The sequence below is a fragment of the Melanerpes formicivorus genome, unplaced genomic scaffold (assembly GCF_026170545.1).
Source record: "Melanerpes formicivorus ecotype bairdi unplaced genomic scaffold, bMelFor1.0.p_v2 SCAF_10, whole genome shotgun sequence".
Lineage (NCBI taxonomy): Eukaryota > Metazoa > Chordata > Aves > Piciformes > Picidae > Melanerpes > Melanerpes formicivorus.
In genome coordinates, this window is record NW_027142362.1 from 11,790,108 (window position 1) to 11,855,699 (window position 65,592).

General features: G+C 39.2%; 1 protein-coding gene across 1 annotated transcript; it reads left to right on the forward strand.

The window, feature by feature from the left end:
- The first annotated feature begins 17,029 nt into the window (after nt 1-17,029).
- Nucleotides 17,030-39,217, forward strand: BNC1 (basonuclin zinc finger protein 1). The gene is made up of 5 exons (XM_068143685.1): nt 17,030-17,259; nt 30,428-30,530; nt 30,706-30,941; nt 32,167-34,091; nt 36,145-39,217. The coding sequence occupies exons 1-5, from the start codon at nt 17,251-17,253 to the stop codon at nt 36,824-36,826; spliced, it is 2,955 nt and encodes a 984-aa protein (XP_067999786.1). The 5' UTR covers nt 17,030-17,250; the 3' UTR covers nt 36,827-39,217.
- Nucleotides 39,218-65,592: the final 26,375 nt, after the last annotated feature.

A 65,592-nucleotide genomic window follows, 5' to 3' on the forward strand; every position in this document is an offset into this window, starting at 1 on the left:
CTTGAAGGCTTTCTTGCTTTTTGCTTTAAAATTAAAAAACATCTTAATTGTATTACATGGGTGTGAGTATTTAGTATTATGAGGAAAACTTCCTAGGCTGTTTGTTGCTTGGGGTTAGTTGTTTGGGTGTATTTTTTAGATTTTGGGTTGGGTTGGTTTTTTTACTATCTGTCACACATTCCCTTGCCATTTTATGGGTGTTCTGCACTGTTATCTCAAGAACAATACACATCATGCTGTATGCATGTAGTTGAGTGCATGTTTATATGATAAAGGAGATTGTTTCTGTCTTGCAATAATCCATGTTTGTACAATTCTTTCAATGTCTTTAATTGTTTTGAACTCTAAAATGAAATGTCTTCTAGATAAAATGAGCTTTCAGCTCTCTCCTTTTGTGACAGATTCCAGAGCATCTCTACCTCAAGGCACGTTTGGTCACCATTTTGCCTTTGTGACCCTTCCTAACCTGTACCACTCAGCAGGCTAGCACTAATGTCAGTACTGTTTACTTGGGCAAGACTGATAGCATCCAGGTGGAATTTCCAGTCCTCTTTTTTTTCCTTTTTTCTTTTTTCTTTTTTTTTTTCCTTTCCCCTCCTGCCCCTCTTTTCTTTATACAGTCATGGAATGCATACCCTAACTGAAAAGTCAAACAGCACACTATTTTGCAGAACTGCCAGGTCTCGATTTTACAAACTAGTTAACACTGTCATTTTGTTTTGCATAAATACAGGACAGAATCTCAAGTCAGTGGGAAATGACATGGTTCAACTGACCTCAGTGATCTTATACCACTCTGAAGTCTACTAAGGATCTGGCTTGCAAATCTGAGTTTCTTCCCAGTATTTGACTTTTTCTTCTTTTTTTCAAATACAGTTTCTTTACACTTTGTGGTTGAGGTTGTAGTCCTCGCTTCTCACTAAAATATTAATACCAGCACATCTTCATTTCATTGATTTAATCACTAGTATGCTGGTTTAGTGATACAAGCTTGCTCAAATGCCCTTTCACTGATTTTCTTTCATTATTTACAGATTTCACCCAGATGAACAAGGTTGTGCAAATTAATATAAATCAGTTCGCTTACAACTTCTAACACTTACCATTTAAATACTGAACTACTGTCCTTGATAGCTGAAAGCTGCACAATTTCTTCCCCTTCTAAATTTAAGACTGGAATGTAACTCTTAGCAATTAATAATAGATCATTAGAAATACTCTGAAAGTATCCACAATTGAACTGTAAAAGTGATGAGACTGATCAGAATCCTACAGAGTACTGCAGCTGTGCATGTCAGAGAGAGAATATTTAACAGCAAGTGCTTGCCTGCCTCTGCTCCATCAGCTCCTTCAGCAGCATAAAAGCAGGGTAGGACAAGTCCCCAGTTATGTCTTTGGGGACAACCTTTGCAAAGAGCTTAAATACCATTAGCGTGGCAAGCTGTGCCGGATACTACTCAGTACAGGAAGTCCAGTATAACCCCACTGCTCAGCTGAGGTTACATTTCTTTAATGCACAGAGAGCAGGAGCCTGCCACTGAAATGCGGTATGAGTCTCCATCCTTTGGCTCCAGCTGTAGAGCTCATGCTCTTACCTCATTTCCAGATAACAGCTAATGTGATAGCTGTTTTCCAAACCTTTAACTGTAGCTTGCTGATGATACCTGTGTAGATTCCTTGAGCAAATGAACAGATGCTACCCATTGAATTTTAGAGAGAGGTAGCTGAATGAATTATTTGCCTGTTCGAAAAAGGTGGATTTCGTCAGCAGGTTAAAATCTCTAGGGATGAGTTTTTAAATATATTTGCTTCTCCCCATTGGTCTTGAAAGTGATTATTTCCTTTTTCCTGATTGTAGGAGTGGTGTGAAGTACTGCATCATTCAGTGCTCACCTGGTTAGTGCTGTGGCATCTTTGCACCTCTGCCACTGAAGATTTGTGCACACATGACCCGATGCTTACTAATTATCAGAGAAGTCAAGAAACTATTTTGCTAAACATCAGTTTACTTAAGTTTCATTCTTTTGAACATATGGTTTTCAACATTTTGCAGGAGGTCAAGTGATGAAACAATGGCCTTAGACTATCTAGCTCTGAAAGGGCCTTTAGCAGTGCAGTCCAAGGTACTCCCTTGCTTCTCTGAATAGGGCAAACCCCATTGCACAGCCAACGGGGAGGAGAGAGAGTTGGAATCACCTGCCTGTAGTTGCACAACTGTCTGGCAGAAAGTTGGGAATACAGTTCAGGTCTTTCAAGTCTGAAGTCAGCATTTAGGCCATTAGGCCAAATTTCCTAGAAAACTGTATAATAAACTTATATAAGTTCAAAGGTATTTGAGCTTAAACTTAGATCCTAAAGTCATACTTTGTTATATGAGGTTCCATTCCAAAACTTTTATTGTTGAATGCTACTGAGTGAATTACCTCTTTACATGTAAGATTGATTCTGACAATGTTTCTGCAAAAGTTAGATGGTTACTTGCAATGCTAAAATGGACATTTTCTCCAAAGATAAGAAATATGTGGCTTCATTGCTACCTCAAGAATTAAAAAAAAACCAACCAAAACCCCAAACAAAACAATAAAAAAACAATAAAAAGGTCTTGCATCATGCCTAAGGTCATTAGCATCTGGCTTTGGGAAGCTGCCAAAGGGAATGAATTTCGAAGGCTGAGACTATTAGTTGAGAGCCTGCCAGTCCCAGGAGATCTTACCTCAGTCTTAGAGCAAGAGCTTCCTGGCAGATCTTAATAGCTGTGACAGTACTCTCAGTGCGAGGATTTAACTTATGATTGAGTCTAGAACTAAACAAGACTTGGAAGAAACTTTCCTAGCACAATGAATGGCTCCAGGAAGTCACCTGAACCCAGTGAACGGCCTGTGTGCAGGTGTTGCCTGCTCACATAGGTTCTCTCTGCTCCAGAGGAAAACAGATGCTTTTCTGCACCTGCTCTACTTTCAGCCCAGCTAAGAAGAATGCACTGCATTAATCTTGTATAGAGGTGACCAAGTCAAGGTGAATTTGCTTGGTCTCTTCCCCAGCCATAAATAAGCAGCTCTGTGGATGAGCGCTGTTGTACATAAACCGTTAAGCCAAGAATAGTCAGTGCATATGTGGAGCCAGGCACTGCTCCTACTCAGTCCTCCAAATACTTCTCCAGCCAAAACCCCCAATCTCTTCTAGCTAATCTGAAATGAGGCAGAATATTTCATAAAGTTCCTTGACTTTTTCAGGCACTGAGAAGTGGATCTATGGCTGAATGTTATCTACCTATTAATGTGACACTGTGGATCAAAATAGGTGCCCTTGCCTTCCAGCAGCCTTTAAAGATGCAGCAGTGAGGACAAAAGAATGCAGACTTTTCTGGGGTACAAACAGCTGCCCAGGGGTGTTGTTTGGAGCACATCCATTAATTTTAGTTGTAGTATATATGTAGTTTAGCACATAAATAAACCCAAAAAGAACTTTGGCTGAGAGGCATTCAGGAAGTGAACTAGTGAAAAACAAAACAAAAAGCAAACCAAACATCAGCTAATAAATAAATAAAGCAAACCTGCAAGTCAAATACATCACTGGTGCAATTCTTTTTCTTCAGTGCTTTGTATCCCTTTTCCAGTGTGCTTTTGTAGTCAGTGTCAGTTATTGTCTCCAGACACTAAAAAGTCTGTGTCCTTGCCTTGGATGGAAATGTGAAATGCAGCAATTACAATGGATAGAGGTCCTTGGTTTATTTTACAGGTGGTAAAATAAGTGAACATAAGTACAAAGGTACTTAATGGTTCACCAAAACCTGCCTTACTTCACTTTCAAGTTCACCCTCCTGTTGTTCTCACCTGTTCTTAACAGATCATTGGTAATCTGGGTGTAATAAAAAGAAGTGCCTAAAATTGCTTTCCTGGCCCTGTAACTAGACAAAGAGACACATTTATTCCAATAGTGCATTGCTATTGCTGTAGATAAAGAGATGAAATAAGTTTTCTACAAATAAATGCCATCATTGCTGCAGAGGGATAAAATGGTGGCATTTAAAACTTACCGTGTGGCTCATCACACTTCTGTGTGGGATCACTGCACATCAGAATGCATTGTACAAAACACAGTTCAGAAAATTTTAAGTCAGGATGGATAACTGCCTTTAACCTCAGTAATCAAGACTATAAACTGTTTCACTATGTAGAAGTGAAAGTTGATAGATCTCAGTTCAGTTCCCATATGGATTCAGTTTAGTTCTCACATGGGAAGGTGCACACATCACTGAAACTGCCATCTTTTTTAATGTTCTTTTGTTTGCTGGAAATGAGATCATATTTAGCAAGATCAGGGAAAGAAAAACTTGAGTGAGCTGTGGCAAGAGAACATGTTTTTGTAAAGTTGGCCTTTTCTGGAGCTAGACTGGGACAGGGCAGGAAAATGTACAGGCTTAGTCACTGTCTGCAGGCCCCTTGAATGTCGGCTTGATGCTTTTCAATAAGACCTAATTTTAAATATCTACTTACACTGTTGTGAGGCCTGTGGATTTTATTGTCTAAAATGCAAGAGAATTTTTTTGCAAGAAGTAGAGAAAACCTTTTCTCATATGGTTGAGGTTTGTTTGTTTGTTTAACTGCACATTCAATGATGTCCTTTGTGCAGTTTCTTCTGCAGGGTGACAATTTAAAAGCAACACACAAGTCACCTAAGTATTTAAAGAACATTAGCAATCTTATTATGCTTTAACTGTAAAGGATCTACACTTGCAATAAAGTTATTTTGACACAGATTAAGCACTTTGACCCAAAATAAAATTATCAAGAGCTGCTCAAGTATATTACTTCCAAATTGTGTTTAGAAAATGCCTTTACAATCTTTATGCTGCTAATATTGACTGAAACTCAGGTTCATTGTTTTTAAAAATGCAGTTATAAATTAAGGAAAAAAAATACTTACAGGCAAGTTAAAAATAGATCAGTGCAAGTGTCACTGCTGTTCTGCAGCTCTGACTGCTTAGTGCAGTACTGGCATTGGTAATTGGGTGTATTTGTGCCTAAAGCATCACAGCAGGATGCTGGACCAGGTATTCTCTCTGTGTTCCTGAAGTCTGTGCTTGGGTGATACTTGTGCTTCCTGGTAAAGAACTGTATGCTGTCAGAAGAGAGGCAAATGCTCTTCAATAAGTGTGTGTATTTTTTTTTTCCCAAGGTTACTGTTATTTTGTCAATTCGTGTATTTGTCAGCCATGTTTCAAAGTTAGCTGAGTGTTTGGAGCTTGGTATAGATGGTGAGGGGCCAGTGGTAATTTCTGGTTGTGGATACTCCCAAGGTTTGAAAACTGGAGGTGTTTGATGAAGACTCATTGTTTCAAATTGTTCTTCATCTCTCTAGTAATAAAGTAGGTATCTGCTGTGCTCTTGACAAAACTGTTGTTTACTTACACTCATTGTGCCAGTTTTTTTTCTTTACTATGACTAGCTAGGTGTGATGCAACACTTGAATTGGTAAGTAAAATAAGCAGCATGTTCCCCTGCTAACAGCTGGGCTGTGCAGAGCAGTTTCTAATTAGATTAAAGAAGCACCAAATACTGGCATTGTCAAAAACTGTTTTTCCAACATCTTATTTACATCACAAAATCTGTGTATAAAAGTAGCTTGCATCCCTGCTCTCTATAAACAGGTGTTTCACATTCAGTAAGGCTGATGCTTCACAATGAATATTGCAAGATAATGTAGTTTGGAGTAGGGAGAAAGCATTCTGATAAACAGAATGCACAGTTTCTATGGCTAGAAATGAGTTTTTTAGAGCTTTCTAAAGAAGCCAATTTTTTTTTAATAGATGTGTTGCAAAGCCTCTGCTATTTCTCTTTACTGGCTAGTATAGTATGATGGTTCTGCACAAAGACATCTTTTTCTAAGTCTATAGAGGAAGAGTTTGTAAAGGCAGGGATTGTACTAACACTCTGCTATTTTACAAACAGCAATTGTCACTCACTTGCTAAAATGGAGGTCAGGAGAAAGTGCTATTCTTGGTAGAAGGATGAAGCCACAAAACTGGCTGAATGACAGTCTGGCTGTGTCTCAGGATTCTTATAATTCTGGGTAAATCACAAATTTACTGGTTTGTAAAAGGGAGATAATGCTAAGCTTACAGTGAGGATTGTGAAGTTTTATTGGTGGTTTGGGTTTTAATAAAATTTGTTAAATCACTTAAAAAGAATAGCCTCAGAGCTATATGGAATTTATTACATATCTGGTATATGTTTAGATCCATTCCTTGGAACCAAACTGATTTATACCATTGAGGATTTGAATTATATTCAGAGTACAGAAAGGCATTTCCTTGTTAATAGTCTCTTTATTAGAGGAGATCATACCAAGTATTTAATTTCTACTTAAAGCTGCAAGTTTTTACTACAGTGTGCTGACAATATCACAGCCTAATTTTAGCATGAATAATTTTGAAAGGAGATACCACTAAATGCTTATGTTGAGTTTAGTAGGGATTCAGATTTTTGTCTAATCAGCTTAGAGTTTAGTACTCCTTTACTAGAGAGTCGCAGAGGCTGGATGCCAGCTGCAGCTCCTGCTTGTAGAGGAGACAGTTCAAAAAGAATATTCTCTTAATAATCTGTTGGGCAAGCTGCGTATGGTGGAGTCATATCTGGGTGAAGAGTTTAATGCAGAAAAATTTATGACAAGCCAGAGGCTTTGGAACAAGACATGTGGCCAGACTAATAAAAATTTCTCACAGATAGAGCTAGAGGACTTGATCCCGCTTCCCTTGAAGCAAGCAACACAAGTCACATTGGCTGTGCAAAAGCAGGATAAAGTCCTTTAGCTTGTGGAGACCCTCAGCAGGAGGGGACACCTGTCCCAGCCATTGAAAAAGGCATCAAAAGTGATCCTGAACTCCCATTAACCCCATGCTGCTCCAATACAGTCTGTTTCTTTACATACTATAGGGCAATGACCATTCAGCTCTTCTCTGTAGGAGCCTCAGGGTCCTTCTTACCACCACTGCATGGTTTATTTTAACATTAGGACAACATGAAAGAAAAAAGGAGGTTTGTGAAAATTCACACAAACCGTGTGTGTGTTTAGTATACCTGAAGGCTCGTTACTTCCTTGTGGTAATCCTGCCAGACCTCCTTCTTCAATCACTTCTGTGTCTCTCTGGCAGTCAGCTTCCTGCAGATATTATACCCCAAACCACTGCTCCATAAGAGACTTCTGTTTTACACCTGCCATCCTTCTTTTAATTGTATGATTTCGCACCTTGTTCTAGGCCTGGCGCTCCTCCAAGCAATTCCCAAGCGTCCACTAAAAAGTGGTTGGTCTTGAAGCACTTTTCTTCTTTTCCACTTCTCATGCTATGCATACTCCCTTATTATTTTAAACCAGGGTATTAACAGAGGGAAAGCCCTGGTAACCAGTCCAGTGCGTCAGAGTTATTAACAAGGCAGTTCTGATCTCACTCTAAAATAGGCTTGTGCTTGTTCAAGTGCATTGCAAGCAGCATGCATGCTAAAATTTGAGGGACTCAGTAGCCACCACAGCACTTGTTCATAGGAACTGTGTGTTTCTTGAATTGCTTCTACCTGTTGCAACATTCAAACATTACCACATGTTATTTAGTTCCCAAAGTTTCTAGATGCCTAAATAACGCATTCCAGCCACTTCAGTCTAGTGTCCACACCATCCAGATAGACATTGCTTGGGCTGACAAGGTATTTAGTTCCAGTCTGAACACATTTAAGCTAATAATTTGTAGTAAAAATGTCTGTTATTAATGATGCCTAAAAAATATCAGCAGAGAGATTTTGTTTTTTCTGTATAAGCAGTCTTCTGTCAGAAAGCTCAGTTATACAGGGAGTGGCAGAAGGAGGAAAGGGGCTGGAAAGCTTGGGTGTCTGTAAGCAGAGAAGGGCTGGCTCTGTGCTGGAAGGCTGCTCTGTATCCTGGGTTCAGAGCAAGGCAAAGTGGTGAGAGAATGAGAGGAGAGGAACTGCGGAGACTGCCTGGGCAATGGGGCAAGGCGGCATCGGAAAATAAATGAGAGCTCACGGCAGATGCAGATTCCTCAGCCAGCTATTCTTGGCAATGAATAAAAAGGTTAAAGCAAGGAAGAGTTATATTTCTTTCTATAAGTGTGTGTGTATGTATAAGCATGCATGTATTTTATTTTTTAAAAGGTCGCTCTTATTTCCAGGCTTTCAATTATTTCAAAGGTTGCCTGTATTGGAGGTGCCACAATAACTCAAAGCTTCACAGAGACAAATCTATTATTGCTTGTATCACAGGAATGCCCAGAGGCCTCTTGTAAGGACAAAGCCCCATTGTGTCAGATGTTATGGAAGCATCATGTATATCTTTGATTCATAGCAGATTTTGAATCACCCTTAATAGTTTGGTGTTTGGGTGTTTTGTTTTGGGTGGGTTTTTTTTCCCCCCCCCATCAGTTAATTTCAGTTTTCAAGCTCTGAAAGGGGCTTTTACACAGCATTTGTAGGTTCTGGCAAAAATTTCTATGTAGATTGCTACAGCCACCTCTGCATACCATTTCTGTACACCACCACTGGCAAACACCAACAGCAGGCAATAAAACTAGAAATAAGTGATTCTGAGAATTTATCACAGTGGCAGATTCAAGTATTAAGGGGGGCAGGGGAGGAGAAAAAATAAAATAAGAAGGAAACCCAGACTTTTTTCTTTCTTGTTTTGTGAGGTGATTTTCTTAGAATTGAAATGTCCCTTTAATAGCAAAGTATTTAGACTTTCTGTGACCAAAACTACCTTTTTTTTGGATAACAGACACTAGGTTGACTCTACAGTGTAAAGTTGTCCTATTGAGCACTAGAGGAGTAGTTGCTCGCACCATTTACCAGCACACTCTGCAAATAATCAATGGAAGCCACTGAGACTATTCATGTATTTCAAACAACTGCTTCTGTAAAGTTCTGGCTTTGCCCAGGAATGGTAATTGTAATCATTATGTGAATGCAGCGACTTTGAATTTGTTCAGTATAATAAAATAGGATCCACTATGAACAAATGTTGGAAGACATAAACTGATAGTTTGTGTTGTTTAGATTGCTGTTAGCCAGAATTCCAGCCTTTTTCTTAATGCTACTCACATCATCAAGGTATATCCAAAGCTACCACCAAGTAGGCAGGCAGCTTTCACTGCAAGTTTTTCACATATTATCCTTCAGCACTCCGTTTCTAAAGTCTTATCTCCCTTGTCCATAGCCAAAAGCTACTAACTTGGAACAAAGTTCAATCAAGACCCAAACATAATGAAGAAGGAGAAATCACAAAAGATGGAGTTAATGGCTGTAGCTACCGCTGTGGATCCTTTTGCCACAGGCTCTGAAAGTCTGGAAAATTAATCAAAGTTCAATCAAGGATGTATGATATTGCGGCTGCTGCAGCAGCAGTGTCTGGTGTCACCTGGGAGCTGTCCATTAAAAACAGCTCACTGCAAACCATCCTGGTATCGATGTGCTATCCCGGTAGAAGGGAGTAGCCAGATGCTACTCCAGGACATTGCTATACCTTCTGCTTTCACTCCTGGGTAAACTTCAAAAGTTCAATGCGTATTTTAGACATAAAAAGAACAGGCACATATCTGGAATAAGTTAGTAAGAGTTGGTTTTAAACTGAGTGGTGGATGAGTGACCCATTCAAGGAAGTTTCCTTGGCGTGTCACTGTAAAATAAGAATTTAAATTTTTTCCTCTCAATAAATAAGAAGGGAATGTAGACAGGAAAAGATTGAGAATAAAAGTCTTGGCTGAAGCATGAAGTTGTAGGAAAAGCCTTCATCAGAGTGAGAGCCGGTAAGTGTGCCTCCATAATGAACATTGATTCTCCCAATAGTAACAGTACTTTAGGCAAATTCAATCTAAATTGTAGCTTTTGAACTTGGAAGAAAACTTCAGATGAACTGTAGTAGGTTTTTTAAGATAATCCTTCATCCAAAAATTCGTTACAAAATATAGAATGTTTTTTGGGGGGGAGGAGGTGGGGGTGGGGAGGGGTGGGGAGAAATCCTGTAACCTGTGTGATGTTTATGATTAAAATTTGACACCACTTGTAGGCAGGGAAAAATTCATCTTTTGTCAGTCTGCCACTGAGACCTGTCCTAGTCATCTAATGCTCTAACACTCCCATGAAACAAAGCAAAATCTCCACCGTGGTTATTACTACTATATTACTCATTGGTTATTCTATGCCATAGTTAGTTAAAATGGTTGAAATCCACCACCTGGTATTAAAGAACAAGAAGACAGAAAAACAAACAAACAAAACCAACCACAAACAAAACCCCAGAAAATCCCTGAATCATTCCCCCCCTCCTCCCCCCCAAAAAACCCAACAAAACAAGCAAACAAACAAACAAAAAAAACATAACCAAAAGGAAAGAAAATGCTGTAGGCTGTGAAAATTGAATACAAAACTTCATAGTGTAGGTGAAGTGTCTCCTGTATTGGTAAAACTGAAATGTCTTTGGGAAAACAGCATTATTGTTTAAGGTATCATACTGGGGACTCTTCGTCTTTAACCATGTAAATACGAGTGGCTACCAGTTTTATGGCAGGTATTTTGTTCTGACTTTGACACACCTCTGGCCCAACATCACACCCTTTGGCCCGAGGGCACAAACGTGGTTCCTGAGTACTCCTCTTATGACAATACAATGTCTCTGGCATTCTGTCTCTGCCCTTTCAATCAGATAGCATAAATACGTCTGTCTCCCCATTGTATTTCTGCAGGGTTCATCAGGATACCTTAACTGAAATTAGTGGTATTCTTTTGATAAACCATCAGTGTTAGGAAGAGGGTTAAGGTTTGTTGTTAATTACTAAATCTTGGTGACAGATAGAATGTGCCTGTTAAAACTTGTGTTGTAATTTGAGGATTAAATGCTGTACCTCTGAGAAACATCAGTATCAAAAACGATTTGCTTGAAGACTTATTGTTAGGAGCTTCAGGTTAACAAAGTAGATTCCTTAATAACAGAAGTAGCAATTAAATGTTTTAAACTCCTCACAGGACCCACCCTCGCAGATGAGAGGGTGGGTGGTAGAATTGTTCAGAAAGGGAAATGTGTAGCCAATACAGCTGCCACTTCAATCCTTGACAGCAAAAATCTTCTGCTCCCATTATTGTTTGGTTATTAGATTTGAAACCTGCATTTCACTTGGTAACATCTTTCTCATTTAGTCCAAAGTTTTGCATGTTCCTAGTCTCTGCTGACACTTTCTTGTGAGTCCACCCCAAACTAGACAGACCACTTAGGCATCTTGTCCTTGCTGCAGCATTCTCATCTCGGTTTTTAGAGGGGAATCTCTAGTTGGGTAGGTATCTCATACGTACAACAGAATTATGCAGTCTTTTGCCATTGATTTAATTAAAAAAAAAAATAACAAAATTAGAAAGGTGGGGAACAGAACCAATGGATAAGCCAGTTTTGTTCCTCTATATTGGAGTAGAGTATTTTATTTATATATATATCTATATATATTTTTATATATAGATATATATAAAAAAAATATAGTATATTGGGCAAAAAAAGGTCATTTAGTGTATGTCTGAAACTTCAGATTCAGGCAAGTGGCTGTAGACATGCTTCCTTTTGATAGCAATGTGTGGTGATTCGTGGTTTTATGACAGATTTTCCAATGTTGCTGTTCACTGCACATATATGTAAAATGTTTCTACTTGTATGTCTTTGAGTAAATACATTTCTAGGGGTTACTCAGCTTCAGACTTGGTGCTTTTTTGGCCTATTTGCAATCTTTAGGTACAAAATACAGTTTGGGATTGTGAAGCCCTCTTTGCCTTGAAATTTGAATTTTGTGGAGGTCAATCTGCTCTACAAAACATTTTCTTCTGCTCTTTGGTTGTACATACTGAAATACAGGTATAGAAAGCTACTAAGCATGAAGGTAGAAGGTAATATATTTAACATTTAAACTGGCAAAAAGGTGGGAAACAAACAATTGCAAAAGCCAATGAGTTTGCAAAGGGATAATAGTTTAACTGGATGCTCCAGGCTCCACATAGTGTTTATTAAAAAGCTGAGGAGGGCAGAGAGAGTACAGAAGGAATGCTGAATGCAGACAAGATAGATGTTTTGGACTCATTAAGACTCTGAATTTGTAAGACTCTCAAGTTCTAATAAACCTATCTAAAAATCAGATAAAACTGTTGAAAAATGCAGAGTAAAGCATGCTGGAAAAAAGTCATTTGGAGTTTCTGTAAATGCTGTCAGGTCTTGGAATGAAATTGTATACCTGCAACAGAAAGGTTCTGTTACCACAAAACTGGTGAACTCATCATTATGGCATTTATTATGGATTGTATGTTAAGTTTATTGATAGGGAAAACGAGAGAGAAAATGGTATATTTATCTGTTTGTCATCAATTATATGCAAAAAGTTGTGTGTCTCTTGCTCAGTGTAAAACAGCATTAAAGGGAGGAAACAAATGCTAGAAAGCCAAAGAGGGGAATCGAGTGCTATTTAAAGTACTTCAGTGCTGTCAAAAAGTCAAGTGGGGCAGCGTATCCCTTGTGGTGATCCTAATAAATCTCCAAAAATATTTAAGCAAAGAATGAAAATTGGAGAATACACAATTACAGCAATCACTGTGAGCAGGGCAATGCTTTGGTAGGAGGATCATCAACAGGACCACCTCAATTAGCAAAGAGATTAATGTGATATGACATGAACAAATGTAGTGATTAGCGCAGAGAAGTCGAACCAAGCACTTTGGTTTATTCCGTTTCATAGTTTAAAACAACAGCTTTTAAACCAGTAAATTCAAAAAGCTTCTTCTGTGCAATGTGCAATTAAGTTGTGGTATATAAATATGATATTATTCATTCTGAGAAATAGAGCTTGAATAAGGGTGTAACTTAAAGAAATCAGACTGTTAGATGGCAGACTTAGACAGAACCAACTTTTTCAAAGGCAAATACATTGTGGCATAAAGCAAGATTTAATAAATGGCAAATAGGAACTTAACATTCAGGCAGGTCTTTTCATAATTGTTAATTGCAGAGTTTCTTGGTCCCAGTGACTGTTTCAGTGAAGAGGCACTAGGTCACAGGGACGATCTGGTATTGATACTGTATTTCTGGATCTGCCATACACACTACTTTAAATATTAGTGTTTTGTAGTCCCTGTTAGTCTGGGCTACAGAAGTAATGCAGTGAAGAGCCAGATGAAAAATTGTGGTGAAGCAGCAGTGCAAATGCAGGGAGTATTAAGTAAACTTATTATTTCCATTGCATCCTTTGCATCTAATTGCACTAAATGGGATGTAAATAGCAAAACAGGGATCAAGCTTTGAGCTATCGTTAAATCGTTACTGTTGTTTGGGGCACTTTATAGCTCAGTATTATCTGGTTGGGCCACCTTACAAAACCAGCCTGCCTGGAAATACTGAACAAGAGCCTATTTATCATTTGACTAGTGCTCAAAATGTATGCTGCAGCACACGAAGTTTAAAATTATTTTCATTTTAAGTTGTAACAGTTCGTTAAATTTTGAAAACCACTGGGCTTGCAACTTGTTTGAAACCCACAACTGTGTTTATGTCTTGCTGGCAGGACCTCAGTTTTCGCTTTCAAGGTACATTTCTGCTTTTCCCCTCCTATTTCTTCAAAATCCTGTGTCTCATCAGGCCTGCACAGCAATTCCTACTCTGGTTGGCTTTTCTCCATGAAAGGTGACTGTGCCCATCCATGGTGCTGTGGGGCTGACCATTACTTCATGCATCTTCAGAGGGGTGAAGTGTTTAATCTACACATCTCTCCAAGGTGATAAGTGAGCAGCGCATTAAATTAGCGTTAAGATCTTTGCCAGTACTGACTTAAGTAAGAGGGACATGGTGTATTATGTGTTTGGAATTCAGGCCAAGCAGGCAGGACATGAAGGTTAATGCTGTTTTGCAGAAGTGTGAAGCAGGCAGTGTGAGGTTGGGGAAGTTACGTGCACATTTGCCTAGAGAACACCTCAGCAAAGACCAAACCTAACATTTTGTCAGTGCTCAATTAGGTGTTTTTAATTATTTTCAGAATTATTTTTTTTTCCAAATTCATGTCATGGTTGAAATTTAAAATGTTTAGAGAAGTCTTTTCCTGGGGAATGTATTGCTGTGTCACACCGTTGCAGTTGTGGTGACTCCCTAGAATTAATACCCATTTTTAAGCATTCTCCATAATAAAACCAGCTTACAGTGGCAGCTTTTTGTTTGTAGTCAGTTCCCTATGTTGGAGCTTTTGTCAAAACTTCAAATGCTTTTGTATTTAGTTAAGGAGTTATAGCACTTCACAATATGCCCTACGTACCTGTTCATGCTGCTGTGAACACACAGGCTGAGACATGGAGAAGAAGAAGAAACAGGCTGGGGCAGGTGGGAGGGGAAAGCAGCTTTCCTTGTGCTGTGTTGTTACACTTATTCTAGGTACTTACATTACGATTTACGTGGACTTCAGACCTGGGGACCCCATTCCTTTGCACTCAGCACTGTCCATGAGAACACGGTAGGCTGCCATGGTTTCTTCAAGGAGCTTACAACTCAGATTTTACAAAAATAAAAAATAATTTTCAAATTTCAGAAGCAAGTAAGGAGATAGAAATCAGAATTGAAACAACTTGCCCAAGGTCAAAAAGCAACTCAGTGGCAGAGCCCCAAATGAAGCCCCAGATCTCATTCTGAAGCCTGGTGCACTGACCTGATGCCCGTTCCTTTCCACAAGTAGCCGATTTACCTTTAGATTTTACTACCGGAAGCAGATTTGTGTAGGAGTCACTCTCTGCTTTCCATTTTGGTCATTCTTCAAGAGTCATCTTGATAACTGTTCTGTAGAAGTGAGCTTGAAGTATTAATCAGCTGAAAATGCTGTTAGTGTGTCAGTATTTCTCTGACAGTTGACCAGTGAATACAAACTGTGCCTTGCACGTGTCACATTGTGCTAGAGATGGCATTTTACTAAAAGGTGCACAGATAGTAGCATTCTGAAAAAATTACTGATCTTTAATAGTGAGTAGTTCAAGAAGAGCAAGGCATGAATAGGTTCCCATAAAATATTCATAGAAAAAGCTTGAATAATGAAAATAATGCTTAAAATGAAGGACTGTTAGCAGATAATTAATTAAGAAAAGAAGTAAATTGGTCTTAAATAGTTTTCTATGGATAGTTAGCCCATTTAATAAGAATTATCATCCTCCAAGCAAATGGCAGATAGCTAGTAAATAGGTTTTTCCTGAGAACTGGCTAGAGGGTAGAGCAGCTCTCCAAACATCTAAGTTTTTAGTCACTTATCATTCTGAAGTCAGTTCAGAGCTCCTGGCAGTTTATGTAATCTTAAGCCACTCCTCTCACTCTTGTTGCAGAATTTTCAATGGAGTAAAGTCCTTTTTAGTTACATCACTGCTTATTTCATTAAGAAGGAAATAAGATTTTTGTAGCGAGGTGTGCCATTGGCTTTGAGTTGTCATCATGAGAGAAGCAGTTAGGTTTTGTCCTCCTCAGAGAACATGTGCTTTAGAATATGCTGTTAAGAATCACCTCAAATGGCATAACATTGCTTGTAATTCCTCAGGCACTTTTTCCTTCAATTTATGACTGCACTGACAATCTGTGTGTAACTGTCCTGTGTACATGAGAGAGAAGTACCCCAACATGTTGCAGGGGGCAGAGGTTGCACTGGAGCCTCCATGCACAGCTGTGCTGGGGAAGGACCAAGCTGCCATTGATGGTCTATTCTTCCCACACTTCAGGTGTTTTGGTAGACTATACCATGAAGCTAAATACCTCTCTCTGTTTTTCAGTGTCATTCAGTAGCTCAGGGGGAGAACTAAGCTATAGGGTGGAGAAACCTAGAGATTTAGGGATAGTATATGCTTCATGTCATGCTCTATGGCTTTATCCTGGCCTGGTTCCAGCTACGGCTGTGGAGTTAACATTAACTGTACAGCAGTGTTTAGTCAAATGTAAATTAGGCTCTCTCCCTAAGCATTGTGCGTATATCTAGCAAATAGTAAATAGGATTAGAAGAAAACAACAAATTAACCCACAATAATAATACCTTAGCTCTCTTCTCCCTACAGCCATCTTATTTCCTGCTGCCTTTCCTATGGGCTAACAGGTATTCATCTGGTCAAATACTGCTGTGCTATGTTCCTACAAGGGTTCCCACTGAGTTCAGTGTGACTTGCTCATGTCTATCTGAGGGCATAGTACAATGTATTACTTGGTTAGGAGAGTACCAGGAAATTACCTACAGAAGGCAAAAGCAGAGAGGAGGGGAGAAGTGTTTTGTTTAGTGTTTTGTTTTCTTTCTTTAAATAGGTGAGAAAAGGCTATGACAAAAATCCTGCTCTAACTCGTGAATGCAACCCAACACCTGAATAACTCAAACCAGATTTTGCCCCAATTACTGGAAATTCTTTTTCTGTCTTTATGACCTGAATTTCTCTTAATAGGAAGCTTCAACTTCATAAAAAGAAATAAAATTCTGCCCTAACTCAAAAGTAAGTTGATAGGGAGAAGTGTTTTAACTTTTAAAAATACACAGCCCACTCAGTGAACCTTTGAGACCTGCAAATGTTTGAAAAGAAAAAGAAAAAACACAGCAGCTGCAATTTGAAAAATAACACTCTGGCACTAAAAAGAAGTAATTTTAATCATAGGAAGCTCATAGCTTATTTGCAGATAGTTGTACACTCTGAGAAGGGGAAGAAAAAAAAAAAAAAAGGAAAAAAAAACTGTAATAGGCCTTGGGTCAGCTGCATTGATTTAATGCATTACTTAGGCTGCCAGAGCAGAGGTAGAATCTCCTCGCACTGCATTAGGAGCGCCTCAAGCCTCCGTGACTCCTTTTGATCAAATCTCTGTGAAAGATGAGTGTCATGCCCTCTTCAAGCCAGCTGTGAGGGGACTGCCCTGCGACTGGAGGAGCACGCTGGAGCACACCACTCCGGGGCAGCGAGGTGAGAGCTGGCTGCAGAGGTGAGAGGCAGACACAACTTCGTACTGTAGGTCTGGAGAACACCAAGGGGGAGGATCTTATTTCACTCCCCTGTGCACAGCCTGAGCATACATCAGACCTTGAGGTGCTCAGAGTCAGACAAGAGTAAAGAGGCGTGTGATGGTTCTGCCTTAGTACTTGTACAGGCAGGAGTGTTTCCAGTACTTCTTTGTACAACTCACTGAGGGAATGGGAAACTGTTTTATAGCTCTGGAAACATAAGCACAGTAAGAATGTCTGAGGTAAGGAAAAGTTCTTTGCAGTTCTGTATGAATGTGTATTTTTACTGTGCAACTTTTACTTGTGATTATGCACTGTGGAGATATAAAAAATCTTGCAATGGTGTTGTTTTGAGTAATGAACAATGGAGATGAGAGCTGTAGGGAGGGAGCTGTACTCTCCATGTCTTAATTAGGAAAAGATACTGTGAAAGCAGAAAACTAGTTTATGTAAAAAATCCTGGTTTTCTTTCTGCTGCGCACTGTAAACAACTGCATGACTTTTCTGTTCTACAGTAACTAATGCAGAATTGCAGGCTGCTAATAATAAGCAGAGCCATCACTTGTGTAATTGTTTTCCAATTGAACTAGTAGCATGTAAATCATAAATACTTGACAATGTTTAATTGTACAAGTCCTCAATATACGTTAATAGCAATAAAATCTGTGATTTGTGACTCAGATGTGTTCTGAGTCAAGTGCTTTAAGCAGATACATTATCATTATCGTGACGTATAAATGCACTGGAGAGCAGACAATGTAATTTCACGACGAAGTTCTTTAGAAATTATTACTAAAGTGGAGTCTAATGTATGCCCTTTATACAGGATTTATTGTTGACTATTTAGCATCCAGAAAATAAGGCCAGTAATTATTTTCTTAGGATCAGCCTGTTTGTATTTCGGGGGGGGGGGGGGGGGGGGGGGGGGGCGGAGAGGAGAATGAGTGTGTATGTACATGGGGTGTGTGTAGGGGGGTGTCTGGTTTTTAAAATGCACTGTGCTCATTAGGAGGTTAAATGCATCAGAACCCAAGATGCTTATTTAATTTATTTTGAAATTTATTTATTTTTTAAAATTTTTATTTCACCATATACAAAAAATAAACACGGTTTAATTGTCAGCTCATACATAATGAGGTTTTGTTAGATGTGTTTAAGATACAGCATTTTACTTTCTGGTTTATTAATTGGCCAAATACTTCTGGGCAACAAATCCTTGGTTTAAAAATGAGGAGAGGGCAGATCACTAACCCAGGGGAGGGCTACTGATACACACAGGCTGTGGTTTATCCTTCTGTAAAATCTTATGGATTAAAAGTGGCACTATTTTTTCCCCCTTTTTCTTGTCTTTCTTTTTTTTTCCCTTTTTTTTTCTTTTTCTTTTTCTTTTTTTTTTTTTTTAATGTTTTTTTCAATTTGAATAATCTGTGAGCCAGGCAAAATTTTGATACTTTGGGAATGTAGGAAAGATAAAATGAAATAAACTAGTTATGTTTTAATTTAAAACAAGCCATTGTTTGAAAGGCATTTAGCAGTCAATTTTCACATCTGATCTGAAGTTGGAGTTTATTGTGCTCATTTAGCTGAGCTTGTTGTTCACGCGATTTCTGTACAAATTTTTGTAATTCATGTAACTACTTGGCTTCTTGAACCTCAGGAGCTGATTGTTTGTCTTATCTTTTGGTGAGCTAACTCTGCGTTATGTTGCAAAACCTTGAGGCATGTTGTGTTTCTTCGCGTTCTTGCAGTCTGCAAGTGAAGTCAGCTTCATTAGTTTCATGATGGCACATCAGTGCATGGCTGGTGTTGCCGCTTCCTTCAAGCTACTCCCGGAGCATGATCTGGGCTGCCTTGGTTTGGATAAGCTTGTAAGGATTTGTCAGCCAGATGTGACAAGATTGTCAAGAGGCAAGTAAAGAAGGAGATCTGATATTAATCAGTGCATAGCTTGGAGCCAAACTTTCTCAAATGCAGTGTAGTAACATGTTCTTCTCATTTACTGCTTCTCTTTGTGGCTATAGAACTGCCACTGTCTGAGTTTGACGGTTAAAAGGGATGCCAGCTAATAGTCTTTAATTGTAAGGATACAATTCTAGGTGGGAAAAGATCATATGCTTCTATTTTTAACCTCTTTTTGGAAAATAGAGTTCTGTATGCTGCAGTTTGCTGAAAAATATGCAAGCGGTACGTTAGTCTGTTTCTGTACTTTGGGTTTTAAAACACTGAGATTGTGGCTCAGCTCTCAGTGCTGGAGGAGTGGGAGGTGGGGAGCCTCACTCCAGGTCATGGTGCGAAGTAGGACTAGCATTATTTTTAACTACTAACAACAGTGTGAGTTGGGTTTCTTTGTTCTGGTGATTGGAACAATGTACACTGAAAAATAACTTTCCAATTGCTTCTTTTTCAGAAAAGGGAAAAAATAAGGGAAAAATAAGGGCTTGCAAAGAACATATCATGTATATTCCATTAGACCTTTTTACCACTATGTGTATAAGGCTAAGAGGTTTTCTTTATATTCGGTATTTCTCTTTGAATCAAACTAGAGTTTTCAGTAGTTTGCGGTTTTAATCTGATTTTTATTTAACAGTAGGTAAACATGTAAAAAGTAACTAATGTTATGGAAAATGCATTTTTGTTGAAGTTAATACATGGATTTTTTGCATGACTGATTTTTTTTTGAAGTAATTGTTCTATTTGTCCTTTGAACTACCAATTCATCTACAGCCTATTTGGAACCCTAAAAGTAAAGTTATCTCCAAACATATCCAAACCTGCAGGAGAGTTAAATCATTACAGAAACAGGAAAAAAATATTGCAAACGTTAAGCCACTTCATGGGCTTTACTATAGGCAAGAGGAAATTCTGCCAACTTAAGCTGCAACAAGGTTTGGCCTTTTGATACCAAATGTCTTGACTTCCAGCTTCCATGCCTGTTCATGATACTGTTAAAAATTCTGTCCATACAACATGGAGCGTGTCATTCCATTTCCAATCAAACAAGCGAGCGATTTATTTTGTTCTCAGTAAGTCTTTATTCTGATATTAACTACACCTCTGATAGGAACAGAAATGTTCTCCTTTTATTTTAGATTACAGTTCTTACTGCATATCCATGGTGTAAAGGCACTTCTCCTATGATTTGGCATTTAGTACAGATTTGGCAGATTTGAGCTAAAAATTAGATTCGGATCTTGAATTCGTTATTTCAGAAAAACATCCACCAAATGCAGGGAAGAAAAACTATTGTTTTGGCCCTCTGGGTCATCTACTGCCCTTCCTGGCTTCAGTGGTGCAGGAACTCTCACACCTCCTATGTGCTGGGCAGCCAGCAGGTTTTTTCCTAGTGGATGCTACAGTAGAGGTTTTACAAGTGTCATCGCCTTCCTTCTCAGGTTTTATTTCATATTATTTTATTGTTGCTAATCGCTTTCTAAAAACTCTATTCCAAATGTAAAATGCAGCTGATTTTCAGTAAGAAATGGGTATTTTTACATTTGGAGGTAGCTGATGCCTGAAAGCCTGTTAGAAATTTCCTCACCTGTGTTCAATAAAAAGGAATGCTAAGTTTTAAATTGTGAAATTGCCAATGGAGCTACACTGTTGCGTAAAATATTGCATAACTGTAGCACCATAGATAGATAGATAGTGTCATGTATATGTTGAGTACTGATTTGGTCTAAAATCTATGGAATTGGGTAATGCTAAGTATTTCAGAAGGCTCTTATTTTTCTTATATTCTTTAATCTATGTCTTCATTCTGTAACAGGGAAAAAAAAGTGTAGCGTGCATATTTTATGGCTTTGAGACTTAAGCAGTGGTATAAGGAGCTAAAAAACTTAGGGTTGTCTTTGAAGTGTGAATGCACCCAGATAGCACAGATGTGAGATTTCATAAAGTAGGTAAAGAGTTAAAGACATATTTTAAAGAACTTTGCAGGTGATTTGTATTGCTGTTCTTCATTTCTCTGATACTTGTTTGTAACACATTTCTCACTGATGTAAAGCTTGGAGTTAAATATTTACACTCCAGTTCATGGATAGGTTTGTAGTTTCAGCATTTAACACGGTGTGCATAGCATGTCCCTACAGAAAGAATTTGTGGTGCACAATTTGTGTGCTAGATAAATAGCGCACGCCAAATTTCACACCAATTCTGTCCAGCAATTTGTCTTTACCCATAAAGCCTGAGCGGTTTTCCCATCAATATGCAACAATCTGTTGCTCATTTTTTAAATTACTGATAAGAAGAATTTTTTTCCCCTGTAAGTTTATTAGAAAGGGAAGTTACTTCATTATCTTCCAACCTTAGTGATACTGAATGCTGAATATCTTGTGTTGGACACTGCTTAATACTCAGGAAAATGTTTCTGACCTGTGCAGGCTAGAGTAGGTATGCCGTGGAAACTGTAGCCCTGTAGTGTGTTTCAGAATCAAAAGTAACTGACAACTGAAATATAACGATACTGTGACTTTTTTCATTCCTCAATTTGTATTTCTTGTTTTCTTTTCCAAACCAAATGGTAAGAGAGGATCTAAATACATTCCAAGTTTGACCGAGCCGTCTGTCAGCACACACCTGTTGTTAACAAGTGAGATTAATTGCAGCATAAGCCAATGTATCCACAAGCACGTTCCTGAACAGCAAAATTGAGTTTTACTGTCCAGTGCTTTTTTGTTTAAAGAGTAGCAATCTGAGTGTGTGTGCTCTCACTCACTCACACTCTCTCTCTCTCTCTCACACACACACACACGCACACACATTCTTTTCTCTATATAATTATTTTGACAGTGCCATTAGCAAGAGTTGCCCTAAGGGGCCCTTTAGGGTAAGTGACATGCATGAGGAGTGATTATCATCCCACAAGTTATGCTGTGATTAAAGTCTGGCCTTGTAGCGTGCTGCCTTTCTCAGAAACAGCTCCTGCTTCCTCACCCAGCTATGTTGCCCGCGACTGCCCAGACCTCCTCGCTGTTAGCCACAATGCTGCCACTGAGCCCAAACTAGCTGTAGACTTGTGAGACTGTATTTAGTTTAGGCCCTTATCTCAGCTCTGTTCTGCTCTCAGGACAGTTCTGTTAGAAAACCTTTTTACCAAAGTGGTGACATGTGAACTCATGGTCCATAATTCAGTAGCCAGTTAAAAATACCTTTTAAGTCCATGAGCATGGTTGATTTGAGGTGGTGCCATCATGTGAATGTATTACCTTATATCAATTCCATCTTAACTGAGCATTTTCACTTCCTCTCCTCTCACCTTTTGGCTGGTTTTGAGGATGTTTTAGTCAATTATTGCAAGGACAATTAAACATTTTCAGTTCCAGGTGCTCAGCTGCACCCACAAGAGAGATTTTGTCAAATTGGCTGTATTCAGCCCCACTGAGGGGGAGAGAGTAAAGGGGTAATGCAGCTTGCTGCAGGATCTGGGTTATAAATGCTCTGTGTATTCTCAGGCTGTGGCTGTTTAAAGGGAGGTCAGGTTTTGGTATCTGACCCCAAATAAACAATATGAATATATACATAAGGATCCAGATAATTAATGGGATGTATTCTGTGGTCTTATCTAGAAAATGTATTCAACTTGTGGCCTTTGTGTTCTTTTAGGAGTAAAAATCATAACGTAATTTCCCCACAGAGAAGGGATAAGTGGGAGTTGAGTGGTATCAGCACCAGCCAAAGTTTTCAGCACAATAGTTAAGTTCAACTCCTCCATCCACATTTGGCCTCTAAAACAAAAGCTTTTTGTCTGGATTTTTCAAAGCTTCTTGCACCTCCTGAGCTTGGTAGGAGCGTACCTGGTCAGTGTGTATGAAAACCAGCCCCGTTATTGAGCTGTCGTGGATTTAGGAACTGAGTTGTGGGTGTAACTTTGTGTTTTAGTGGCACTGTAAGTAAGAGGCAAGTTGTGGCCCATCTCTGTCTTTCTCATCTCTCTCCTGGCTGGTCTGTTAAGAAGGAAACAGGAATTTTGCTAAACTATTCTACTAATAAGTAGTTTGTAGAATAGATCATCTAGGTCCAGCATTTTAAACACATCTGTTAATGGAGAAGGTTGGAGTTCTTTGGTCGGTGCTGTTTACTCTGTCACATCCATCTGCAACTCTTCTCTGCTTTTTTGAAAAAGCTAAAATATGGATAGGACCAGACTTTTCTGGATACACAGGGCTTGTTTGCTTCTCATGAAAGATGTTTGTTATTACTTACTATGTTTATTAAATAACTGTATTAACAGCAGCTGTAACTTTGTAAGACACGTCTTTTGTGAGATGAGATTGTGGAAATGGCGCGTGCAGCCTTTGGTCAGATAGAGTTAGAAATCTTATAAGGACCTTTTCCATCTTTTAATAATTTCATGTAATAGTTTATTTTAATCTTGAGTGTTGTTAAACTTTAGTATAGGAACAACATAACTTACAACAACCAAATGTACTTGAGTAGGCATAAATGTACATGAATGGAAATTCCTTTGTTTGAAGGGCTAAGGTCGTGAAAGGCAGGTGGTGTGTATATGTTGTTGATGGTATGTAACTTGCCAGTACAGCTTTGACCATAACTGAGAATCTTAATCCCATGACAGAAGAAAACACCACAATATTGAACATGTGCAATTTGCAGCATGGGCTTAGTCTAGTTTGTGCAGCGTAACTATCAGTTGAGCTTGCTGTCAGACCTATATGTGTGTAAGTGCATTTCAGAGCCCTATTGCTTCATGAGTCCCTCCCTTTCCCCATTCCCTATGTTTCCTCTCAGCAATACTTACAGTCAACGAAGGGTTTCCATATTCTGTCCGTCCTCCAGGCATCCTGTTTCCTCTTTGAAGTGAGCATGTCAAGAAGAAAATGGCCCAGAGCCTTTCCTTCAAGATGCTGCAGGGGCCCTCCTAATGTTCTTTACAGGCAGATGGAATTCATAGCCTTACTAAACTTAAAGTTTGCTGAGATTTTCAAGGAACAATAGAGTAATAAGATGCTTAGTCTAAACTGTAGCAGATAGAATATCAACATGCAGTTAAGGTTTAATTGTTAGGCTGTGTCTTCAACAACTACTTATACCATCTGGAGCAGCCCAACACCTTTGGTGAGCCTCCTTGGAATGTACTGGAATATATTTTGATTCCAATAAACTGCAGGGAGCTAGCAGAATATCAAAACCTGAAGTCTGTGTTTAGGAAAAACACACACAAGGGCTAAGTATGTACTCTTGAGTGGACAGAGTGAGTACAAATACATATGGGATAGATTAAAAAACCAAATATTATTAGCGTGATACAGATAGGCACAGCTGGGCTGTGGTACAGTGAAAATACGGTGGACAATATGTAAATTGAGAAATTGCTTTAAATCATGACAAAACTGACAGATGTATTATTTATCAGTGGAATATGTCCCCAGGGAAAGTGGCAACAATTGCCTGACAAAAAGTGGACAAAGGAAAACTTTGCTTGTACAGTATGGAAAAGTATGGCATTGAGAGAGATGCTTAAGATAGGTTTGTTGAATTGGTCTCTGCTTTCAGACATTACTCAAAGGATTCAAATACAGAAGTAATCAAATGTAACTGGATGATGAAAAAGGAAGACTTACTTAAACTTTGCAACCACAAGAAACCCAGTGGATCACAGGAGGTTGGCCAGGAAGACAACTTAGCAGTCATGCCCACTGTTCTCCTTACTGAAAGATGCACACAGATTTGGATTCGGCCTTTGATTTAGCTGTGGATTGTACTTTTAAGACTTGGTAAATTTATCCATCCCTTTATTTCCTTTGCAAATCTTTTACAAGGTGCAAGCAAGAAAATGCTTCCTAATAACCAGACACGTCCTATGTTTAATTTTATCTCTACAGACAAAAAGGGAGAGCTTAATTTCTGTGAATTACTCCTAATGTGAGAGGAAAATTGTTACCTGTACTCTGGGAAGTAAGAAAGCTTTCATGTTTCAGCTGATTGGCAGACTTTAAAAGAATCCTAATACTTTACAAATTTATTTTCTTTCCCCATTATAAATCTTGCCTCTTCCTCCACAAGGGTTCTTACTGTGGAGCCACTGCAAGTCTGTTTTGCAGAAATGGGACACATCCCATTTCTTACCTCTAGGATATGTGCTCATGAGAGCACATACCTTCCAGGCTTACCTATATTCAGTGGGATTACTTTTTCTGGGAAATGAAGGTGAGATGGCTGTGGGAGGTATAACTTGTTGCTAGAAGCCCTCAATAATGGACATGTAAAGTGGCATCTGTTTTATCTCATCTAATGAAGATTTCTCTCGCACATCTCTTTCATGTAACTCCAATTTATTCCTCAAACTTGTCTTTAAATTGATAGGATTTTCTACTCCATGCTTGCAGGTGTTCCTGTAACACAGCATCAGTGACACCATTTTGTCTCATGCTCTTCATGTGATAGCAGTTGCTTTAAAAAAACCCCCAAACATTTCTAGAGTGAGGGGTGGCTTTGTGCAAAGAAGACAAGGGGTGTTTTCAGATGCCAGAGACAAATGAGGGTGCTGACCTGTGAATTACTGGCACTAAATATTACCAGGGTAGTCTGAGACTTGCTTTTCCATTTTACTGGTGTCTGCACTTGCATCTCTCTCAGCATGCAGAGAGCCAGAATGGCTTTCTAGCATGAGCAGAGATCTCTCACTTGGTCCTGACAGGGTCTTCGATATTTACTTACTTTTTAATTTATTTCCCAAGCCAAAGTGCTGTCAAACCAGACTCCACTTAACACTGAATGAGCTTTGATACAGTTATATTGCCCTTCTCTTGCTGCTTTTTCTTTTTTTTAAAACCTGCTGTTAGTATGTTTGCAAGAGAGCATAGGTCCCAAAAGACTTCAGGAGAGCACAGATGATCTCAAGCTTGCTTTATGAAATGAAGCCTGATTGTATGCCCAGAATCAGAATGAACTTCTCCCATTAGCTTGTGCTTTTCTTTAACTGTGAAGGCTACAAGTCGATTGCAAAGACATGTTCAGTAACTTTTGAAGCATAATCGAAGCCACATCAATACCTGGCAAAAAAAGATGTCAGCAGTCATGACATTCAGGCAACAAGTTGAGATTTCTTTTTCAGTGATTAGTACTTAGACGTTTTTCAGCGGCCAGTTTAATAGTTGATCTGCTCTCTTATAACAATCATTTGTATTAAAAATCTGATGTTCAGATTCCCACAGTCATGCTGGTAAAACCACAGAAAATTATGATCAGATTTCTCCAGAAAGCCTTGCTGATAATGGATTTGGAAGGATCCATTTGTGTGTGAGAGAGTGATGGGAAAGTAATAAGAAGATCCTTGATGATAGCATAGGATTTTTAATTTATTTTGTTTTTTAAATATCTGCCTTATGTTTCTGGAAAGTTAAGCTAAATAATAGACTTGAATGAAAGGACTGCACTTAAAAAAAATTTCCACTTTAATTTCCATCTACATTTCCAATCCTTTAATTATGATTTTGAAGCTTTACATGTATGTAATATAGAAAGTTATTCCTTTGTTCTGTAGGATGAAATTGTTCCTCTTGTTGGGAAAATAAAGCTCATTAAAAGACTTGATATAATTACGGTACCTTGGAATAGGCGTATTAAGGATGGTAGGATTAACAGGCAGAAGACAAGCGTGTTAATCACATGAAGTTTTGCTAAGTTTCTCTTCGTTAAACTCTGATGTAAGTTAGTTTGGGAGATAATCAAAGTGCACCTTCTACAAGTGCCTCAAATTGAACAACGAATGAAAATCTAAAGTTGGGACTGGTTATTTTAAAAGTTAATTTTGCCATGTTCTATGTGCTCTGTGACTGTTTTAATTCAAATGTTGCTGAGAAAGTTTTAGGAGACACACTCTGACAAGCACAGATGAAGGGATGTGCTACAAACTTGAAAATCATACTAGTTACTTCTTAGGCATTCTTACAAGCAATTTAAGTCAGCCACAGACCCCTGATTTGAGGGTTTGCAGTTGGCAGTATGCAAGTGAAGTACATCTAAGACTGGTGACCAAAAGCAGTAATGTATGGACCTGAGAAGGGATCAATTCCTTATTTAGAGTAGAAGAGGAACTCTGCTCCCTTCGAAGAGCCACTGTCATATATGTAAACCAAAATATCCTTTTTTTTTTTTTCCATGTGCAGTCTTCTACCTCTCTACAGGAAGACAAAATAAATATATGTATCATATAGAAGAAAGATCTTACACAGAACTGTGAAATGCAAAAATGTGTGCAGTGTATCTTTCTTGTCTAAGTATGCAAGTTAAGAAGAAAAAATGATTTTAAAGGTCAGTGGTTCATGGAACATGTCCAAAGAAAAAGGAATGAAAAAATGTTTGAAAACTCAATTAAGTTATTATCATGACAGATTTGTTTCATTGTGCATATTTCTATTCCTTCTTGCGGAAAAAGGAAGTTCTCTTTTGTAATTTTGTCAGGAGGGACTGCAAAAGATGCATTCATGGAATGCTCTGTAGTTTACTGAACTTAGCAGAGTTACCTGTGGAAGGGGTTCAGCCTGTGCAAGTCACAGAATCAGAGTCAGAAGACTTGAACTGCATTATTATTTGGTATCTTGCAACAGAAATTAATCAGTGGCAAACTACACCCTTTTTTCCAAACTTTCCACAGGAAATGTATGTGTTCTTATTGTTACATCAAAGTATTTTAGCATCTAAGTGAAAATACATCCTCCATTAAAGTGAAGCAATTTACACTGCATAGGTTATTGATGTGTATTTTACGACTTTATGGCAAGCACAGAGCTTGTCTCAAGAATTCAGTATTTTGCAATGGCTCCTTTAAAAGATTAAAAGCAAAGTGATTCAGAGATTTCAGTAGCCCTGTTGCCACTTGTTCCAATCCTTCAAATAAAGGTAAATCTCAGCATCAAGTCACTGCAGTTTGGAGATGTGAATGTTAGCTAACTCCTTGGTTAGCCAGCTATGTAGCTCAGATCCAGTCATGTAAAGCACCAGGCACATGCTTGTTTGTAGTAGGGTGTTGAATGTAGCCTCCTCTTCTGCCCTAAGTAGGTCAAATTCTTCAAGCCTAAAAAACTGCCTATGGCAAACCCCATTGAAATAATCTTTCTCTAAAGTCCTTTTCAATTTAAACATTTCCAGTGTCTTTCTTAGCCCGATTGTCCAAAAAAAAAAAAAAAAAGCTTGTTTCTTTGAGTGTTTTCCAAATGTGCCAATGTGAGGATGCCTGCCTTGAAAAGATACTTTTAGTCTTCAAGTCTTGTCTTGCTTTTCTATAGATATTCATAAGTAGTGGAAGTCCCTGTTTTGCATAAGACCCTAGGAGCAGGAGTGGGAGCCAGTAGTGGGCATAACTTTGCCTTAGTTAATGTTTGTTTCTCTGTACTTTAAAACATTCTGTTTTAAGAGCAGAAAAATGCAGACATGTTACAATTGCATAATCTGGCTCTGTCTGTGTGTGTGTGTATTCCAGTGCAGAATTTCAGTGCATCAATTTCTTCACTTTCCCTGCCTTAATAAATACTCCATTTATGCAGAAACCATTCTCAGTATCAGATCTAAGCAATATGGAATCCTTCAAATGTTTTGCTCTGTAGCAATCCCTATGGAGCTCTAACTAGGATCCCTAAGTTGTCTGTCTGCCTTTTGCAGCAGATGAGCACACACAGAAGAATGCATATATTCCAGGAAGCAAGTTTGTATTGTCCTGTTGATTAGGAGTATCTGAATACTAATTTGATTTGCATTATAGATGACATTGGTGAGAGTGAAGTAATGCACAAATTGAACTGTGCAACTGGTTGCTATCTCTGTGCTCTGTTTTGCCTATTATCTTTCAAGCATTGCCCCTGTAAAATATGACTGATGGAGTCTTTGAGGAGCTGGAGTACTTCTAGGTGAGCTTTGTTACCAAGAAGTATTAGTGACCTCCTGTATTTTTGACAGGATGCAGATGTTCTATGTATATGCTGCTGCATGTAAAGGACAACATCTATGCAGTGCTAATGCACTACTCACTAGAACTTCCTCTACTGCAGCATGGAGTTCCAGCAAAACTTGAGGACAGTGGGACTTTAATCTGTAGTACATAGTTTTCAAACCTTCCTTACATGAAGATCATAGCTTAGCTGAATCCACAGGAACACTTCATTATTGTTATCAAGGTATTTCAGCCTAAATAAACCCACAGAAGGGATGCTATGTATACCATTAAATATTTTGCTTCCATAATATTCTAGTGTTGTAGCTGGGGACAGATTCTCTTCAAAGCAGGGGTAGTTTGCACAATTCAGGTTTTGTCTGGATTACTCTTGATGCACATTGCTAGGTATATGCTGGTGTTATACCTCTATGTGGATTTTATGGGTGTATTGTGTATGTATAATCTGCATGTTCTTGGTGATGCTTGAGAAGGCCAACGGTATTCTGGTATGCATTAAGAAGAGTGGGCAGCAGGTTCACCTCCCCATCTACTCTGCCCTGGTGAGGCCACACCTGGAGCATTGTGTCCATTTCTGAGCTCTCCAGTTCAAAAGGGCCAGGAAACTACTGCAGAGTCCAATGGAGGACTACAAGGATAGTTAGGGGACTGGAGCATCTCTTTTATGAGAAGAGGCTGAGAGACCTGGGGGTTTTTAGCCTGGGAAAGAGCAAACTGAGAGGGAATCTTATCAATGTGTATAAATATCTGAAGGTAGGAGGTCATGAGCATGGAATTGGGCTCTCTTCAGTGGTGGCCAGTGATAGGACAAGGGGGCAATGGGTACAAGCTAGAACACAGGAGGTTTTGCATGAACTTAAGGAGAAACTTTTTCACTTTGAGGGTGCCAGAGCACTGGAACAGTCTGTCCAGAGAGGTTATAGAGCCTCCTAGGAAAATTCCAAAGAAAGTGGTATAAATCTAAATAAAATTATCATTGGATGTCAAAGGAACATAATGATAAGGTCTGAATAATTCCATCGGCTTGCTAACTGGGATAAAGTTGGATGCATAAACTATTCTGTCTCTCTTTCCTGCTTCTACATTTTAGTTGCTACCAGCTGGTGTCTTTGCTTGGCTTTGCTGACCTTGGCTGCATTCCTTGTTGTAGCTAAGTACTAGAAAACTGTAATAGTGGCTTTCTCTTCTCCTTTTGCCCTTGTATGGGGGAAGGAGGGGGGCGCTGTTGGTAGCCCCTGGCTTTGTCCAGAGGGAACTTTGTGTTGTTTATAAATTGTACATATGTGTGTGTGTATATATATATATAGTAAATATGCATTGCATTTCATATTTCTAGATTTTAGTTTACTTGTAAATATAGCTTCATTTGCTTCCAAAACCTTCTGTGCTAGTCTGGTGATTTATTTTGGGGGTATTTCTCCAAATTCATGTTGGGGGCAATTTACTAAACAGACCACACTACCATTTTATGTACTACCTGCCGTGCTTTCTCTTATTTCCAGGCTATCCGATGCACTCTTGTGAGCTGCAGTTGTCAATGTTTCAAACCTGGGAAAATAAATCAGCGACAATGTGATCAATGCCGGCATGGATGGGTAGCACATGGTAAGATTTTCTTTTCACTACCTGTATAAAAACCTTTTAGGATCCTTCTCACTACAGCATGCTTTTTTTTTTTTGTGTCACCCCCCACCCCTCTACCTCCCAACATTAGTAACATTCCATTTTATCTGTCTCTTTGTGACTCAAGTTTGTTTGCATTCTGTGATTTTATTTTCAGCTCTGAGCAAATTAAGGATTCCCAATCTCTACCCATCGAGCCAGGTAGAAATAGTTCAATCCAATGTTGTCTTTGACATCAGTAGCCTCATGTTGTACGGAACCCAAGCCATTCCTGTGCGCCTTAAAATTCTGCTAGATCGGCTTTTCAGTGTTCTGAAGCAGGAAGAGGTGATACAGATTCTCCATGCTCTGGATTGGACACTACAGGATTACATACGTGGATATGTGCTACAGGTATTTAGAGGGCCTTTTTAAATATAAATATGATAGCTAAGTAGTATTTCATAATGTTTTCAAGCTTAATTTTGTCAGTGGTTCATGATGCATTAACAATGTGGTACCTCTGAAAGGCAGTAATAGACTTGTACAAGCTTAGCACCAGAAAAGAAAGGGTGCATTTTTTATCATTGCTAGCTTCTTAGTCAAACTTAACTGAAATTGTTCTACTTTGCTCAAATCTATCAAAAAAGGTAAGCCAAAATAGAAAGAAAAAGCAATATACCGGGAATATATCAAAGTAAAGGCTTCAGAATTTGCTCTAGCATTATTTAAACAGTGGTTTTATTCCTATATAGCAAAATAAACTTGCCGTCATTTTAAGCACCAGGAACAACATTAATTTCTGGTATGGTGCTACTGACCTTGCTGCTGCTACATCAAGGATGAATTTGGCCCTATGTGCTTACACTGATGTTAGTCCTTGTGTCTGTGGAAGTTACTTTTTATGTAAAGTAACATTATGATCCTACATTATGACATGAATCAATATTTAATGGTCTTGATAATCTTGCTTTTTAGTGTTAGGATTAAAAATATGGAATCAATTACCTTGAACCTCTACCACATGAAAAATTTATAATGTTACATTCTTCATCATCTTAGAAACTCTTACATGCACTGTGAAAAGTCTCAGTAGGCCATCAAATACATGTTCTGTGATAAAATATTTATTGTAGTTATTGGGAAAAGTTAGGCATAGCTAGAGTTTGAAAGAACTCCAACACTCTAGTGTAATTACAGCTGTGCTCTGTGAACACTGGCAATGGATCAATACAGGTTCATTTGTTCTCTGATCTTAGTTGCTTGGAAGATTATTAAACTTGCAATGAAAGAATACTTGACTTAAATGAGGAGCTAAATCTTGGTCTGATTGCTCCATCACTGCTGTCTGTACTTACATGACACTAACTGTTGTTCAAATGGCTTGTCTTAATTTTTGTAGAAAAAATAAGTTTATTGGAAAGAATGACTGTCAGTGCAGAGAAAGAAATAATACCACTAATGTGGTAAAATTTGGAAGTATCACAAAATTGCATTAATCTCTTAAACAGAAGGATTTTATCATTTCACTAGAGAAGAATATTCAGTCCTTTTAAAAAATTATATATGGGGGGGGTGAGGTGGATGTTGTTCACCTTAACTAATGTCCAACTCATTTAAATGTTTTTTTTTGCTTTAGGATGCTTCAGGAAAAGTGCTGGATCACTGGAGCATAATGACCACTGAGGAAGAACTGGCTACTTTGCAGCAGTTTCTTCGGTTTGGAGAAACTAAATCCATTGTAGAGTTAATGGCAATTCAAGAGAAAGAAGGGCAATCAATTATAATACCACCCACAACTGCCAATTTGGATATTAGAGCGTTCATTGAGAGCTGCAATCAACACAGTCCTAATTTTTCTGCTTCCTTGGACAAAATGAGTCCTACCAACATTCATCCCTTTGAAAATATTGTAAATAACATGGCTTTCATGCTGCCGTTCCAGTTTTTCAGTCCAGTGCCTCCACCTTTGATAGGCTCACCACCAGAAAGACATTTGATTGAGCAAGGTCAAGACCATTGCAATGAAACTAAACAAGATGTTCAGATACCGTTTTCTGAAAGCAACTTCTTAACTTCTAGTTCTGCATCATTTCAAGTCGAAAATGAGAGGAGCATAAATGGTCCAGATGTCACCACTAAAACAGAAGATGATGCCCTTTTAAGTGATTCCAGTTCACATAATACAGCAGCAAAGCTTGAAATGACAGCACTATCTCCAGAAAACAAAATTAAATCTGTCGAAAAAAATGGCGCTGGGCCAAGGAAAGGGCGTGTGTTCTGCACTGCATGTGAAAAGACATTTTATGACAAAGGTACTTTGAAAATACATTACAATGCTGTCCATCTGAAGATAAAGCACAAATGCACAATCGAGGGCTGCAACATGGTGTTCAGCAGTTTGCGTAGTCGAAATCGTCATAGTGCAAATCCTAACCCCAGACTCCATATGCCAATGAATAGAAATAACAGGGATAAAGATCTAAGAAATGGTTTGACCATTGGACCTGGAGATAGTAAAAGGACAGAATTTACAATTTTAACTCCGGATAGCAGAACTATTACCAGCTATGCCAGCTCTTGCACAGATTCAAAGGGTCAGGCTGGATTTCCCAGTATTGGACAGAACGGTGTCCTCTTTCCAAACCTGAAGACAGTACAGCCTGTTCTTCCTTTTTATCGTAGTCCAGTCGCACCAGCTGAGCTGGCTAATACTCCAGGTATTCTTCCTTCTCTGCCTCTTGTTTCTTCCTCAATACCAGAGCAGCTTGTGTCAAATGAATTGCCATTTGACGTGCTACCCAAGAAGAAATCTCGTAAATCAAGTATGCCTATTAAGATAGAGAAAGAAGCTGTTGAAACGCCTAATGAAAGTAGTGATGTTGCCAGTTCTGAAGATGATATACGTCTGCAAGTGGTAAGTGATGGAGAGCTTGAGACCTGTGAGCATAAGATAGAGAAGCGAGTGACCGACAGGGTGGAAAAGCACCCCCATTCAGGTAATTCATGGAAATCTGTCTCTGGGGTAGAGGGCCCAAAGTATTTTGAATCTGTCTTTGCGCCAAATAACAAATACATCAAGGATATCTCTGAGAATGAATTGCATCACTGTGAGAAAGAGGTTAAACCAGAAGAAAACCAACCTTTAAAAATAGTTCCCCATGAGATTATATATGAAGATCCAAAACACCACCACAATGATGTTATAAAACCAATGACTGAACCCCCCATGTATATTAAAGAGCAGTCAAAGCGCAGGATTCCTAAAGATGACTGCCCTGAATTGCAACACCACTTGCTGACCGGGGGCTTTTTCAGCACTTTGTCAAACAGGGGTGCTGCCATTCCTTGTTTTGAAGACTCTAAAGATATGGATCATGTCAGCCAACATGCACTAGGGATTCAGAAGGAAGAAAGCCGCTTTCATTGTGACATCTGTAAGAAGACTTTTAAAAACCCTTACAGTGTAAAAATGCATTTTAAAAATGTACATCTCAAAGAAATGCATATTTGCACAGTTGAGGGCTGTAATGCTGCTTTCCCTTCTCGTAGAAGTCGAGACAGGTAAGAAAATTATAAACAAAATTGTATTTATTTTATCATCACAATGGAGCCTAATTTGAAATTAAAATGAGTGTTTGAGGAATGGAGCCTGCAAAGATTTTTTTTGTGTATCTTCGTATAACAGGTACGATAACTTATCAGAACATTCATGAAATGAAAATCCATTGAAAGAAACATTTCCTTTCCACTAGACTACGAGGTATTAAATAAAGCCATGAAAATTCCATAACCTATAAAGACTGCAGTAGTTGAAAGAATACTTTAGAATATAAAGGGAAAGCCACAAGAATATGAATTCAGCCATTTTCCATTAGATGCATGTGTGGACTTCTATGTTTAATATCTATGTTCATGTGTACTTTATACAGTGTTCTTTAATGACCGCTATGAGATCAATTCAGGAAATGCTCACTTGCCCTTGTCCTTGCTTTACTCAAGGATTTTGAACAAACTAGTGGGGAAAGCCCATAAGAAAAGCAAGATTACTGTGTGGCAGTACAAATTTAACAGTATGTAGTGCTAATTAAACTGACACTGTCTGGTGTGTATCCACATTGGTAGTGCTTTTATGTGAGATTACATACCACATCCTAAACTACATCATGAGCTTATTCATCTTCCTGTTAGCTGCAGTATTTTTCTTGCTGTAAATAATTTTATTTCAGCCTATTTATGCACGTAGGCTGAGAAACGAAAACTGAGACTCTATTGTTGACCATTGGTTATGTATCTGAATTGCTAAGTGATAGGTAACTAACCTGCTAAAGTGTGGCCAAGCATTGCAAGTTTTGTAACCCTCCTGGAACAGTGTTACAGCAGCTTTTGGCTGCTGGAGGCATGCCTGGATAGCAGTTCAAAGTGACACAAGGTTTAGACTGTTTGTAGTCTGCTAGGAGTACTGGAGCTAGCTGATGCAGTCCAGAGAGAGGATAAACCAGTCTCTGAGGACTGGCTGCTGCATCTGAGGTGCACAGATTCATCTGCTGCTGGCGGGTTTCATACTCTGATCTGCTGCCTGCATCTTCCCAGATGTGAATTCCTCTCCTCTGTAAGTGTGATATGGGCCACAGGAAAGAAGGCCAGCAGTAAGATCTGCATTTGCATGCCACAAATTCCTTCCCACAACAATATATGCTGTTAAGTTTTAACATAAGTGCTTTTGGAAGAGGGTTGGTTTTTTGTTTTGTGGCTTGTTGTTGTTGGTTTTGATTTTTTTTATTATTATTTTTGTTAAAGCCAGCTCACAAGACAGTTCACAAACTTTGTGTAAAACAGTAGTTATTTGTAACAATTTTGTAGAAGTTTCCAGACTTTAACATGGAGTGCTGTGACTGCAGGTTTGGATTAAACCGTGATGGCACAGGGGAAAATGAACGTTTTCCTTGTCTTGCAATAAACTGAATCTTCTAACCAGAGGCTGGAAGTTCATAGTGAGCTGATTTTCTATTAGTCAAGGAGGAGGAGGAGCAGCAATTTGAGTACGTTTTGGTGGGTTTTAAACCAAATCCAGAGATGCCCACTTGAAAACTGCAAGTTACTTAAAAAGCTATATTCTTGAAGTATTTTCCTCTCAAGGAAATGCTTTGTACTGATGTGTACAGCTGCATCTTGGCACATGAGTGGTTACAGTACTTGAGATCATCATATTATCCTGCTTTGTTCATTGGGAAAGAATCTTGTTCCTTCCCCCACTCAGTCCATTCTCTGATCTCAGTTCAGTACACAAATTCTGAGTATGTTCCCCAACTCTTTTAGACTCAGCACTAGATCTAGTGGAGCAGAGACCCTTCAACAATGGAGGAGAGAATCTGAAACACTGATTCCTGTAGAGTTATTTCTGATACATGCCAGTGCAAGCCAGTTCAGATACCCAGTCGATTTCTAATTCATCTGTGTGCATTCCCAGTGTGACGGTTGGTGAAACTCTTAAGTCTATAGTTTATGAATGCTATGAAATACTGATTTGTTTATTTTTCTTTGTTAATGATCATTATGAAACAGCTGTTAAGTGAGGTGAAACACTTTCTTGCTAAGCTTGTCTTTGTTCTTCTAGACATAGTTCAAACCTAAACCTTCATCATAAGCTTCTGACTAAAGATACACTGGAATTCAACAACCATTTCAATGCAACATACCTCTTGAAAGACATGGCTAAGGAGTTTTGTCAAGATGTCTCTTTAAAACAACATGTTGGACATACTTCTGTAATCTTCAAAGGAATGAACAGAACAGGCAGCTTGGTTTTTCCAGTGAGCAAAATTAGTGAACCCTGCTCTGAGAGTTATGGATACGATCCATTGAATGATGGAACTGTTCTGGATCTAAGCACTACTTCCAGCGTTAAATCTGAGAGCAGTGCTCATTCTTCTTGGGATTCTGATGGAGGAAGTGAAATATGCACCATGCCCTTGGACGATAGTGATGAAAGCTGTGAAGGACCCAGCCTAATGCCCAATGATGAACTCTACCAAGACTGTACTTTAATTGAGAAAGCTCATCAGAGCTTTACAAATTTACCTTCCAGTTTGCCAATAATTTGTCATATATGTCAAAAAACTTACAGTAATAAAGGAACTTTCAGGGCTCACTACAAAACTGTGCACCTCCGCCAGCTCCACAAATGTAAAATCCCGGGCTGCAACACAATGTTTTCATCTGTTCGCAGTCGGAACAGGCACAGCCAAAACCCTAATCTGCACAAAAGTCTGTCTGAGTCACCAACTAGCCTACAGTAACATCATGCTATCTTCATTTATTTCTGCTAAGAATTAATCATTTCAATTCAAGAATGTGTTAACATTAGTTTTATTTAAACTCATTTCTCTTTTAGCCCACTCAGCAACCACAGTCAAATTCTTTTTTTCCTGTGTGTGCTCTCCAGGAGTTTCATTTAGCAAAGCTTGGTGCTGTAGTTTTTTGTGCAATTGTTTGGTTTGATGTTAAATAGGAAAAGCCTTCTGTAAGGAGAAGAAAGCATCTTAGAAATGGGGAGAATATGGAGACCTAAACTAAAGTATTTTCGATACCTGTGAAGTATTACTTTCTAACAATAGGAGCTTCAAATGAGAACCAACATCATTTGTGTTTACATATTAAGTGAGTTGTTGTAGTGTAAGAAATATCTAGCAACTGGGGTGTTTCCTCTGGTTAGGTTGAGAGTTTTGGGGCTGCCATTTCGTTCCTGAGACCATGGACTGAAGCTGACTTGCAGTATTAATTGAACATGGTATTTGCCATTTACTGTATTTTAAAACAAAATAAAACCAAAATAAAAACTTTGGAAGACTTTGCATACAATCCAAATCTTCTGAAAATGCTGCAGTCCTTAGTTGTTAAGTTGGCATTTCATTTGGAAAAAGAAAAAGGCTGCAGTATTTTGGCTTCCTTAGAATTTAATACCGTTTGCTTTGCAAAAGGAGGGGCCACCTAACTTGGCAGGGTTGCCTGAATAATTCTGAGGTGTTCTGATAAATTGTAGTGATAGAAAGAATTACTAGGTTAAGATAAAATTTCTGAACCACAGCAAATGCATCCATAAAATAAGGAGGGAAAGTAAATCCTTTAATTTGAAATGCACTTTTTGAGTTCCACTCTAAGTGAGTGAGATGTTTTTGTTGAAAATAGTGGTGAGAAAAGGGGAGAGGAAAAACAAACAAACAAACAAAACCCCAAAAAACACATAAAGAAGAAGATGAAAAAGACCCAAAAAACCCAACTAAGTATCCAAACCACTTAGGAGCTCAAAGGTGCAATTTTAAGCCTTTGAGAGAGCAAGACAAAATGGATGCAGTACCTATCTTTCATGATTCAGCAGCTACTGTGTTTCTCTTACTGGTGGAGGGGAAAGTGTGTTGATCTTTGTAACAATAGATGAATGCTTTTTCTCATTCACACCTCTTCTTTTTTTTTTAAATGTTCAATATATGTTAAAAAAAATCAATGTCTTTGTACTTGTCCCTGTAATTAACAGTATTCTGCATTATGTTCTATGCACTTAAGAAGACTGGTCTTGTATTGTATTTAAAAAAACACTTTAATATTTAATTTGTAGTCACATCACACAAATGCTGTGTTTGTACTTCTTTGGCTGAAGCATTTCCAAAAAAAGAAATAAGAAAGCAAGTCTGATAGTTCCTTTTTTTTTTGTTTTTCTTCTTTCACTTCCATTCACCAGTTGAAATCTGTTGATCAATCCTAGTATGCAAGCATGCTATTGCAGCACAATCTGTACATATTAAACCAAAGCGCTCACGGTATTTGTGGTTTCTAGAACTAGTCTAGTTTTCCAGTATAACTGGATCTTATCCTTCATTCATTTTTGTGACTGAATAAAAATAGACTGAATTTCTGGATTTCATATGTATGTAGAAAAAAAAGAAAATAGTACAACGCTATTGCCATATGTCTCGATGTTTAACTTATTCTTAAAAAAAAATACTATGTTATTGTAACCATTTCATATTGTATAAAAGAAACAAAAGTGGACTGGATATTTCACTAATTCTTTTGAAAACTGATTTGTGTGCGAGTATGGGATATGCAAGGAAAAAAAAAAGAAACATGACACAGTTGTAAATGTTTGTGCTCGCTAGAAATGGTTTCCATGCATTGTGTAAAGAAATTTTCTATTTTTTTTAATTTACAGTAGGTTTATGTGATATTTAAAATAATCCAGTTGTGCTTGAAGCTGTCAAGAAAAAAATTTAGTAGCCTGGGGAAAGTTGCGCCATTGCTTTGAGGTTTTGTGTTTCGAGGGGGGGGTTTGGTGTTCTGGGTTTCTAGGGGGGATTTGGATGGTGTTTGTTTGTTTTTTTTTTCAAATGGGCACTCATATCAGTGGATTTTGTTGTTTGAAAGCTAAGGGCAAAATCAGAGGAGACACATTTGCTCCCAGCCTTTTGATTACCTACATCAATTATTTGTTATCCAGCTATTTCAACCTCTTTTTTATATATATATATATATAAACCTATTTGTTTAATCATTTTTTTTTTTCTTTTTGAAACAGTGTGATGTAAACTAATGCTGTAATGCCCATTAATTCAGCTTTCACTGTGTCCAAAAAGGAAACACATTTGTATACCTTAATAATTTTGTATGTGTTAATAAAAACAAATAATAATGCCTCTGGTTGATTCAGAAAAGTAGGCTTTTGTGACTGAAAAAAAAAACCCCAACAACTATTTTTAATTTCTATTAAAAGAAAAAAAAAGTCCTGGAAACACATTCCATCTGTAGAGAGCACTGTTTTGACAGTGGTACTAACTTACTCCATAATAAGGAAGTTTTAATGAGCCATTAGAAATAATGTAATAAATGTTGCCAGATATTTTATTGATTTCTTTATTCCTTTTTTCTTTTTCACTAGCCAAGGGTAGAGATTACTTTAAATGCCAGCAGCGAAACAGAAGTCAAATCTTTCATCATTAAAATCTGTGCTAAAAGATAGATTGGGGGGTGGTGGTGGGGTGCAATTTATATTTTGGAAAGGGTATTTTTGTTGTTCTTTGTCAAAATAGGCAGGATGGGAAAGGCTAAGCCCCTAGTACCTCTACTACAGCATATGTATCTCATGAAGCATTTGTGTAGCTCCCTCCTCCTAACTACCACAATGTGCTTGGACCAAGCCTTAACATCTCCTGTTAGGTTTAAATATGTGTGGTGCTTATAGTGCAGCCTGTATCACATATTCACCACAGATGTTGAAGAGAATAAGCTCACTTCAGAATAGTAGTACCATTATTCTTCTAGCTTCTCAGAGCTGATGTGGAAAGCTGAAGCAGCCTCCACTGACTGAGGCTCAGGTTCAGAGATCTTTACATCTGTGATACCATGAGTCTGTACAGGCTCAAATCTTTGCATGAGACTTGAACTGGGCCTGGATATGCCCACCCTTGCTACCCAGGTATGTTGCTCCATTTTTATTTGTATCTTTTTTTTTTTTTTTTCCCTTAGAAAACAAGAGCCTCAAAAACTAGATCCTGACACCTTTCTGTGACTCCAAAGGAGAAGGCACAGATGCCCACTGCGGGGTAGCCACTCTGTACGTTTGAGCATCCGATTTCTCAGAATACAGGTATTTTCAATAGTTCTTGGTAGCAAGCCTATATTGCTCTGGAGCAATGAATGTCCTAGGGCTTACAGGTGTATTTGCAGAAACGTTTTGAACAGAGTGTAAAGGTTCTGGGTTTATAGCCCCAGTTTTTTAAGTGCATTGAAAAGAACTGTGGCAAAACCAGAGGCTTATTGTTTCTGATAAATCTTTAGTGAAGTTATGTGTTGTAAAACCTAGTGAAGTGGAGAAACGAGTTCTGAAAATACCTGTCTGATGCCCTGCATTGAATAAGAAAGCCTAAAAAACAGCTAAGCTACTTGGACTTAGTCCAGGTATTTTTAAATAGAGTGCCAGGTCCTTCTTGAAAAGAATTCACAAGCAGCTTCTGATTAATCAGCAAGCACAGGTTTAAGAAATACAGCTAAACTAAAAACACCTTTAGAGTTTGAGATACAGCCCATAAGGATTCCATTCAGCTTGCAAGTGAGCATTCATTTCCAAACCAAAATGAGAGTTTGACTCTGAACTGGGAAGGAGACAACAATGCAATAAGAGAAGGAAGGTTGGATCAAAGAGGTTTTGTAGAAAAAGCCAGGCTGCAGGTTTTCTTCAGAGCAGCATTTACTGCCAAGCCCCCCAGTCTCAGGGGAGGGCAAGACAATATGTAAGAGGTAAGGTTTGAAGTTGGATTAAGTAAGCATAGTGGGATCAAGTCAGCTTTGAATTACTTGGAAAACTTTTGGAAAACTCTTTTGAACACTTTGCTGGCTAGTGACATTTCCACATAACTTCAGCAAACATGTTTCTGAAGGTAGACTGGCTTTTAATTTCCCCTTGCCTTCACCCCCCAGCTCCCCGTGCCTTTTAGCATTCCTTGGATTACGTGAGTTGCTAACTTGCAAATGTATTGTTGAAACATCATCCTGTTAAGCTCCAGCCCTGTCAGCTCTGTTCCCTGTGAGCACCCTTCAGCTTTCCCCTGTGTACTGTAAATGGGTAAAGGAAAGGTAATGCTGTGAAGTGAGAGACCCTTGCTGGTGGGCACTTTTAGAGCTTCATAGGAGCACTTGTAGCCCTTGGTGTTGTCTCTGTAGCTCCAATCCTAAACTGGTAAAACTGACCACAAATTACTTGTCATCATTGCCTGCAAATGCACATATTTAATAAGTAGAGAACTTGCTTTTAAATCCTGAGTGCAGCACTAAAAGTTTGTCAAACTTGTGCTTGCCAAAGTCTCTAGCAAAGCTCTGATTAGTTTGAATTGTAAGGAGTACCACATATCAGCATTTTTCTACAAGTTTTGAAACTCTTTATTCTTTTCAATAAATTAAGACAAATCCAAACACATCTGAAGTGCAAGCTGATTTTTTTTTGCTTCACTCTTCTAAATCTTTGGTTACTAATCTTGTTCCATATTTTCCGCTCATTCACTGTAGAGATTTCCGTAATGCGTCCTCTTGTTACGATTAGTTCTTACTGAAGCTTATAAATTTAAGTAGAGGCAATCCTTGAAAACTGTACACTTGGCAAGTATTTGCAAGTTCAAGAAACTGTCATGGTCAGACAGTGAAAATAAGTTACCACCCTCTGGGAAAGCATGTTGTTGTACTGCTTGAAAAGAGATCCTAGAAGCACCATGTACTAGAAAAAACTCGAGCCTTCCCTGTCATATGGTATGAGTGAGAGAATCCAGTACTTTTGAAGCTTCTCTTTCTGAGGTTTTTGAGTCAGACAAAAGTTCATTAAGATGTGTAACACACTTCCTATTCATTCCCTTCCTGCACATCTTCTAGCACAGACTGGCATTTCTCAAGTCCAGAAAACCAGCTTGCCCTTCTTACTGAAGCCTGAAGCTATAAACGCAGCTACCAGTGAGGTGATTGTCAAGGATTAATTGAACCATCCTGGATTTTTTTTTTCACCTTCTCTTCGCATCTGTTCGAATTCAGAAACAGCTAATCGTAACATTTGCTCAGTCACAGTGTTAAACTGCAACAGCTTCCTGAGGCTTTTTTTCTTAAACAAGAAGATCCTTAGGTTGCAACTAACACACTATTGTTAGGCTCTGCACTGAGCAACTTACACTACAGTAAAACTGACGCAGACAAAAAGATTTCAATAGGAGCTTTCATTTTAATTCTAAAATGATTATTTTCTGACTATAGTCATTATGCAAGCCTTTTTCTAGAAAAATATTTATCTTATCTGGATCTGCTGATTTACAAGAAGGCCATACATATGCACTCCATGCATAGGTGATTTATTCACACATATCAATACATAATGCAATAGCATATGCATAGGGCTGCAAATTCACGTTAAACCTAATTCCACTCTCATTTATGCTAATAAGTTGGGAGCAATTTCAATGAATTCAGTAGAAGTGGGCACACAATACTGGAGTCATGTCTCAACAAGGATTGTAAGTTAATGTGTGAATGCATGGACTCAGGTTGGCTGCTTCTACTGCTGTGTAATTGCTGGATTACTGAAGCAGGTCAAAGTATGATACTGTGAAAGAACTAATCAGTTTTACTGATTTCTTTGTCCCCATCTCCACTCTAAATGATTAGTTTTCAGCTCTATTTCTACATGACCAATGTAACAACTGCACTACAAAAAGTGTCACCTTTGCTGGTAAGATAGCATGAGAAAGACCCTGTATAGTTGTGGAAAAAAAAAAAATCAGAATGAGCTCTGCCAGTTTAGGCAAGTTCAAAATCTGGACAGATATAACTTACGACATTCAGACAGTCTCCAGCCAAAAATTCTCAAAGAGAACAAAATGTGTGAGTATATGGTGTGTAGAGATGTGGAAGAACCAGGAGCAGCCAGAGTGACTTCAGAGGAGACGCTAGGAAAACAACATAACTTACCAGAGAGGAGACACATTATTGCTGCTCTGGGAAGCCAACATCTGCACCTCTGTGTGGGATGATATAAACCTTACGTTGGATTCCTGAGCACAGAGAGGCCATGTGCAAGTGAGAGGTATATGCAGGCTTCTCAGGCTGTGAACAGCTTGAATAGAGCGTGGTCCAAATGAACCACTTGCCTTTATCCTATCATACACACAGTAACGCAGGGCTTTTTAATAATGAGGGCTTAGCTCTCTTCAGAAAGTCACTGTGCATTGCTTCCAGCCTTCACTGGTGTCCAACAGACTGTGAACCTTTCTGCCTTCCTGGGCATATATGCAGGAAAAACTCCTGTGAGTGAAATAATTTCCTTTACTTCTTTTTTCTATCGCTCTGCTCCCTCTCTGCTTTAGCAAAACCCCACTTCTTTACCCAAACCCCACTTCTTTACCCTCCATATACAAAAGATGGCATAGCTAGAACTTCTCCTGTGCCCACCTGCAGCTATTTCTTCATCTCCTTCCTTCCAGGGGAAGGGGAGCACCTGGGATGCTCTCACAGCTGCAGAGTTTGACAAAAATCTCCAGACTCCTTTTGCTTTTTCTCAGCCTTGTCTTGCACAAACAGGAATGAAGAAGAGCAGTAGCTGGCAGTGAAACAGGAGGGGAGAGGCCATAAATTGGAACACAACCATAGGATGGTTCCAAAGGGTAAAGGAGTGCATGGAACACATAGTTACCAAAGCAGGTGATAGTTGTCTACTTCTGTACGTTATCATCATCCACAAAGAGAGACTTTTTAATGAAGGTTTCCTTCACTGGTATTATATGTGGCAGAAAAGGGGGAGATCTTTATTTGTTGAAGAAAATAGTAGAAAGTGAATGGAGGAGAACCCATTTTGGAAGATATACAGGCATGAACAGCCACTTCCAGTGAGCAGATAATGATACCGTAGTAGATTAAGCTGAAATGGAGAAATATTTGCATGTTGAACATGAAAGACAATGTTTCTGTATTCTCTGATTCACTTTCTCTGTTCTTACTCTTTTCTCTCTTGCAACTGAGAAGGCTGCTCTCCCTTCTTTTCCCTGTATTCCATCATGACAGAAGAAAAAAGACTTGTAAGGGGACTGCTGGAAAGCAGTCTCAACTTCTCACCCACATATATATATTTGCAACGCTCTATGGTAAGGGGATGGAAATTTTCCTTTCAGACCATGCAGTTCACCTATGAAAAAAAAAAACAGTGCCTACTCTCACACTGAGCTGCCAGCATTACATGACACACTCCTTGCTCTCTTGCTAGTGCCCTTGAGCAGATGTAATATCTGCTACATACTCTGAAGATGCATTCTTCATGCAGAGGAGGGGCAAGGCTATCTACAGGTAACTGAGACGGTTTGGCTCCAGCCATAACTTTCTGTTTAATGTTGAGCAAAGATCTGCGAAGGCATTTTATGCCTCAGTCAGAATAGTAGTTTCCAACCTCAACAGAACTGAGAGAGTAACTGAGATAATAAAGGCTTGGATGTGTGCTGTGATATTGCAAAATATATAAAAATCTGATTCTATAAATTCCTTTTTGTCCCTCTGTGGAAGGTTATTGCAAAGATAGTTTCTGGATGGCATTATACTCCCCCACACTTTAATTCCTTATTTAAAACAAAAGTCTTCAGGATTCATAAGCAATCCCTTCCTCCACCACCACTCTTCTTGTTTACAGGAAAATGCCAATAAAAAGTAAATTGCTCCATTCTGAGAGCTAAAGAGCAATAGCCACTGTTTGATGTCAGCTCCCATCCCTTTTCTGTTACCCTTCTGTGTGACTGAAACAAATCAATTTGTTGTTAAACTGGCATTTATTTTTGTTTTACATGTCAGACTATTATTGCAGGGAGTGGATGATTACTTGTTTTTTTTTGGCCATTTTCTGTGTCTGTCTTGTGAGGACATGTTCAGCACAGGTGTACACTGCTGCACTCTTCTGGATGGAATTAGACCTGGCCAGACCAGCCTTTTCCTTGCTACCAGGAGGTGATTCTGGCTCCAATGCACATTAGATGCTTGTGTAAAAGGTGCATAGGCACGCTTTAGAAAAAAACCTAAATTTTCTTTCCTCTTGTTTCAAGAGGTCCACAGAAATAATACCTCCCAGACAATGCCCAACTTGACACAGGTTCCTTACCACACACTGTATTTTGTCTTACGAGGCCTGTTGGTCATTGTAACAGACCAAGATCATGAGGTGTGCAGCACAAGCCATAACTGCTTCAAACTTCGAGATAATAAATCCACATGATCATGTTAAGTAATGGAAATATATCAAATGTTGCACATCTGGTTTCAAGGATGCATATAACCCAGACAAAAACAATAGTCAAACAGGGAAAGTGGAATAATTTCCAGGTCAGTAATAATAACTGTTCACACAACACTCAGGGGAAATCAAGCATGTGTATTTGCATTCAGATTCGTACTGCAAGCTCAAGAAGTCTGCATACTCTTCTATTAAAGCATGCCAAAGTTTCTTTGAAATGTTGTGGTTTTCATCACGTTAATTACAAGTTGGATTTAGGTAGAAGACCACCATCATGACATTACATCAACAACTTTTTGCTAAAATAAATACCACAAAGAATCCTGCAAGCTAAAGTGAGCACACTATCCCAGAAAGCTGAGCAGAACAGATCAGAAATGTCACCCTACTTGGCACCCTGCTCCTGAAATTTAGAATACCTCATGAAGCAATGATGCTTTTTTAGAAAGGGAGAAAATATCTTTCTGATTTCCAGTTTCTCCTATGGAACTTATAGTTTCTATCTTTGTGTTAAACCACAGCTCTTTGTTAGATGTCTCTCTCCTGTGTTTTAGCATGAATGTAAGTAGAAAACTAATACAGTGCCTTTGAAAATCCCCAAACTGCACAAATTCTGTGAACAGCAAAGAGTGCACCCCTTTCCTAATAACATCAAAGCAGAGTCTCAGGGCATTTCAAATGAAGATAAAAATGTTTAATTATGGGTACAGAAAATACTTTCAAGTGAAACATACATTGAAAAGAGAAGGTTCCCTCCCCTGTGTTCTGGCCTTGCAGCCTCTCTAAAGTCCCAAGACTGAAAGTGAGTCACAAATAGAATTCGAATCCTTTATTTGTTGTTGTTCTTGTCTAAAATAATTATATGCTATGTGGAAGAAATAGCTAGGGGTAGCTGGATGTTCAAGGCAGTTGTATGCTTCATAGAAGCTATGTCTGTGCTTCATAGAAGCTATGTCTAAGCTGAATGATAGTCCAAGTTTCTGGACCTGGGTGCATGACCAGGTGTCCATCTTCCCACAAGAGTCAACTTACAGCCATCTTGTGTTTTAAGTTCTACTGCCCAAAGGCATGCAAGGGCGTGGACCTAGTATGATTTTCATTGCATGGTTTAAAAGGTGTCATAATAGTGTAGTTGGATTGGGTGTGCTTTGAGGTTCTTTTTTGTGTAACAGAATGATCAACTTTCCCATCCTGCTTTTCCAGCCTAGGGTCTCAGCACCATGTGCTATGCTCTACTTTGCAGTTACATGGCTTCTTTGTACTAATGCAAAACTTCAGAAACATATTTGATTAAATGAAGAGGGAAAAAGGAATGTATCTTTAGTTGCAGTCCTAAGAATTTTTTTACAGAATTTAAAGCTAAGTGGGAATGAGCAATGTGAGAAGAAGGACCTTAGTATAGAGAAATTAGTGCCACTGGCATGTTACAGTAAAGGTTATTTGGGAACACTCACATATTCAGCATTGTATTCCTCCATCCATCCACTCAAAACCATAATATAATTCCAAGTGTTAATACTCCATTTTTTGCCCTGTCATTTACAGTGCCAAAACCAAGCCCAATGTTGTATCCTTACTCAAGGACCCTGTTATGAGATCTTTCTTATGTGGACCGTGATGTAAAGAAAGATTATTCACATGATCAAATCATGGCCTCCCTACGTAATTCCCCAGGCCTTTTGCCCCCAAGAGGTGACTCCCATTTTTAAAGAGCTGACGTTGAGTAGCAGTACACAGCAGAAGTATATTATTTTTTAATTTTTAAAAATGAATATTGTTTGTGTGACTTTATCATGCATGAAATTAATGGTGGCTAATGGAATGATACTAAGCCGTTGAAAACCTTGAATTCACACCTGCAGGTCACTGAATTAATAGCACTCAGTTCTGTAGAACAGCTAAATAGTGGCAGCATTTTGCTGAATATCTGACAGGTGGAATACATATGAATCCTCTTCTTCTGCAAGTGTTGAAGTATTGCTGGGATCTTATTATTGGTGGCCCCAAAAACTGAGAGTATAGAATTGTAATCCCATGACTTGCACCTTTCTTCACATTGTTAAGCAATTTCTTTCCTGTGGTTTTCTTGTGCTTTGTTAAAAGCTAGGCCCATTCCTAGTTCAAAAGTGAGGATCTTGTATACTTGTGCACTTCCAATTTTTGTATTTACCAGATTCTACTTTCACATAATAAATTTATACTCCTGCCAAATTCAGTATGTTGGAGGATTTTTTTCAGGCCAATGGTGAGCTCTGTCAACAGAAGGCCACTGGTAAATGTTTTGCTATAGCAGGTGTAAAGAAGAAGGATAGATATTGGGAGAAGATGTGTGGTAAGATGGCTGTGTACCTCTGCTGTAAGTTTTCTGCAAAAAAACATATGCTAAGAAAAAAGACCCACAGACTCCCTGTGACCGGTTATATTATTCATCACCTTCTGCTGGGTTCAAGGTCCATTTTTCTCCTGTTTTCATTTCTTGAAGGTAGCTCTAGCCTACTGAAAGGCCTTAAATTTTGGAGGAGCAAGAGAAGAAGGACAAAATTCGCCTTTAGGGATGTAAACAAGGACAGAAATTTCCGCAATGTCTTTACTTCTTTCACATGAGGTGAATGTGAGCCACTTTAGGACACAAAACAGGCCCAATGCATATTCTCCTTTTTCTTTCACCTATCTTTTCTTGATGCTTTTCTTTTGCATCTTGGTCCCTCGTATGGACCAAAAGCCAGTTAATAGTTGATCTTAACGCAGACTTTTAATATGGGATATTCTAGTGAGCTTTAAATCAAAGAGACTTACTTAGAGCTTCTTCAGGTGCAAAACATGATAAATATACCTTTGAACTTATAGCCTATCTTCCCTTTCCTGGCCATTTGTTTGATTTTCTAATATAAGCTTTTTGGAATGTTTTTGATCTGAAGATACTGAGTTATGGAGACATTTTGGGGCAATGCAGGATGTTTATGGACAACTAAGGAGAGATATGGTTACTTGGACTTCCTGTTCCAGACCACAGTGATACTTGTGTGGTAGCTGCAGAGTTTCAGTGGTGTTCATGAAACAGTCTGTTATTCTTGGGATAAAGGAGATTATTGCTATTCTCAGCTTTAGTGAAAGGGGAGGATTGTCCTCTTGGATGTAACCTCTGATATTGTTATGACTTATAGGTAATTTTCAAAGGTTCTGAACACCCATAACTGCAAACTAAATTTTTGTGTTGTTCCCAGACAATCCTGCCTTCCATTGTAGCTTCTTCCAGGGTCTTTCCATTATAAGGTTATAAGGCAGTGCAGAAAAGGGAAGGAGTTTTGCTTACAATATCATCCAGATTTACAGCAGCTATGTGGGAGGCAAGCATCTAACTGCAAAGTATCAGAACTGGAATTGAACACTGATATCCAGAGGTTAAGCAGGTCTGCCTCTCATCTCTTTTTCATAATCACAGGACATTTTCTCAGCTAAATGCAAGGTTGCAGGACAGTTTGGATTATAGTCAGTGTTCGTTCCCCCCCCCCAAAAAAAAAGTCAAGATACCAACCTAAATCAGAGACAATACTAACAAAACAAGGATCAGCTTTAGCTGAAATGCAGGTATTTGCTAGTAAAAAAAGGAATGAAACATGAACCAAATTCTACTCAGACTTTGCAAATCAAAGGACTGCTGAGTTGCAAGTAAGTTTTTACAAAGGACTGCCAGAGCACTAGGGACTACTAGAGTACCAAGGGACTTTCTGTCTCGTGTTGAATTATAAGTAGTGAATAGGTGCAGCCATTGACTTGACTAAAACATTCAGTTTAAGACACAGTAGAACTTTTTGCTGTTTGATTAAAATTCTTTGTATTAAACCACAAGCAATTTCTGTCTTTCACTCTGTCCCGAAGGGCTTGCAATAGTGCTGGACACTGAGCAAGTGTGCACGTTATCAGTCTGTTCCTTCAATACGTGCACCTTCTGCTAGCTGTGCATGAATAGAACAGATTGAGTCAAAGCTGAACAAAGAATTATGGTGCTGTTGGAATTTGGCCTGCAATCCCGTCCACATAATGCCACCTTAACTCCAGTATGATTACATCAGTGTAGGTCAGAGTAAATTATGCGCCTGTGCTAAATTGTAGGTCTTGTGCTATGTGAATTTGTTTACAGTATTGTTCCCAGTGCTATACATGCAGCTTCCAGTACTACCTTGATGCCCCAACTTGTAATATTTTGTGGAAATGGAGTGAGTGAGAGCATGTATGTATGTATAGCTACCATCTAATAATAATGCTAGATTTCATGACATGAGTAAGTGCTATTAAGAAACTAGCTTGTAATTCTTCAGGCATTCCCCACAAAACCTGCTGCTATGAGTCACTCCACTGAGACCAGTAAGAACAGACCTTGCATATGTTCCAGTGGCATTTGTCCTGTGGTCTTCTCTGTAGGGAAGCTGGTGGTGGTGACATGGATGTGCTGGACTTGCCATGTCTCAATCTGAAATATGGAACTGTGGTTTTGGGAAGGCTGGAGATGACAGGAGTATGCACCTTCCACAACACAATTGAAAGACTATGCCAGGGTACGTTCCTTGAGAAGTTTTCAGGATGAACAGCCATTAGCAGTATTTTGTTGTTGTACCACAGTTACTGTAATACTCTCACAGAAGAAGGTGTAAATCATGGTGATTCTCCTGCAAGACTCTCACATCACACTATTCTGTGCCATAACATAATGTGTGTATCAGCAGATGACCTGGCACAGAGGAGGGTAAAGCTCTTTCCTGAAGTGAGGTGTTTGAGCTTCTAAAGAGCCTCAGTTTGAGACTTCTTAAAGTTTCCTGGTAAGTTGAGATGCTGCACAGAGCGATTTGAGACCAGACCAAAGGTAAATATGTTTAATCCTTATTTTAGCACCTTGCATTTTACCTGTGCATCCCACGCAGTGAAACAGATTAGAAATAAAGACAGGGAAATGGAAAGGGTGGGAGGCGAGGGGGAATTTCATAAGCAGACAGTACACTTGTGTTAGAGGCAGATGAGAAGCAAAGAGATTATAGCCTGAAAGCTAAATGTCTCTTGGAGCAGTTCCTCTTGACTGTAGTTAGATCTTAATTTAGAGATCACAATAGACTCTGAGGAAAAAAAACAAAAAAAGAAGTTTCTTTTCTTTGCCTGAAATTAACTTATCTGGATTTTCATCCAGAAGTGTAATATTTACAGTTTAATAATTCTCTGATATATTTAATAATGCATGGCTTGTAATTCTTTCATTCTTTGAAACATGTTGTATAGGTAGATAGGCCACATGTGCAGTGCAACCCTGGGAGAGTTATTTAAAATATCTTGCATAAGGAAACCTTTCTCAAGAATCTCTGTGCATGTAATAGATGAGCATTACTGCCTTGTGAAGGAGATGATGATATCTCAGGTACTCAGTGAAGTATTGGGTTTGTTTCTTAATCCTATGAAGGAACAAATGATTTTTGAACCCTATCAGCCAGACAAATTTTAATTATTAGTAGGCAGAGACCTCTGCTGGAAATTGTTCAGTACTTCAAGGGAAATACAAATTTGTATTAGCAGAATAAAGCTTGGAAAACCCTCCTGGTGAGAAAGGTCAGAGACCTGGGAAGGACAACAGTAATAGCAGCACAGATAAGCCTTATGTGGCTTTTCTCTCTGTCCTTTCTGTGAGACCTGAATGTGCTTTTTAAAGAAAAAAAAATATCTAACTTAGATCTGATCATAAGTACAATGACAACACTTTCAGAATACCTCTAGATAAAAGCAGCATCTTGGCAGACAGCAGTATGCTCATGGGATTAGCAATAGCCATGCAAGAGATGCACCTTTGGCTAATTCAGAGGACAAGAAGAAGACGAGAAAGCCCAGCTGGACAAGTCCTTCTGGCCAGTACACAATGGCAGTACCACCAGCATGTGCTAAACAACTTCAAAGGTAGCTAGTAACTGTATCAACAATTGATCAGCAAAATGTTGAAGCCACAATCCCTGCGCTAGTCTGTCCTGCAGAAGGTTCCTCATTGATATTTCCTTTTATTAGTAGTGCAGTTGTTTTGGATGCAATGGCACCACCAAACAGCTGCCAGTTTCTTGTCTCAGGGCAAGTTGTATAAAGTTACAGCAGGATTTGACCCACAAGTTTTTCCCAATAGGGTGCAAAATTTGATGGCTATCAGAAGCATTGGCTTCCCATCTCTGAAAAAGAAACCAATTTTGTTCTGGGACAGCACCAGAAAGAGCAAACTGCCAAAGCTCCTGAGATCCAATGAGCGTTCACCAGGCATAATTCTGAAGAGTCTGGAGCTTCTCTCCTGATCACAAGATTACCAAGCTCAAAAATAAAATAACACCTCTCAGGGAAATTGCAACTCATAAGCACATGCTGTTATTTGACCCTCAAATCCATACAAAGTCTCCAAAAAATTCTCTAGAAGCATTTGGATTCTTTGGAATCAATCAGTCAGCCTATTGGTCTAGCATGGTACAGAGTTACAAAAAGGCTAATTAAGGCAATATGGAGTAAATTTTGCTATAAAATAGCCCTCATGCAAACTTATATAGTTAATGGAAAGATTCCTACTGACTTGAAATTTTTGATTGTGCTCGAAGCATCTCCACCAGCTATACAATATATGTATTTTAACATTTTCCCTAGCCTTTGACCCCTACAGTTTTCTCTGCTTTAAGCTAAGCAGAATGTAGCTGGTGGTCGTGTGTTGAAGGATTGGCAGTAAATTTTTCAGTGTGAGTGAGTCTGACAGACTTCTTGGAGGGCCTGGCATATTAACTTCTAAACTAAAGTTTCCCTGTGGACTTCCCCTATTTTCTTAGAAAAAATTGTCAAAGCTTTCTTAGTTTATTCTGAGTCCTAAAGCCCTGTTTAGAAATCCTGGCTTTGTGGTATTTAATGATTCTGTCTGTTAAAATTTCTTTCTGTTAATTTTCACACCAACACATTCCTGCTCCAACTGACCCAAACAGCCAATATTGAATACCTGTGGACTACTTCAGTTCACACACCTCTCTTTATTTGAAACACTATCCAGAGTCACAGTTTATCTGATTAAAGAAATCAGATAATCCTGGCCTAAAGATTTTTCACCCAGCACCCCACCCCAAAGTCCAGCCTCTATATGTAACTGCTTTTCCAAAATTCTTTCTCAGTGAGCTTTCATGTTCTGCCTCCTCTTATTTTCCACCATCTCTTTTCTTTTGACAAAGCACTTCTTACGTGTATCCTGGATATACTTTACAAATTCCTGGGCTGCTTGGGTTTTGATTTTTAGAAGAAACCACGTCTTACTACCTGTGTCGTACACAGACAGCCCATTGACGTAGCCATTTCAGTGATATGTAAGGTGCCTCTTTCCTAACACAGTTTGACTCTTCTTTGATTTATGCTACTAACATCATTTTTCTGTGATAAATATAATATGTGGCCTCAGCATATTTAAAATATACAGAATATATTACCTGGAATTCAGTGTTGCTTTCACACGTATTAGCTTCCCTGACATTCCAGAACAAATCACTCAAATATACTTTACATTACTTTCTACTGATCATAAATAAAATCCATGTGGTGCACTAATGTTTTCTATGATATTGGACCTGCATAGTGTTCATTTCTCCACATGCAGACAGTTTTCATAAGCTGTTTGTACCTAGTTTTCGTGGTGATTTTTTGTCACAGACATAGGCACTAATGGGCTAGGTGGTAAACATGCAGAGCAATGAGAAATTTTCTGATCTTTCTATACACTCCACCATTACATTTCCATGCCTGAACTGGTTTGTGTTGCTTATCCCTGTGAGCATGCCAGTCTGCCAATTTTGGGTTACTTAAGCACTCTGGTGGCTATTTCAGTGTTGAAAGAGAAAAGTTAATACAATTAAGGTGTTCAGCGTGCTTAACTTCCACGTCATCCTCAAAAATATTCTAAAAGCTCTAGTGATCCAAACTGAAAATAATTTGAATAGCTTTTGATAGGAATTGGCAGTACTGCATCCAGCTCTGGTGCCCTCAACACAAGAAGGACATGGACTTGATGGACTGGGTCCAGAGGAGGGCCACAAAAATGATGAAGAGGCTGGAACACTATCCTTGGAGATATTCAAGGTCAGGCTCGACAGGGTTCTGAGAAACCTGATCTAGTGGAAGATGTCTCTGCTCACTGCAGGGGGGGGGTTGGACTAGATGACCTTTGGAGGTCCCTTCTGACCCAAACCATTCTGTGATTCTATGATTCATAAAGAAACACATGGCCAGTTTAGGACAGTCAGTACAAAGCTGCAAATTGACTGTTATTGCACAGAGACTCAAACACTGGGCAAAAGCTCAGCAGCGTTGTTGTGCTGAACTCTCATGAAATCATTGGGATTGCAGCTGCACAGAACATGTAGCCCACAAAATCCTTTAAAATGGCCATTGCTTTTATTACTATTTTTACCTGTTATGCACATCATTAACATTGTAAGGCAAGCAAGAGCCATAATATATTTGTTCCTGAAAGCAAGCTAATTTTGGAGAAAGCCAATGTTATTGTCCTTCTATACTACAAACAAGATGATTAGAAGAACAATGGAAAGCAAGAGTGTTTAGTAAGTCTGCTTTGGAGGCCACTTTAAAAGCATTTGTATGTTATAAATGATCACATAAATTAATATGAAAAACCGCCTAGATTAATTTTGGAATTGTAAAGGTTTTGGCAAGCGAGAAGCTCTTTTCTCATAGTGTCATCTGGTTTTACTTTTACACTAAACCAGCCCTGCAGTATCCTTTTAAATACTGCAGGAGCCCCCAGCTGGGCCTCCCTGACTTCTAGTGCAAAACCCACCAAAATGTAAAAGCAAAGTTTTCCCTCTAAGTAGCAAGAGCCATGTGTCAAGAGCGTGTGTGTGTGTATGCTATAATGCAGAACCAAGTTGTGTGATTTGTGTAGATTTTACAGATTAGAAGTAGAACCAGTTTTGTCACCATATTGACACCTTCTCCTAGATGAAGAACTCAGACCAGGCAGAAAACAAAAGCCCAGCATTGAGATAAATCAGCCTTAAAGCTGGAATAAATTAACATTTCAAAAGCAAATCCATTCCCAGAAGGTTTGCTAGCCAAGGGGAAGGCCCCTCTGAATGCTGTAGATATTCAGACGTTGACATTGCACAGGCATAATCTGGATGCATGGTGACACGGTGTCAAGAGATAACATCTTCAGTCTTTTCAGAAGTCTTTAGTTTGCCTCTGCATGATTTTTGTTAAGGAGGTGTCTCTACTACAACATCATGCTTCTTGGTTGTTTATTCTCAGAGATTTCTGTAGGACATCTGAGTCATTCAGTCAGTATATGGATAGACAATAACAATAAAGGTTCAGGCCTTAGGAGTATCACAAGATAATCCAGATTCCCATCAATTGCAGTAATAACAACTCTACATGCTCTGACTTGGCTTCTGCTCATTACTATAGCAGCATCTCTGAATGCTACTGCCCATTCAGTGGAAGACTGGAACTCAGTAGCCTCCATGGTGGGGCAGCAACCTTTGGATTTAACACATCCAAGTGCTGGGTTCTGCACATTGGCCACAGCAACCCCATGCAGTGCTACAGGCTGGGGTCAGAGTGGCTGGAGAACAGCTGGGCAGAGAGGGACCTGGGGGTACTGGTCGATGGTAGGCTGAACATGAGCCTGCAGTGTGCCCAGCTGGCCAAGAGGGTCAATGGCATCCTGGCCTGCATCAGGAACAGTGTGGCCAGCAGGACCAGGGAGGTCATTCTGCCCCTGCACACTGCACTGGTTAGGCCACACCTTGAGTCCTGTGTCCAGTTCTGGGCCCCTCAGTTTAGGAAGGATGTTGACTTGCTAGAATGTGTCCAGAGAAGGGCAACAAAGGTGGTGAGGGGTTGGGAACACAAGCCCTATAAGGAGAGACTAAGGGAGCTGGGGTTGCTTAGCCTGGAAAAGAGTAGGCTCGGGGAGACCTTATTGCTCTCTACAACTACCTGAAGGGAGGTTGTAGACAGATGGAGGTTGGTCTCTTCTCCCAGGCAACCAGCACCAGAACAAGAGGACAAAGTCTCAAGCTGTGCCAGGGGAGGGTTAGGCTGGAGGTTAGGAAGAAATTCTACAGAGAGAGAGTGATTGCCCATTGGAATGGGCTGCCCAGGGAGGTGGTGGAGTCACCATCACTGGAGGTGTTTGGGAGGAGACTTGATGGGGTGCTTGGTTGCATGGTTTAGTTGAATAGGTGGGTTGGATAATAGGTCGGACACGATGATCTCAAAGGTTTCCCCCAACCTGGTTTATTCTATTCTATTTGATGTGTCTGGCAATGACCTACATGTCATGAATCTGAAGCATTTAGGCGTTCAAACCCCTAGCTTTTAAATGTTTGAAGCAAAAGCTGGAATAAAGCAGCTTGCAGGGGAAATTCACTAAGAAAAAGCAGAGAAATGAAGTATTTGTACAAACAAGAGTGGTTACTGATGGAAGAACGACAGTGAGAAGATCAAAGCTGTTGCCAAAAAAACACCTCTGGTAGTTAAAAGAGAGGGTGCAGCAGTATCCTTATTCCTACAGATACTTCCCTCTCTACAAAATCCTGAAAGAGACTGCACATAAACATTTTTATTATCATGTCACATGATGGTGCTGCACTGATGGTGATAGATTTCCTGACAAATGTTTGTGTAGAAAGGCAAACATGTGGCAGAGTGACCTACTGAGAGATGGCTATTTAGACCTCTACCCAGCCCTCCAGGGATCTTCAGGATCAGTAAGAACCAGTAGGTTCATCACAGTGTGTGTGAGTGTGTATGAGAATTTGTGTGTGAGAAAGAATGAGTTCAAATTCAGTGAAATTCCTGACATTCCTGATAGCTGAAGGTTTCCATAAGCTCTGTGTGGGTATACTTCACTGAATACAATGTGATATATGTATATGGTTTAAGTAACATTTAGTATATATTTAGTCTTCCAGTTTTTCATTAGTAGTCTGTAAGTGTGCAGAACTACATAGTATTTATAAGACTGCAATTCTGTCTGGAGAACTCAAATGCAGAATCTTGCTGGTCATGCAAGTGGGCAGCCAGAGTTGATGGGAGTTTTATACTCAGTAGGCTCGCATGAGGGTGCTTCCTTTCATTGCCTTGTGCAGCACAGGACTAGGTACACCAGGTATACACTGGCCAAATTATTCCTTGCATTGGGCAACTCAGCAACGTTTGGACAAATAGGCACTTGGCCTATTGACTTTTGTTACAGTTACAGTTGTTGTAAACTACATATTTGCTGAGAAATTAATTCCTCACTTTAATTTGTATACCTGTCATCACTAACCCTGTCATCACTTCATTGACTTCAGGAAATGAACACAGAATGGAACCATCTTTTGTCTGTTCATTCAAAGTCTCACAGCTGAAACAAACAGACAAATTACACAAAGTCTACGTCAACAGCCAGTGCTAGGTGTTAAACAGCTTATGGTTTTCACTCACAGAATAGCCTGCTGTTATTCTGTTGTGTTACTGTCCTGAATCTCACTTGTTCATAACCCTTGTTGACGCTGTTTATGTTATGTGCATGTTACTGATATCTTAACAGTTTATATTGATTTGTATCCTTCTATATTGTGTACTGAAGTCTACATGCTATGAGTTTCCTAACCTGCCACTGTAAGGTAAGAACTATCCTGGAATGCTAGTAGTGGATAGAGGAGGACACTCCATGGGAAAGTAAAGTGTCATTGCTGCATGAGAATTCTCCTTCACACAAATGTATGAAAAGTGGATCTTTTCCTATTGGCAGAGTCCAAAATGACACATAGGTCCAGAGCTAAATCTCTAAGGCTTGCAAGGCAGAACAATTCAACTAAAGGTTTGGGGTGCCTGACCAGATGTACCAGTTCTTGCCTTTCTACTACTCCTCTGCTAGCCATGATCACTGGATGACAAAAGGCAGCTGTGAGTGTTCAAATAATTTTTCTTCTTTGGGCATCGTAGGCCACATGGCAATGAAGACTTTTATCTTCATAAGGCCAGCATCTGCCCAGCACTGCAAGCTGTTAGACCACAGGAAATTGCAGAGGGAGGATGTAACAAGTAATTAATACAGGCATTACATGAATGGACAGAAGTTTTGGACATCACTTTTGGTCTGGAAGTCCCTGCTAATCTCTAAACAAGCCATATGCCCTTTGAAAGTTTCAGTAGGAGGGCTGTCTGAGTAAGACAGGAGCATCATGTCTACTGGGAGTGAAAGTCTATAAATACCTGTCCATTATAAGGCTATCATTGCCAATTCTGTTTGGCTGCTTCATCTCATAATATTCTCTTTGACTTTCTTAATACTAACCAGCTTAAATATTTTATACTTGTCTTCCAGTGATATACTAAGCCCCTTGCTGCTACTCAGTGAAGATAGGTATAATTTTTCTGTTTATTCTGAAACATTGTAGTTCTCTGAACTACAGCAGGAAGGTTTGAACTAGTATTTATGTTCTGCAAGATGTAATGGCTAAAGGAGAAAATTAATGAGTAGCCAGGAACAAGCCATTTCCTTACCAAGTCACTAGGTTCTAATTACATAGGCACATTGTCACTTTTCTGGAAATACATACATTTCATGACTTATAGTAATTTCTCTGCAAATCTGTTAGCATGTGTATTGTTTTGTAATATTTATATATTGTCTTTGCATCTTATTGAGATTTTGCATTTTAGCAGCTCAGTTTCTCAGTGATATGAATCAGGAGCAGCTTCACTGTATTAGAAGCAGACAAAATGGCATAAACAGTAGCAGAAACAGACACTTTGACTTCTAAGAGACCCAGTGTATACTGGCTGTTTGCTAACAAGCACAGCAGCCCTGATTTATTATTATCCTATTTATTAACATATAACTTTACAAACTCAGAAGAATAAAAACATGCCTACTTTGAAGAGGCAGTGTTGAGGAAAACAAAGTCAGACTATAGGGAAAAGGATACATTATACAACAAAAGGATCACTGAAACACCAGGCAGGGTAATGTTAATTACAAGTTATAATCTCAGTTGTTATTAAGCACACTAACTTCCTTTCCTCCTCCACATCCTACTCATGACCTTTTCTTCTCATCCTATATACTGTTTTAATTCCAGGCTCTTTACATTCCTAGGCTAATACTCACTCATTAGAGATGTGGTAGACCTAATCGGCTGTCCTGAGTATCTAGGAGGGATAGAGTTTTGGGGAAGGAATTAAAAAGAAATGAGGCTGTGATTCTTGAGAAGCAGGATATGAAGGACATGTCACAAGAAAGTAGTATAGGCTGGCGATCTCTGAGAGACAAATAGGAGAGCAGGATATTAGGTTTGGCATGGCTAATGGGGAAACAATCAACATATGGCTGCCACATGACAAGATGTAAGTAGGAAGGGGCAGTTTTTGCAGACCATCACAAGAAACATGATCTGGAGTAGTGGGTATGTGGAATGTGTGAAGAAATGTGCTTTTAAGAAGGTCTCATGGGAGCCAGCTGGAACCAGTTCTTGCATTCTGCAAGGTGGTGTGCTAATCTTTCAGAGTACACTCAGAAGGCTTAAGTGATAGCGTTTCAGACCAAGTGTGGTGGTAGTGGATTCAGCAGCTTCAATCCCTCCCTTCCAGCTTCCTTTCACTTCTTGGAGAGGAAAGGAAGAGCTACCCAAAGAGCTGAGTCCTTCTTCATTAGGAGTGAGGGAGGAAAAAATAGCTCGCCCCACTTTCTGCCAGTGACAACTGACCTCCCATGCAACTCTTCAGGTGCAGTATCATCCATATTGACTTCCCCAAGCACTCCTCATGGCCATTTTCATCCTAGAACCCATTTTCATCCTAGCACCCACTGTCATCATCACCTTCAGTATCAACATGGCCACGCAGCCTGAAGCCTCCTGTCAATGCCTTCAACCCCAACAATATCTCAGTCCTTACTCCCAAGTCCATTTGAGCACTAATATCCCCCAGGAGTCAGGGGATTTTGCACTTTTCTTGCACATGCAGCTTTTGCTTTCCTCACTAAGCTGTCTTTATGTCAACCCACAAGTTTTCACTTTTCCCCTTACAATTCTCTTCCCCATCCCACTGCTGGAGGGAGTGGGAAAGTGGCTGTGTGATACTTAGCTGCCTACTCCGAATCAGCAGAACACTCAGTCCAGGGAGGCCAGTTCAGAAAACACAGGTTTGGCAAGAGCAAGTAATTTCCAAATGACTCTTGAGCAAAGTAAAGTGATTGTAAAGAGTTACCATACTGCTTCAAGGGCAAGAAAGATGTGTAGTTGTCATATCTGCAGAAAAGTTCCTTCACAGAGAAGAAAATAAGACGTGGTTGTGGCCTAGGATGCTTGAGTCACTGAGAATTTGATGATGCTGACCATGGAAATTGAGAAGGACCAGCTGAAGAAAGTTTCAAAAGTGACATCATGGGAAAAATGCTGAGAGGTTTTCTACTGGTTTCAACAGAGTTGGGATAACATTCCAGTTACTCAGTTTGGATTCTTTTAAACTCTTGTTGTTGCCAAACTCCTGAGTGAATTAATAATTAATTCTTTCTTTTCCCTGTGATAACACCTATGCATCATGCTGCATTACAACAGATGAGATTCAGAGCTTGGGTTTTGGAGCTGTAAATTCTAGGTACATCTCAACATCAAACTGCTGCTCCTGAGAGGAAATACATGGTACAAAATAGCCATAATGTGGCTAGCATGCAACTTCTTGTGATCATTTCTTTCTGTTCTGACTTCTGGTGCTGTCATTTAGATGACACAAAAGTGAAGTTACAATCTCTTTACAGAAATATGTTCTGTTTTCCATGTTGGGATGTAATTATCAGTTAAGTCATTTTGCTTTCCAAAAGGTCCTTCAATGAGTGTACCAGAGGGCATGTGAGGGAAATTCTTTAATCTGGTGTCTATGAGGGGAAATTATTATGGGGTAAGTGTCATGAATCTACCACTAAATCTTTTGTTTCTGTCAACTCTCAACATATTTCTCACCCAATAAATCCGTGAAGCTTCAGATGACACATTTGAAATATTTCTCCAGCTGCCAGTTTTCTTTTGTAGGTATAGAGTTTCTCACCTGACCATTTGAGGAGGCACTTTACAGATTAATTTATCAAATGAAGATCTCTTAAGTTTCATTATAACGAATGATGTCTCTATCAAACATAAAAGATGGGAACAACAAAGCAGACTCTGCAACTTCTACCCGACAAGATAATCTTTGTATCACGTGCAATTTTTGCTGTCTATTAATGGAAGCACTAGATTCTGATGACTGTTTCTCAACAAATGGCTGCTAAAGCATTTCCCATGCCATGTGAAAATTCAAAGAACAGTGGAGTTGCAAATTCTGGTAGTCAAATGTTGGGAAATACTTGGGCTCAGTTGCTGGTGCAACTTTAATTCTGCTGTCTTCTTGGGAGGTTTGTGATACAATCTTTAATAATCTTTCTTGGTTGGTTCATTTGTGTGTTTTTTTTCCCCTAGAAAACCTCAGGCTTGTTATCACTTAGAGACTCTAGCAGGTCACAGAGTTCAATACCTTTGAACGCGGTGTCAAGATTTCCACATAAGCTGATGAGTTAACTGGCAGGATAGTAACAGATCATTAGATTTAGTGTGGAGAAGTTACCAGCAGACAGTGAGACGTCCTAGGCACAGAGTTTTATTGGATAATGTGTGAGTTTTCTTGATGTATTCTACGATATTTGGAAATTTTTGTCTTCTTACACTTGGGGCTGTTTTTACCTCTGTCTCTTAATTCCTTTCTGCTTTTCTCACATTCTTCCCAGGCTTTAGCTCCTGCTCCCCTTCCTGCTTTTTCCAGTTCTCTCTCTGCATGCAGGTCTGGTCACTGCACTTTGGTATACTGTCTAGGTACTCACAGGAAGACAGACATATTTTCCTCTCATGAGCTTTGCTTCCACAGTCATCTCTAGTCATGAGCTGAATCACATTCACTTTAGCCTAGAGCATGTTTAGTCCAGACAGAACATCTGAGATTTGTTTATCAACCCCTACTGAGTGTGAGTGAATGCTTTTCAGATTCTTGCAACTTGGCTACATTTATATGGTACCTGGCAATTTGGAAATTTTACAATTATTTGTTCTGTCATTGTCAGAAGTGTTTTGATTTCTGTCCACACAATCATCATGGATAATTTCAATTCTAATAGCTAAATTGTGAAAAACTTACAAGTAACTGAAACCAAACATTTGAATTGGAAATTGTTAAGCAGCATTGACTGTGGGCATCTTTCATCTGCTGTAGCTTTAGCTGAAATGCTTGTAGAGAGCAAGGAATGGCAGCAATGCATATCTGCTAATAACATTTCCAGCCCATACAAACCTTTCCAGCTAATAGTGGAAAGCTCCCAACTAGAGATAAAGTTAATTTTAACTGAAGTTAAAATCTTTTCTGCCTCTAGGATGTGCATTCAAACCTTTGCAACATGTAAAGCAATGGCCTTAAAGCCTCTGTAGTTTAATGTGATTAGGAGATTGCTCCAGTGTGTAACATAAGAAGATTCATGAAACTGAGTGTAGATAACTTGCTCCAGCTATGATACACAGCCTTCTCCCTTCTAAGCTTATTATAAAGAAGGCTTGAGATCCCCTGGTGAGCTTCTTATCTCTAGTAATTAAGAACATCCTAATGGGTATGGTAAGTGCTTTTCTGTGCATGTTGGGGTGGACATACAACATCATGGCCTCTTTCTGCCTGACATGAAATAGCTCTGTGATTTCAGACAGTGCTCTCAGACATGTCTTACACAGAGAAATGGCTCAGCTGTGACTCAGAACAATTTCCTATTAAAATAGTTAACAGACAAGCACTAGCTTAGCATGGACATAAGCAGAATACCAATTACCATAATAATTGCTGACACATTTTTACATACAGGAAAAGGAGATGCAGAAGGAAAGAAAATGTAATCAGCTATAGATGGATATGTAGAAATAAACCATTTAATTTCAGTATCCTAAACTAAAGTTGATTATCTACATGACATTGCTGTGGAGCATTTGTAGTATGTTCTCAAAGGGAAAGGGATTGAATGAGGAAAACAAAAATTGTAAGGTTGTCAGGGACAGAATTTTGGAGGTGAATATAATAATCTGTGTGGCTTCCACAGATATAATATAGGCAGTATCTCATAAAATGGCAAGTGCAAGGTAGCAGCATGAATGGGGTCCACATACAACACAGGTTGCACACAAATATCCAATATGTGTGCAAAACTATGATCATGGGATATTTGCTGCAAAACTTATCTATGTTTAAAACTTTATTCATGACTTTGGAGGGTGCTTCTGAAATTAGGCCTTTTATGTCCGCATGCTCTTTGCTTAATGATTGATCCACACTTTTGAATCAATTAAGTTGTTTCTCTGGGAAAATTTTTGACCTACAGACTTGTCAGTCTGTCTTCTGTGCCAGGGAAGGTCATGGAACATCTTGAGTGCCATTATGCACCGTATACAGGACAACCAGGGGATCAAGCCCAGTCAGCATGAGTTTACAAAAGGCAAGTCCTGCTTGATGAACCTGATCTCCTTCTCTGACAAGCTAACTCACCTAACGGATGAGGGAAAGGCTGTGGATATTGTCTACCTGGACTTCTGTAAAGCCTTTGACACGTTCCCATGGAACGCTCATGAAAAAAAACCAAACATAACAACCTGGCTGGTTGTGGCTTGGATGAGCACAGGATCTGCTGGGTAAAACACTAGCTGGATGACCAGGCCCAAAGAGTGGTGGTTAATGGAGTCCAATCCAGCTGGTGGCTAGTCACAAGTGTGTTCTTCGGGACTCAGTATTAGGATCACTTCTGTTTAACATCTTTATCGATGACCTTGATGAGGAGGTAGAGTGCACTGTTAGTAAATTTGCAGATGACACCAAGTTAGGCGCAAGTGTTGATCTGCTTGAGGGCAGGGAGGCTCAACAGAGAGACTTAGATTGGATCAATGGGCCGAGATCAATGGTTACATGCTTCAACAAGGTCAAGTGCTTGCACTTGGGCCACAATAGGCCCATGCCATGCTATGGACTTGGGGAAGAATGGCAGGAAAATTGTCCAGCAGAAAGGGACCTGGGGGATTTAATCAACAAGTGGCTAAATATGAGCCAGCAGTGTGCCCAGGTGGCAAAGAAAGCCGATGGCTTGTATGAGAAAGCATATGACCAGCAGGAGTAGGGAAGTGATTGTCCCCCTGTACTCAGCACCAGTAAGGCCACACCTCAAGTACTGTGTTCAGTTTTGGGTCAATACAAGAAAGACATTGAGGCACTGGAGCAGGTGCAAAGAGCAACTAAGCTAGTGAAGGGCCTAGAGAATGAGTCTTATGAAGAGCAGCTGAGGGAACAGAGACTGTTTAGTCTGAGAAAGGGGAGGCTGAGGGGAGACCTTATCACCCTCTACAACTACCTGAAGGGACAACATAGAGATGTAGGTGCTGGTCTCTTCTCACAGGTAATTAGTGCTAGAACAAGAGGGAATGGCTCAAGGAGCACCAGAGTAGGTTAAGGCCAGACGTTAGGAAAAGCTTTTTCACTGAGAGAGTGGTCACACTTTGGAACAGGCTGCCCAGGGAGGTGGTTGAGTCACCATCCCTGGATATGTTTAAAGGTTATTTAGATGTGGTGCTTAGCAATATGGTTTAGTGGTGAACTTGGTACTGTAGGGCTAATGGTTGGACCTGATGATCTTGAGAGTCTTTTGCACCCTGAATGATCCTATGATTCTATTTGTCTCCTCATATAAATAGGAGAAAAATTATTAGGACTGACTTAAAACTTCTCAATAGCTTAATAACACCATTTCATGGGAATTACTGGGGAAACAAAATTCAATAGTGTGGTAGAGGCTTCAGAACAGTTACCTCAGACATGCTCTGTCTTGGGTAACTCAGTTTCACTACTGACTCCTGGCCCTGCCACCTCTCTGCATGGTCCTGCTGGGGCTCTGCCTTTACTCCCTTCTCCGGCATGTACTTGTATATACTGCTCTGCTCTGGAAATGCAGTACCTATCTAGAAAGACAAAAAGTGAGATGAAACTTAATCTTATCATGTTGGGGAGCTTAGGGGTGAGAAGAGAGCTATCCTTGCACTCCTGAAGATCTCCCTTGCTCACTAAGGATGTGGTGTTGCTGCCTCTGTGACCTGCTCATCTTTGTGCCCAAAGCAGACTCAGCTGTTGACTTCCATAGACATAAGACTTGGCATATATACATGTAGCATATATATCAGCAAGCCTCCCCATCCCCTCCATTCATGATTATAATCTGAAACATTTCTGGAAGTGTTTGGAAGAAATTTCCTTCAATCCTCCTTTCCACTTCTGTGTAGAAGGGGTACATGAATTCCCCTTTGTAATAGAAGAAAAAGGAACAGCATTCAGGTGACATAGCAAGAGATCTCAGGCTTTGTCTGCTGTGATGAATGGCTGACAGGTAAGAAACTCTTTTGCTGTTTGTGCTGAGATGCTTTTCTGCGATGTTAACGTGCAGAATATATGATTTGGTTTTTCATTTGTTGGCAGGGAAATTTGTTTTGTCTTCTCCATCCTTTCCCAGCATCTTAACCATGGCTTGATGCAAGTAGTGTCTCCAAAGTGTATTTAAGAATTTTCAGCTGGCCAAACCGGAGCAGAGTTCTTACCTTGGCAATAAATTAATCCATGGCAGCCTATATACAAGAGAAAGAGAGAGCTGCATACTTACAAGTCTATGGGATGACTTTTCTTTGGAGCTTTAGTATGTGATTATCTTCACTGCAGACTAGAAACATTATTCATTCTCCCTAGAAACCAGTGCTGGTACAAAAGAAAGTGAGAAAAAATTAAAAAGTGGAAACTTCAATGAGAGGTTTCACTTCAGTCCTCAGGTCGCATTTTGCTGTTCTGACAGCACCAATACATTGTTGCACGGATGTGTACACTTTCCATTTTGAAGAAATTAGCATTCATCCTGCTGCTTTCTGATGTAAGGTCACTTAAGTAAGTTAGTAGATAGAGCTATTCATATCTGAGATGAAAAGCACTTTTTAAAAATTATTGTTTATTTGAAAAAAAAAAAAACACCCAAAACAAAACCACCACCACCACAACAAAAACTACAGTTCCACCTTGGAGATAAGGCTGGTTTGGGGTGATAACAGAAGTACAGGAAGTAAGAAACAGCACAAAGGATTATTCTGGACAGACTTATGTCAGAGTCCACTACTTCTATACTCAGAGATTTAA

What these genes read in the sequence shown, in the direction of transcription:
- BNC1 (XM_068143685.1), top strand. An exon ending in GCATGGATGGGTAGCACATG is followed by an intron (nt 30,531 to 30,705) that starts GTAAGATTTTCT and finishes TTTTATTTTCAG; the next exon opens with CTCTGAGCAAATTAAGGATT. An exon ending in TACGTGGATATGTGCTACAG is followed by an intron (nt 30,942 to 32,166) that starts GTATTTAGAGGG and finishes TTTTTGCTTTAG; the next exon opens with GATGCTTCAGGAAAAGTGCT.